This window comes from Schistocerca gregaria, chromosome 1 (assembly GCF_023897955.1).
Source record: "Schistocerca gregaria isolate iqSchGreg1 chromosome 1, iqSchGreg1.2, whole genome shotgun sequence".
Classification (NCBI taxonomy): Eukaryota; Metazoa; Arthropoda; class Insecta; order Orthoptera; family Acrididae; genus Schistocerca; species Schistocerca gregaria.
Window position 1 is genome coordinate 184,789,598 of NC_064920.1, and position 72,089 is coordinate 184,861,686.

Sequence of the window (72,089 nt, forward strand, 5' to 3'; positions counted from 1 at the left end):
TAACTAAGGACACGAGACACATCCATGCCCGAGGCAGGATTCGAACCTGCGACCGTAGCAGCAGCGCGGTTCCGGGCTGAAGCGCCTAGAACCGCTCGGTCATAGCAGCCGGCAGGGTTAGTTTAATTTCGAGTTAGGTTCCCTACAACGATGAAACTCTATCTTTGGGAGCAGTGTGGCATTCTGCGAGTGATGATTTCAGTATCGCTTTACGTAAATTCAGCAGGATCTAAATTCAATGCTTAATTGGTCACGACGCACTTCATGTATCGTGGACCCACTTAATTTTCAAAATTCTTTTCGCTATGACTCAATAGCTGGCTTTGACGATTCATTTCTTGACGGAGAGAGGTGAAACTCACTATAGGGTCTTTGTGTGTAACTGCGCATCCGTAATGCGTTCTTTGATGTGTGTCCCATGTAAATACAGTCTCAGGAGCATGCTCCATCTATCAAATGGTTGGTCATAATGAATCAGTTTAGTTCATTAAACTTCACCCCAGTAGCCTGTGTGAGAAAATTGCTTAATACTCGTATGTTTAGTAATGTCCAAACCTCGCTCGGCCATTCAGGAGTCCACTAAGTAAATTTTCGTTGCGCAGTTTTCTCTCTACCAGGGCTAATAATCAATTAATATTCATGGAACTTCAGACGATTTCGCACTCAGGGCCGAGTATGCAATGTTAAGTACGGTGATTATGCAACAGGTAGCGCTCACCTACCCCAACTCCTTGTTATAAGGAAAGTGAACTTCCAGAACTCCTTGTTATAAGGCAACGTGAACTTTGAACGCGCCTTTTTTTCTTTGAAAGGTAAACTTAGAATTGCAAAGGTTACAAAAAGAGCACACAAAAACAGAAATTATCGCTAGCAATGGGTTGTGCTCTTAGAGAAACTCTATGGTTCCCTGAAAAATATGTACTGACTTTAAAGCCACAATTAATGCTCAAACGATTATAGAAACTTATCCCCAAAGTGGAGTATATTACTATAAAATTGGGTGGGGGTACACTTTTTGCTGTAACTGATCTGAAGGAAGCCTACATTCAATTGGCTTCGGATCAACCATCACAACAAACGATGCTAATTAACACGAAATAGCTTGTAAACATACCAGCGGAAAGTCTTTCCTAAAACGTGCGACACCGCTCCCGAGCACCTCGCATTGGCCTGAGTTGGAAATTAAAACTGAAGTTAACAGTTGATTTACATTGTGAGACTCGGAAGACTTATTTGATACGTCGGCTTGCTTTGTACAACTACAAAATGACTGGAAGAGGGAGTATATGTGCTTACATACGGCTGTAATAACTGCAAACATCATTGCAGTCCGAAATATTTCTTCATGTTCTCGACCAATAAAGATTTGTTAAGTGTGATAGATTAAGCAGCCCACCATATCGTTTGGTTTTAATAAACGGTGTCTTTAAAGCTTTGATTTACCTTATATTTTTATAATTTGTTTATAGATGTAGCCAGTGGGTTATTCATAGCCGAACAGCTGAATTGGATGAAATTTTGAAAAAGAATGGTTCAGTGCGTTTGAGTAAAAACTATGTTGCATATTCAGACCACTCTGTGGAGAAAGACTTTAGAAATAAGAGTTTGTTGAGCCAAGGGAAAGTGTTGTAACTTTTGTTCCTTGTGTTCTCAAAAAAAGGTGGTTAATCTAATATAACAATGAATGTACAGTGGCAAGTTTTGTTTTAATCACCATGCATAAAGAGTAGATGAGGCTTTAAAATATTATCACAATATTCTCACTGTTAGCTCATTTTATTTAAGCATAAGTTGTATTTTATGAAACACGGCAAGGAAAAACAGAAATTTAAAATAATGTCTTACATTTTTCTTGGTATTTGGTCTGGTGCAATGCCTTCACAGTAGCAATCCAAAGAAAAGAAAGAGAGAAGAATGAGGCATAGCTTTCCCCGAGTATTGTTGTTTTATTTGCAGTTCGCATTCTATTCAAATAAACTGCACAGAACGAATTGATTTAGTTTTCTTTTGACCTAAACTTTAAATTCATTATTATCTAAGATAACATCTTAAATGGCATAAGAAATGTAAACTTTGCAAAGTAATTTTGCTGCGCGAGTAAGTAAAATGCGGAATCGCGGACGTCAATCAAGTATACTAGTATTCAACTCTGACAAACAGATGGTACTAATAGCGGTATTTCCCGTAAAACGCTTTCAAGTGCCACAGAGTGTCCGATATTACCTGTATAAGTTATTTGTTAATACTCAGTTTGGCATATAACCAACTGTAGTTTGGTGTCGCTAGCGCACCAGCCATTTCCCAAAGATATTTCAAGCAGTTACCTACCAGACTTCCGGGCACCGCCAATTATCTCGATAGTATCATACTGACGGGAAAAGAATCAGATGGTCTGTCTAGGAATTCAGAAACACTTTCTCAAGTGTAATGAGTCAATATAAAGTGCAATAAAGAAAAGAGCGTTTTTTCGTTAAGCAGATAGTGCGCTGGGGCGACATAGTCGATGCTGGCAGTATAATGCCCACACTTAAACGTATCAATTGAGAAGTTGCTACCTCCGACTGACTTGAAGCAGCTTAAGCCCATTCTGGATCAGATCAACTACAGGAAATGTATTCAAAATGTAGTGACTGTTTCAGAACCTGTAAACAGATTGTTACGAAAAAAAAACCCTGAGGTGGGACTGGAATAATAAATTTTAACAAGGATTTAGCGTACTTAAAACATGCACTTGCTAAATGTAAATAATTAATTTCTTAAGATTTGAAGATGTTTCAGACTGTAGCCTCGGAGTAGTCATTCTGCATAAAATCAACGGGTTGGAATGAGGGATAGCATTTGGTTCTAAAAGACTTAATGCTGTACAAAAAAATTATGCCGAAAAATACACGCCGGAAATTGTTTTCGCTCTAAAGTAGTTTCACAACTATGTGTATGTCAAATGTTTATGCTGTTAACATACCACAAACCTTTGCTCTCGACGTTCAATGCAGGTAGTAGCATGCCTCACGGAAGCGTACAGCGACTTCAGTGACTCTTGTTAAATAGTAACTACGAGATGAGATACTGCATGCTAATGCTGACGTACTTTCCAGCCTGCCGTATGGGCAGAACACACTTCTCGATGCCGAACCTGAACTCTGCTTCCAAATGGATACTAACAGAGCAGAAGCGGTGGAACAATTTCCTATCGATGCTAGTACAATGACCAAATTTATCCTCACAGACCCTATTCTATATGACGTCAAAAGATGCATCGAAACACAATGCCTGTGGATGAAAAAGTGCTTCACAACCCAGATTTCAATACGAATTGGAACACAGGAAATGATACCACTATATTATAGAGTTCCTCTCCTTCACGCTCAGAATGGAAAAACTACTCATTATATATAGGTCTGTACAATGTACAGTACTTAGTTTTCTGCGCTAGGGCCATTGAAGTATCTACATCTATATCCGCATCTACATGTATACTCTGCAAATCACATTCAAGTGCCTGGCAGAGGGTTCATCGAACCTCCTTCACAATTCTCTATTATTCCAATCTCGTATAGCGAGCGGAAAGAACGAAAACTTATCTATTTCCGTACGAGCTCTGATTTCCCTTATTTTATCGCGGTGATCGTTATTCCCTATGTAATTTCGTGAGAAGATTCCGTCACAACGAAAAATGCCTTTCTTTTAACGATTTCCAGCCCAAATCCTATATCATTTCTGTGACACTGTCTCCCATATTCCGCGATAATACAAAACGTGCTGCCTTTCTTTGACCTTTTTCAACGTACTTCGTCAGTCCTATCTGGTAAGATCCCACACCGCGCAGCAGTGTTCTAAAAGAAGACGGACAAGCGTAGTGTAGGCAGTCTCGTTAGTAGGTCTGCTACATTTCCTAAGTGCCATGGTTAACCATGCCCACTACATTTTCTGTGTTCCGTCCAATTTAAGTTGTTCGTAATTGTAATACCAAGGTATTTAGTTGAATTTACTGCTTTCAGATTAGACTGATTTATCGTGTAACCGAAGTTTAACGAGTTCCTTTTAGCACTCATGTGGATGACCTCACTCTTTTCGTTATTTAGGGTCAATTGCCACTTTTCGCACCATTCAGGTATCTATTCTAAATCGTTTTGTAGTTTGTTTTGATCTTCTGATGACTTTCTTACTTGATAAACGACAGCGTCATCTGCAAACAACCGAAGACGGCTGCTCAGATTGTCTCCAAAATAGTTTATATAGATAAGGAACTGCAAAGGCACTATAGCACTACCTTGCGGAACGCCAGAAATCACTTCTGCTTTACTCGAGAACTTTCCGTCAATTACTACAAACTCTGACCTCTCTGACAGGAAATCACAAATCCAGTTACATAACTGAGACGATATTCCATAAGCACGCAATTTCATTACGAGCCACTTCTGTGGTACAGTGTCAATCCAGAAATACGGAATTGATCTGAAATCTCTTGTCAATAGCACTCAACACTTCATGTGAATAAGGAGCTAATTGTGTTTCACAGGAACGATGTTTTCTAAACCCATGTTGACTGTGTGTCAATAGACCGCTTGCTTCGAGGTAATTCACAGTGTTCGAACACAATATATGTTCTAAAATCCTGCTGCATATCGACGTTAACGATATGGGCCTGTAATTTAGTGGATTACTCCTACTACCTTTCTCGAATATTGGTGTGACCTGTGCATCTTTTCGGTCTTTGGGTACGGATCTTTCGCCAAGCAAACGCTTGTATATGACTGTTAAGTATGGAGCCAATGGATCAGCATACTCCGAAAGGAACCTAATTGGTATACAGTGTGAACCAGAAGACTTGATTTTATTAAGTGATTTGCGTTGCTTAGTACTCCGAGGATGTTTACTTCTACGATACTCTTGTTGACAGCTGTTCTCGATTGGAGAACATGCGATGTGGATAGAAAAGGATACTGATCCAACCCTATAAAATTGTACACTCTGTCAATACTACTAAACAGCGCCGTCTAAAAAGTACACAACTCAAAAGACGCGCGTGGAAATGAGTACCGTGTACTAGCTAAGATGGCCGGCTAGTGTATTGTGTTCAAAGATTTGGAGAACCTGGACACGAAAATGATCAGATGCTACAATTTTCCCGGTTGTAATTACGTGTTCCACCTCTCGCCATATGAGTCTTCGTCCAGCATTGTCGAACATTATCGTTTTAATTGTCCAGGTGTTACGGTGTGGCGGCGAATAAAGTTGCTTAGACGTACTGACCTCGAAGTCTTTGAACACGGTACACTCACAGGACAAAGTTATTTTGGCACTCTGCTCCTTTCGCATGCGTTTCTTCTCTGGGGTGCATCCAGCCCTGACTTCATATTTGTGGATGACAGTGCGCGAACGAATTGAACAGCACAGGTGGAGGAGCTCTTGGAAATTCAGGATATTCGGCGAACGGACTGGCCTAAGAGTGCACCAACATGAACCTATGAGCATCCAGCAGTTGTCACTAGCACTGGTAGAGGAGTGGATCGCCCTACTAAAAGAACTCCTTACCAACTTTGTGGTCAGGATCGGAGCTCGATGCACAGTGTCCACTGCCGTCCGCTTTCGTTGCACACCATATTAAGAACCATGTCTCGCCTTTTGTAATATCCAGGTGACCATCATAAATCGCGACGTCTTCTGTATAATTATTGTTTTTAAATAAAAGTTCATTTTTGCACGTTTCATTACGTATTTCTTTCAGTCCTTTAATGTACTATAGTGTTTCAGATCTTTCTAAGTGTGGCCCAAGCTAAACCGGGCTATGTTACTTGGCAGTGACACATGGCACAGAAGTTGCTTTCCTCCTAACGTGCTCCACATCAGTGTACTTTCCACTGAATTCAGCGCTAAGTGGACGGACTTGGTACTTCTTGAAAATTTAACTTAATCTGATTAAGACTTTAATACATAGTGATTACCAGTCATATATATAAATTAGAAAATATGAAACTGGGAATGCAAAGGCTCAATCTAGATATGGTAGGGATCAGTGAAGTTAAGTGAAAAGAAGATAAGGATTTCTGGTCAGAATATATAGGGGCCGGCCGCGGTGGTCTCGCGGTTAAGGTGCTCAGTCCGGAACCGCGCGACTGCTACGGTCGCAGGTTCGAATCCTGCATGGATGTGTGTGATGTCCTTAGGTTAGTTAGGTTTAAGTAGTTCTACGTTCTAGGGGACTGATGACCACAGATGTTAAGTCCCATAGATCTCAGAGCCATATATAGGGGTAGCGTCTTTGATTCATAATCAAAACGTCTTCGGTTCCGGATTCGAATCCCGCCGCTGCTTGCTTAAATTTTGACTAATAATCAGCATTGGCGGCCGAAGACTTCCGGCATAAGAAGTCACCTTCATTCTGCTAACCGTCTTGTCAAAGAGGGCGGAGGAACGGACAGAGTTTCAGGGCACTCGCTTGTCCTAGGGGTCGGAAACTCCCCACGATGGTGGAAGAATCAACAAAGATCGACGGCACGACGATGCAGAAGCCAATAGAAAGTACTGCATTAAAAACACGTGACGTTTATCCACAAGACAAGTGGCCTGTAGTTCAAGAAGTGTCATGATAATCTCTCCATTGGCAGAAGATTCCAGAATAGTCCCACATTCGGATCTCCGGGAGGGGACTGCCAAGGGAGAGGTTACCATGAGAAAAAGATTGAATAATAAACGAAAGGATAACGTTCGTCGAGTCGGGGTGAGGAATATCAGAAGCTTGAAAGTAGTAGGGAAACAAGAAAATCTGAAAAGGGGAATGCAAAGGCTCAGTGTAGATATAGTAGCGGTCAGTGAAATGAAGTAGAAAGAAGACAAGGATTCCTGGGCAGATGAGTATAGGGTAATATCAACAGCAGCAGAAAATGGTATAACAGGAGTAGGATTCCTTACGCGTAGGAAGGTAGGCAGAGAGTGTGTTACTGTGAACAATTCAATGATAGAATCGACAGCAAACCAAAACTGACAACGATAGTTCAGGTATACATGCCAACGTCGCATGCTGAAGATGTAGAGATAGAGAAAGTGTTTGAGGATATTGAAAAGGTAATACAGTATGTAAAGGTAGATGAAAATCTAATAGTCACGGGGGACTGGAATGCAGTTTTAGGGGAAGAAGTAGAAGTAGAAGTTACAGGAGAATACGGGTTTGGGACAAGGAATGAGAGAGGAGAAAGATTAATTGAGTTCTGTAACAAATTTCAACTAGTAATAGCGAATACTCTGTTCAGGACTCACATGAGGAGGTATACATTGAAAAGGCTGGGTGTACGGGAAGATTTCAGTTAGATTACATTGTGGTCAGACGGAGATTCTGAAATCAGATACTGGATTGTAAGGCGTACCCAGGAGCAGATATAGACTCAGATCACAATATAGTAGTGACGAAGAGTAGGTTGAAATATAAGACATTAGTCAGGAAGAATCAATACGCAAAGAAGTGGGATACGGAAGTACTAAGGAATGACGAGTTCTCTAAGGCTATAGATACAGCAATAAGGAATAGCTCAGTAGGCAGTGCAGGTATTAGAATCAGTATTTAAAGGAGGTTTGAAGGACTTAATAACATTCCATCAGAATTTCTAAAATCGTTGGGGGAAGTGGCAACAAAACGACTATTCATGTTGGTGTGTAGAATGCATTAGTCAGGTGGGTATACCATCTGACTTTCGGAAAAAGATCATCCACACATTCTGAAGACGACAAGAGCTGACAAGTGCGAGAATTATCGCTCAATCAGCATAAAAGCTCATGCATCCAAGTTACTTTCAAGAATAATATACAGAAGAATGGAAAAGAAAATTGAGGGTGTGCTAGATGACGATCAGTTTGGCTTTGGGAAAGGTAAAGGCTCGATGGAGGCAATTCTGACGTTGAGGTTAATAATGGAAGCAAAACTAAAGAAAAATCAAGATACGTTCATAGGATTTGTAGACCTGGAAAAAGCGTCTGACAATGGAAAATGGCACAAGGTATTCGAAATTCTGAGAAAAGAATCGGTAAGCTATAGGGAGACATGGGTCATGTACAATATGTACAACAGCCAAGAGGGGATAATAGGAGTGAACGACCAAGAACGAAGTGCTCGTATTAAGAAGGGAGTAAGACAAGGCTGTAGCCTTTCGCCCCTACTCTTCATTCTGTACATCGAGGAAGCAATGATGGAAATAAAAGATTCAGGAAGGGAATTAAAGTTCAAGGTGAAAGGACATCAATGATTCGATTCGCTGATGACATTGCTATCCTGAGTTAAAGTGAAGAAGAATTACATGACCCCGCTAAATGAAAAGAACATTATAGTGTGTACAGAGTATGGATTGAGAGCAAATCGGAGAAAGACGAAGGTAATGAGAAGTAGTAGAAATGAGAACAGCGAGAAACTTAATATCAGGATTGATGGTCACGAAGTAGTTGAAGTTAAGGAATTCTGCTACCTAGGCAGTAAAATAACCAGAGATGGACGGAGCAAGGAGGACACCAAAAGCAGACTAGTAATAGTAAGAAGGGCATTCCTGGCCAATAGAAGTATACTAATATCAAATATCGGCCTTAATTTGAGGAAGAAATTTCAGCGAATGTACGTCTGGAGTACAGAATTGTATGGTAGTGAAACATGGACTGTGGGAAAACCGGAACAGAAGAGAATCGAAGCATTTGAGACATGGCGCTACAGGTGAATGTTTAAAATTAGGTGGACATTGTAAGGTAAGGAATGAGGAGGTTTTGTGCAAAATCGGAAAGGAAAACACTGATGAGAAGGGAGCAGGATGACAGGGCATCTGTTAAGACATGAGGGAATGACTTCCATGGTACTAGAGGGAGCTGTAGCACGCAACGACTGTGGAGGAAGACAGAGATTGGAATACATCCAGCAAATAATTGAACACGTAGGCTGCAAGTGCTACTCTGAGATGAAGAGGTTATCACGGGAGAGGAATTCGTGGCGGGGCGCATCAGACCAGTCAGAAGACTGGTGACCACAAAAAACAATATATATATTCTGAAACATTCTACTTTCCACCAAGTGGTTCGATTTCTCTTTGGTTTCTTCTGTTTCTCTCCATGGAGATTATTTAGAGACCTGCATTCATATTAACTTTATGAATACTTTATAAAAACCCTCTATATCGTGGCTCGTTCTTAGGTCGGAAATTAGATACTGAGTCGATATCTCGTAGTCTTTCAACTGCGTGTCTCTTATTCTTAGTTTCCCTCTTATGTCCACTTCTTTGTTTGACGTAGCAGTTATTCCTAGTTTACTTTCAATTAGACCACTATATGATCACATTGGCAACTCTGAACTGCCCACTGGGCTAAAGTAGATAGTTCTGGAGAGTAGTTTCAAATGGTTCAAATGACTCTGAGCAGTATGCGACTTAACTTCTGAGGTCATCAGTCGCCTAGAACTTAGAACTAATGAAACCTAACTGACCTAAGGACATCACACACATCCATGCCCGAGGCGGAATTCCCTTTCGACATCTACGGACGGGAGAGTAGGTATACCACTGTTTGTCTTCTATGTGGACTAGATACTATAGTAGGTTTTACATCACTAATTAGTACAAACTCCTAAGTCTTCAGTTATTTCCCATATCCGTCTAAAAGTTCCCTCCTCCCCAAAATATTATGTCCATTAAAAGCATGACACACCAGTTAAGGCAGCAGCGTCTAGATAAAAAGCTTTATACCTGTTTCGTCCTGGATTCTGGTTCTGGGTGTGCAGCAATCGGATGCTGATGATAATGTTTGGTTTGTGGGGCAGCTCAACTGCACAGTCATCAGTGCTCGTACAAAGCCCCAGTTTTTTTTTCAAAATCCAAGTTTTCTTCACGTCCGAGCGAACCACTATCACGAATGATGAGATTGATGATGAAATGATGAGGGCAACACAAACACCCACTCCCCGGGCAGAGAAAATCCCTAACCCGGCCGGGAATCGAATGCGAGATCCCGTGATCCATAGATAGCAGTTATTGGAGATTAAAGAGGAATTATTGGTATGTGAGTGACTTGAACTGCTACAATTTGCAGCTCGCCGCCAGGTGGTAGTTGTGCAAGCAGTAGTGTGTAAGATACATTTCAATGGATAATAATGGCTTCTCCTCCCCTGCCATCTTATAACATCGTATGCAGGAAGCACTATACCTTATGTAGACTCGAGACATGTTTCGGAAATTGCTGCGACGTTTCTTAAATTCTGTGTAGTTCTTGTAGCAAACAGCTGATTGTGCATTCCACTGTAAAATTTTAAGTATTATCCTGTTTTGTAAGGTTTCGGCGCTTTTGCTGATTTCTTCCAGTTACATATTTTCAAGTCCCGCTGATTTCATTTTCTCCACAATAGCCAATATTAAACTGAAAATAAGGTCCACTAATCTCTGATCGTCCATTGCTTGGAGCTTACCGACGTTTACCCTATGAGGGGTAGGTGCATGCGGGTTTGAAGGTGGGGCTGTATTGGTTCAATGAGCTTGCATTAAACACGCATTCTTTAACATGTATCGGGGACGCTATTCTCAAACGAGCAAGTTCTGTTCCCTGTTATGTTGAGCAGTATCGTTGCAGGGGTGCTTCGGTGTCCACAAAGTTCCAATGCTGATGCAACGTTCAGTTTCCTCTGCTTCTCGTCCATTGTCGAAGAATGAGAGTCTTGTACAAAAATCACCATTCCGGAAACGGGTTGCTAAAATACGGAAAACGATGCTAGGAACTTTCCAGTAGGAGTCTCGGTGCCCTCACATCTTATGTGACGACCTCCGGCAGATACGCCTGCCGACCCCTGCACACTTTCATCACTTACAGCAGGTCTGGACGCTGCAGTTGGGTCGTTCTTTATGCAGACACGCGACTTCTGAAACGGGGCTCCCTTAGGGGAAACTGTGCTGCGATCTGCAGTTTGCTCTCCTCAAACTTTCCGCAATCCACTGTGAATTTCCGGCTGCCCCTACCTCGAGAAGTTCCATTCCTGACGTACTCTCTTCGCTTCTCTGTCGTCGCAACAGTCGACGGACGCCTGGACTTCACGCAGTCGCCGTTTCCACTCTGCATACACGTAAACTAAAGGGACACGCACATCACGTGATTGTCTCCCAATCACTCAACCACCGCCATCTTGATCTGCACAGATAATGAAGTCATCAGTTTCGCAATGCCACCTATCTGACTATTTTTTCCCGAAACAATCATCGTATTTTAATTCTGAAGGTACCATCTATTTTGTAATTTTAATATCTGTAGCTGCGGGAATTCTGCTCTGTTGTACATGTCTCCGCATTAAAATTTTCAAGCACACGTCATTGTTCTTCAACGTATGGGTAGTCACCAAGGTGAAAATAAAATTTGCTAAGGAGAAAAAGATACAGATTTCAATCTTGGTTCAGTAAAAAAATCGCAAGAAACTTCTTTGTTATCACCATAACAAGATATTTTTTAAATTTATTTTATTTATTTATTTAACTTGATGTGATTAGGGCCATCAAGCCCTCAGTTACATAAGACCAGAGTTTCACACATACAGTATCTATTATATCATAGTTACCCAAGAAATAACAATTTTAATATGACAACTAGTAATAAAATGTCTTGAGTGTGTGAAGTGGCAATGTAAGTAATACTGACTATAAACTAATATCGTTAACAATGGCATTACTTGTACTGTTGCAACTGCAGCCACTAATAGTGATACAAATATTAATAATAATAACAATGATCGTGAAATTAATAACAATAATGATAATACCAGACGAAAGAAGAATTCGTAGTTCTGAAAAATAGATATTTTCTGATTTAAAGAATTCCGGGAAAGGAAATTTAAGGAGACCGGCTAAGAATACTGGGAAATGAGGAAGATCAAGTTGGAAAGAGAGATGTACAAAGGTAACGAGTGCGTACAGGGACAGTGGTAATTTTATAGTCGCTTTAGTAGATAAGCCATTACCTGTCTACTGAAGGTGGAGATGTTACACTACTGGCCATTAAAATTGCTACACCACGAAGATGACGTGCTACAGACGAGAAATTTAACCGACAGGAAGAAGATGCTGTGATATGCAAACGATTAGCTTTCCAGAGCATTCACACAAGGTTGCCGCCGGTGGCGACACGTACAACGTGCTGACATGAGGAAAGTTTCCAACCGATTTCTCATACACAAACAGCAGTTGAGCGGCGTTGCCTGGTGAAACATTGTTGTGGTGCCTCGTGTAAGGAGGAGTAATGCGTACAATCACATTCCCGACTTTGATAAAGGTCGGATTGTAGCCTGTCGCGATTGCGGTTTATCGTATCGCGACATTGCTGCTCACGCTGGTCGACATCCAATGACTGTTAGCAGAATATGGAATCGGTGGGTTCAGGAGGGTAATATGGAACGCCGTGCTGGATCCCAACGGCCTCGTATCACTAGCAGTCGAGATGACAGGAATCTTATCCGTATGGCTGTAACGGATAGTGCAGCCACGTCTCGATCCCTGGGTCAACAGATGGGGATGTTTGCAAGACAACAACCATCTGCACGAACAGTTCGACGACGTTTGCAGCAGCATGGGTTATCAGCTAGAAGACCATGGCTGCGGTTACCTTTGACGCTGCATCACAGACAGTATCGCCTGCCATGATGTACTCAACGACGAACCTGGATGCACGAATGGCAAAACGTCATTTTTTCGGATGAATCCAGGTTCTGTTTACAGCATCATGATGGTCGCATCCGTGTTTGGCGACATCGCGGTGAACGCACATTTGAAGCGTGTATTCGTCATCTGCATTCAGGCGTATCACCCGGCATGGTGGTATGGGGTACCATTGGTTACACATCTCGGTCACCTCTTGTTCGCATTGACGCCACTTTGAACAGTGGACGTTACATTTCAGAAGTGTTACGACCCGTGGCTCTACCCTTCATTAGATGCCTGAGAAACCCTACGTCTCAGCAGGATAATGCGCGACCGCATGTTGCTGGTCCTGTACGAGCCTTTCTGGATACAGAAAATGTTGCCCTGTTCAGCACATTCTCCAGATCTCTCACCAACTGAAAACGTCTGGTCAATAGTGGCCGAGCAACTGGCTCATCACAATACGCCAACCACTACTCTTGATGAACTGTGGTATCGTGTTGAAGCTGCATGGGCAGCTGTATCTGTACACGCCATCCAAGCTCTGTTTGACTGAATGCCCAGGCGTATCAAGGTCGTTATTACGGCCAGAGGTGGTTGTTCTGGGTACCGATTTCTCAGGATCTACGCACCCAAACTGCGTGAAAATGTAATCACATGTCAGTTCTAGTATAATATATTTGTCCAATGAATACCCGTTTATCATCTGCATTTCTTCTTGGTGTAGCAATTTCAATGGCCAGTAGTGTATTTAGTTCTCTAATATAATTCTGGTGGTTGTTCTAGAGTCGAGTTCATGCTACAGAGAAGGACTTGGAGAAGGTGGCTGAACGATGGAGTGGACCCAGTAAGGCGTTTGCTCTGGTCGGAACGAGTGTTCCTGCACGTTGTTTAGTCAAGGTCGAAGAGAGATATGAGGCACGATGTTCGTTCATAAGACAGTAGAGAAGACAAGGGGAATGGATATCTCCGCTTGTCTGTACGCGTCCAGGATAACTGTGCATATGTTGGTGAAAAGGAAAATAAAAGGCTGGCGTAACCAGAGCTGAACTGCCATCGATCTCGTAACAAGAGAGGAGGCGGCACAACTGACGCCAATATCGAATGAAGCCGCACAGTGCCGAAATGCAATGAAGGCAATCACCAGCGAGCTAGGGATGCTATGGTATCTGCATCAGATGGAGAACGCCCCAAAACGACAGCCACTCTCATGGCAGAAAAATAAAGTGGTATCATCAGCAGCTGTAGCCGTAAGATACATACCACAGCTGAGACTCAGATCTTTCACCGAACATCTCCTTCCTTACCCTCCGAAAATAAATACCACAGAAGAATCTAAACATCTGGCTGAAAAGTATTTGCCAAATTGCAGCATTCCAGCTCCTCCTGAGACAGACTGTAGATCCGACGAGAAAAGAGACACTTTATGAAGTTAAAGAAACATGTACATTCTGGAGTAAAAGACTCATTTGTCACGGAGAAACACTAGCATCCTGCCCTTCATTTATCATGCTCATTTCCCACATGAACTAGCGATATACCTCGCACTTTAACGCACAACACGTTTCGTCCCTCCGCCTCTAGGACCCATGGCTCATTGCTTTAACCAAAAGGTAGCCAGTGTCCCATACCAGACTAAAAACCTGATTTATTTAAAGTATTAGAGTGTGGTGTGCGTTGCACCGGAAACCACAGCTTCTCGTTCAACGTTCAGACAAGCTGTTTTTCTTCGCTCACCGACAGAGGGGAAGCAACAGATGTGTGTTCGTTTACACATTCTCATATCTTGCGGATTTCCTTCGAGAAAAAGATACAGTTCATCTCGGCGTGCAAGAAAATACGGTGGATATTTGACAGCATAAAATAATGTTGCAGTTATCTTCGCAAACTGTAGCACAGTCAACGTGAAACAGAAGGTGCGAACGTTTGCGATTCTCCGGGGGATGACAATGGCACTCGGTGCATCGAGTTCTATTGTCGAGAATCGCAACGTTCTCAACTTGATATCAATAATGTATTTAATTTGTCTCTGTTTTACTAGTCTGAAGAATAAGCAAGTAAATAAATAGGTTGTAAGAACGTTTCCAGGGGAATGATCGAATTTCAGTATCTGAATGCACGCTTTCAGAGTACAGTTCCATGACCTTCTCTACAATAACGCACTGAATGCGTTTTCATAAACCGGAACTGGAAAAGTTTTTGGCGAAACTTGGCAGCGAGTACCGATCACCATCAGATACAAAACTTAATATTGATTCCATTCACCACAACATTGATGCCCGTAAAACGAATTTTTCCTGTGGTTGTCATGGAAAAAATTGATTGGACTGGGAACATGCCTTAGGATTGCAGTGGCTGAGGTGAAACAATATAAAAATAGATAGTTAGAGATAAGGAAAATCAGAAGTATCATTAAAACACCTGCAAAAACAAATGAGTTTTATTTGTTTGAAAATTAGTAAAATATTATTCATCCATAGTCAGCTTTAAAAAAAGAACTTTGATTTTTTTATCTACAGTATTTTAAGTTTAGTTAGCTACTAAACTTTGTCGGAGTTGTTGGCTGACTTCTAATATCGTTCAGGAATAACTGTCTGAGAAAATCTGGTAGCCAGTGGTGTAGTTGATGAGTGAAAACAATTGAACTGGCAAGCATGTAATCCACTCCTGGAAATTGAAATAAGAACACCGTGAATTCATTGTCCCAGGAAGGGGAAACTTTATTGACACATTCCTAGGGTCAGATACATCACATGATCACACTGACAGAACCACAGGCACATAGACACAGGCAACAGAGCATGCACAATGTCGGCACTAGTACAGTGTATATCCACCTTTCGCAGCAATGCAGGCTGCTATTCTCCCATGGAGACGATCGTAGAGATGCTGGATGTAGTCCTGTGGAACGGCTTGCCATGCCATTTCCACCTGGCGCCTCAGTTGGACCAGCGTTCGTGCTGGACGTGCAGACCGCGTGAGACGACGCCTCATCCAGTCCCAAACATGCTCAATGGGGGACAGATCCGGATATCTTGCTGGTCAGGGTAGTTGACTTACACCTTCTAGAGCACGTTGGGTGGCAGGGGATACATGTGGACGTGCATTGTCCTGTTGGAACAGCAAGTTCCCTTGCCGGTCTAGGAATGGTAGAACGATGGGTTCGATGACGGTTTGGATGTACCGTGCACTATTCAGTGTCCCCTTCGCGATCACCAGAGGTGTACGGCCAGTGTAGGAGATCGCCCCCACACCATGATGCCGGGTGTTGGCACTGTGTGCCTCGGTCGTATGCAGTCCTGATTGTCGCGCTCACCTGCACGGCGCCAAACTCACATACGACCATCATTGGCACCAAGGCAGAAGCGACTCTCATCGCTGAAGACGACACGTCTCCATTCGTCCCTCCATTCACGCCTGTCGCGACACCACTGGAGGCTACACGATGTTGGGGCGTGAGCGGAAGACGGCCTAACGGTGTGCGGGACCGTAGCCCTGCTTCACGGAGACGGTTGCGAATGGTCCTCGCCGATACCCCAGGAGCAACAGTGTCCCTAATTTGCTGGGAAGTGGCGGTGCGGTCCCCTACGGCACTGCGTAGGATCCTACGGTCTTGGCGTGCATCCGTGCGGCGCTGCGGTCCGGTCACAGGTCGACGGGCACGTGCACCTTCCGCCGACCACTGGCGACAACATGGAGACCTCACTGTGGAGACCTCACGCCCCACGTGTTGAGCAATTCGGCGGTACGTCCACCCGGCCTCCCGCATGCCCACTATAAGCCCTCGCTCAAAGTCCGTCAACTGCACATACGGTTCACGTCCACGCTGTCGCGGCATGCTACCAGTGTTAAAGACTGCGATGGAGCTCCGTATGCCACGGCAAACTTGCTGACACTGACGGCGGCGGTGCACAAATGCTGCGCAGCTAGCGCCATTCGACGGCCAACACCGCGGTTCCTGATGTGTCCGCTGTGCCGTGCGTGTGATCATTGCATGTACAGCCCTCTCGCAGTGTCGGGAGCAAGTATGGTGGGTCTGACACACCGGTGTCAATGTGTTCTTTTTTCCATTTCCAGGAGTGTATTATGGTGATAGACTCATTTCGTGCTTAATTGAAACACTTAAAGGAAATAGAGAGGGCCTGATCCTTGCGATACGAATGTCTGTCTTGTGGCGAATGCCCAAGTAAGTAGTGGGGTCAGATACACCTGTAGCCAGATAGCCCAGGTTCAAGCCTAAGAGGTTTTTGAAGTAGTCTTCATGAAGACTCCTTGAACATCACTAGTCCAGTGTCACGTACGCAGTGTACCCTGCATCACATAAGATATCGTTCGTAATTTGTCTCATTTTAGTCTTTGGAGAAGTTGTAGATCTTAATGTTAAACTAAACAAACTGCATCAACTCTTAACACACGCCGGTGTGTCTTCGTGACATGTGACGACGGTCGGATATCGTCACTGGCCGAAGGTTGCACCGTTAGCTACGGAAGCTCCTCTCGCCGAGTAGGTTTGTGTCTGAAACTACTGAGATAGTCTGTTTTCCTCCACAAGGCCGTCAGTGTTCGGGAAAGTCCATGAAAACACTAGCTAAAGGCAATATTTTAGACGGTTTACTCCATCAGTAACAATACTCCGCAAAAAGTGTAAGTCATGTAATAAGTGGTCACATAAAATGTCTGTACCTTAATAAGAAAAAATATCATAGAATATGAATGTTTATATGTTTTTGATAAAGCGTTTATCTATTCACAAGGTTTCAAGACTCAGTAAATGTCGGAAGATTAAAAAATTAGCTTTCAGGCAAACTAAAGAGAACATATACCGCTCTGAGCTATAGTTTCTGGAGGTGACAAATAAGATAACTCCATGGCGAATCACCACAGTCCATATGACAGTTATAGTTCCGTAGCATGGGATCAAATGTACAGAGTTAATAGAATTTCAAAGCAGAAAACCAAGGAAATTCTCCATGAGTACATGAGTTGTAAGTATATGGTTAGAAACACATGTTAGAGTTAAGAGGGGATACTCATATGGCTACACAGGGTGTTCAATGGGGAAAGGTCAATTTTCAGCGACAGGACAGAAACAATAATTCGATGCTAGAAGTCTAGTAAACATGGGCTCTAATCTGTGTACCTTAATTGCTGTAAGCACTTCTTCAGCTTTGGTTCTGTGGAACAAATCTCTTCTATTGCCGGCTCTTTGTCTTCCATATTTTGCAAGATGTTAGTATGGACCAACTCAAGAATCCAGTAAATATGGAGTCCAGTAAATATGGAGTCTAAAGTGCGTAACTTAAGAGCTGAGAGGATTTGTTCATTTCGTTGCTGTGAAACACACCTCTCATACTGAACAATGCTCACAGCTCTTCAAGGTATGCACTTTAGGGAACATGTTTACTAGAGAATTTTTGTTTGTTTAACGCATTCTACCGCCTCGAAAACATGGAAATTAAACATCTACAGTAGAAAAAATTTGTTTCGCAATATTGAAGATGTACTCACAGAGTAAGTAGGCTGTTAAGATTTTTATGTTGGTAACGCCATGTAGCGCTCTATAGGAAAATCACTGAGTGTGCTGTGTGCAGTCTGTGGCTGGTTTGCATTGCTGGAATTTGCTATTGTAATGTTGGCCAGTTGGCTGTTAACAGCGCGTAGCGTTGCGCAGTTTGAGGTGAGCCGCCAGCAGTGGTGAATGTGGGGAGAGAGATGGCACAATTTTGAGAGAGGACGATCTGGACGTGTGTCCATCAGAAAGAGTAAATTTGTAATATTGGATATCATGATATATATATATATATATATATATATATATGATATATATATATATGATATATATATATATATATATATATATATATATATATATATATATATAAATATGATCACTTTGGAACATTATTAAAGTAAATAAATTGTTCTCTATCAAAATCTTTCATTTGCTAACTATGCCTATCAGTAGTTAGTGACTTCAGTAGTTAGAAACTTTTAATTAGCTGGCGGTATTGGCGCTCGCTGTATTGCAGTAGTTCGACTAACGGAAATTTTTGTAATGTAAGTGCTTCATGAAAGGCATAGGTTATTATTAGTCAGGGCCATTCTTTTGTAGGGATTTTTGAAAGTCAGATTGCGTTGCGGTAAAAATATTGTGTGTCAGTTTAGTGTTGATCAGAATAAGTAAAGAGAGTAATGTCTGAGTACGTTCAGTTCTGCTCAGATGTTTGAAAATCAAATAATGTAAGAGGTTTATCAGCACAGTCATTAATAAATTTTTCTAAGGGGACGTTTCAACAGCTCTTAAGGAGTGATTTTTAGGGCTCATGGTTACTACACCTTTTTGCTTCGAATGATCGTTCCCTTCATATCCATGAATACTGATCATTCCTCCTGGGACCTACCTCCAATTGACAGACTGTCAGATAGTTACAATTGGTACGATATGAGAGTACCAGTGCACTGAAGTATCAGGAACTATTTAGTTAGATGATATTCCTGTCCAGATCCCATTCGATCTGGTCGGATATCGAACTGTGTTACCACTGTCGTCAGACGTTGATGAGCAACAGGCCAAGGAGGTCAGCTGACTGTGCTTTGACTGAGGATACAACAAGCAGTGTGAGATAGGATGTTAGCCCGTGAGATGACGCAAAGCACTGTTCCCTTACTGTTGCCGAAATCACTGCCAATTGGCACGTTTGCCTCTGAGAGCAGATTGTGTTTTGTTGGATGCCTTCTTAGCTCAATGTAAACTGTAAGTCAATAAATTCCATATGTTGTGGATAAATACGAAGTTAATATGTCTTAGACTGATTCATGTATTCATAGCTAATGGCCTTCCTTCTAGCTTCTTGCTTCTAGCCTTTTTACCACGTTTTTATTAGGTCGGTGTCCCGTTCGTCCGTCTGTTAGTTGCAACATTTGTAGTTGATTTTGAAACGCTTCAATAATGAGCGAGAGATTTAAATTCTATACATAGTCTTCTTGTCAGTATGTTTGTTAGGGGTGAGGCTGAAAAAGGTTGCAGTGCCTGACATCTTGACTGCTCTGCAGGACCAGCACGTCGTGTGGGTAGTATCAGATTGCGTGTCAGGTGGTATGCGGGAGGATGAGCATGGATGAGCAGAGAGATGCATATTGCTTACACTCTGTTTGGTAAAAATTTTACAATGCTGTTTGAACTATATTTCTTATGAGCTACAGGTTTGAAATTTTAAACGTAACTGAGAAGTAGACAACAGTGCAGTATGAAGTCGCTTTCTTATGTGGTCCATGGTGGAGCCACTGCCGTTTCTCCATTTTCCTGTTCCTGTCTCAAATGGTTTGCAGGATGAACGATTATTAGTAAGCCTCCATGTAAGCTGGTATCTGCATAGTCTTTTTCTGAGGCATGCATAAGAGGAAGCAAGAGGTTAGTTACGTCAGGTGAAGAAAAACTGACATAAATCTGAAATTTCCTTATGCCTCTGCTGAATATTAACAAAATGTTTGAATTCAATTGACAAAATTTCACACACACAAGAGTAAAAACCAGAAAATAATTGAATTGTTAACTAAGGGTGTTTATAAATCAAATTATAAGTTATAAAATAATTTCTCCTAGAATCATGCAGATAGTCCTGAAAATTTCTCATTTTGAACTTCTAATAGCAAAGAAAATACTTTTGAGATTTAAAACAAAAAATTTGGGGCATATGCAATACATAATTGGTACATGAATAGTACATATTTTTACTATTGCATTACTTACTGATTGATCCATGTGTTGTTTATCTCCTTACTATTATCTCTTGAATGCTCTCCACATTTTTCAGTTTTAATCTTACGAGTATTTTCATAGCTATTAGAAATTCACAGTCATGCATTTTCAAGACTATCTATATAGCGTTAGGAATCGGACAGGGCTTGGAGAAATTATTTTATACTTTCTAGTCCAAGTTAAAAACATTTTTTATTTGAATAATTGTGTACTGCAGTTACCATTTGAAGGCATAATTCCCTCTCGCCTTCGCCAGACTCCGACAGCGTGATACATCCTTCCTGTCTTCCTACTTGTAAACGATCCATAGTCCATCCGCCAACGGTGGTCCAAGGCAAGTAAAGATTTATGAACGTGCAGCTTGTGTACCAACAGCACACGTCTGATGAGGTACAATACTACGTCTTAGTTAGCACTGTACTGGCGTTTGAGAGACTTTGTCTTTTTATCACTACTTCATCGCAACTTTTATCCGTATGTACAGTTACATTCAAAAGTGATTGTAGCCCAAGATTTGTAACAGAATACATTTAGTTTTTTGTCGCTACCTTCAGTCCAAAATACTGATGCAGGTGTCCAACCTAGTTTATCCTGAACTAGTGTCATCATCTTCTAAACAACATAGTCCCATAGTCTAAGAATCATGTATATAATGAATCAAACAAAAATTAGTTCTTATAACACCTCTCTCTAAACTAATAGAACTATAAATGTGTAGAAAGGCAGCACCTATGTTTTTGTTGCAATACGTAGCAGTTAAAAAATTATACTCACCTTGTAATTGTTGCAGTCGAAGGTAATGGCTCAGCTCGTTGTCCTGTAAGAAGTTGGTATATGTTCTCCGCAGAGGCCACGGTCTTGCCCAACTTCAACACAAAACACCTTCCCTGATAGCGGTGTTTCGTCGTTTCATGAAACAATTTATCAATAAAAAGGCTTTGTGCACTTTTCGAGTAATAAGACTGGACAAACTAGTAATATTCTTAATTGAACAACTTTTCAAATTTCTCAATCCGTATATTCACTTTGATCAAAATCGAAACAATTGTTCAATATTACAAACATGGTCGAATTTTCAATAACTACATTTTAATAGTTTCAATGGAGATAAGTTCCAGACCTGACTCCCCACATGGGTTCTCCAAAATCTCCTCACACACACTATCCTCCAACTAACTTTCCAGAAATTACGAAGTTAATAAAGATGTTACATTTGATAGTACAAAGAGTTTCATGGATGTCTATAAAGCCAGAATGCGATAATTTTTATGTAGAAAATATTGTTCGAATCAAAAACACATTTTGTAAACCTAAGTGGTTAGGTAATTTCAGATACAGTTTCTATACTTGATTCTTAATAATTTGTGTATTGCCAAAAACAAGGTTATCTGACGACAACTTGCAAACGAAACAGTACTGATTTGTAGAGGATAATTAACGTTTTTCAGAGAGTGAATAAATATAAAAAGAAACGAATTTACGAAGTATAATAGAAAAATATATTAATAATATGATAAATGAAATTTCGATTGATAGCCTCGTAATAGTTCCGAAAACTACCATAACGAAAATAACTTTTTCAATTACGAAGAAACGTCGTTAGGATATGGGTGGTATTGAGCGGTTTTTTTGACACAGGTGTACCGTCATCTACTACTGAACAGATTTCACAATTGTATAGATTCGTTTCAATCTGTGCATAACTACTGCAACTTGCAACCGATAGAGGCGACGTAATATTAAGACACAGGACTTGTATCGCGTGCACAGCACTTCAAATCCCGCTCGGCAATCCAGGTTTAAGTTTTTCATGATTTCCGCAAATCGCTGAAGGCAAGTGCCCGTACGGTTTCTTTGAAAGGCACAACCTCATTTTATTCCCCACTCCGTCCCTGACAGCGTTGTTGTCGACGTGACTTTAAGCTCTAATCTTCCTTTCATTCTATTTGCAACAGTAATACTGATTTTGAAAATGTTGTAAATAGATTTTCGCGTGATACAGTACTTGGCAGAACGTCCTTAGACTCTATCAATTCAGTATCTGAGCATATCCTTTACCATTCGTGCTGCCTTACTTTGCACACGTTGAATATGACCTGTTCCTCCTATCTGAATGGGCCCATATGACTGTGCAGTATTCTGAGTTGACCTGCACAAATTTTTTGTAAGTAGTTTCGATTGTAGACTGACTGGATTTTCCTAGTATCCGATCAATGAGCAGAGTCTAATACTTGCGTTACCTGCCATTGAGCCAATGTTATGGCTCCGTTTTATATCCTCACAAATTGTTATACCCATGCATTTGTATGAGTTAACTGATTCCATTGATGACACGATTTTATAGTTATAGGATACTACTCTCGCTAATTTTGTGAAGTGCATAATTTTACTTTATGCACATTTAAAACAAGATGCCAGTCTTTTGCACCAAAATAAATCTTATCAAGATCTGATTAAATATTGATGCAGCGTTTTAGATAGTATCTCATTGCAGGTAATTGAGTCATCTGCAAAATGTCTTAGGTTATTATTAATATTGTCTGTCAGGTCATTACTATACAACACGAATGACAGTGGTTCTGATGCTCTTCTCTCAGCAAGTCTGAAGTTAATTCTACTTTTTTCGATGACTTTCCATCCAAAATAAGATTGCGCCTTCATCCTATACAGACCTCGTCAATCCAACCAAAAATATCGTTTGATATCACTTATGATCGGTACTTTTTTAATAAACCTGAGTGGAATGCATTTTGAAACTAAATCCGTCTGACTCCCTTGCTTCATGACATTCAGAATGCCTCGTGAGGTAAGTGATTTGGAATTCCCATGACCGATGTTTTCGGAATGCGTGCTTGTCAGCATGGAAGAGGTAAATTTATTCGGGACTACTCCAAGTCATTTCCGCGACCATTCTTGTAGATTGGTGTGAGTGACCTATGCTTCCTTCCAACCGCTACGGACAGTTGTTCTAGTGGCCTACGGTGTATTATGACTACAAAGGTGGAGGGTGGTTGATTAACCTAACTGTGAAGCCTCTGTAGAATGTGACAGGGGTTTCACTGGGCCCCTGGGTCTTGTTTAATTTTAGTGATTTCAGTAGTTACTCAATGCCACAGTCACTAACTAATGTCTATATAGTATATATACATTACGGCACACGGATTAAATCCAGGCAGTACTCCTGTATCTTATTTTGTAAAGGAAAATTTGACAGCAGAGTTCAGCATTTTCAATTTTGCTTTCCGGCCTATGATTTCCGTTTCTGTCTCTGGACACTAGCATTCGTACTATTAACAACCATTACATACGACGAGAACTTTTTTTGGACTTTATTTGATGTCTTTCGGGAAGATTCTGTTACGGTAATCATTTAAGCCTCCATTTAATGTCTTTCTGAAATCAGATCACATATAATTCAGCATCACTGTATCTGTAGCTGTACGTTTCGTTTTAGACGCTTTGTGCAGCGGTCACTATTTGTTCTATTATGTACATGTCTGCCTAGCGATTGGTCCTCTAATCTAGAACCACAGTTCATCTACATTTTCCCTTGTCCTTTCTTCGTCATGGCTGCCATTGTTGTTGGATGATAACAATACTCTTCAGTGATATCAGTGCGACTGTGGAATACATACATTAGCTAACTGAGGTTTTCACCTACCTGCATAGCTGTGTGTGTTAAAGCACTAGCTCCCGGAATGGGGAGGCGTGTCATTCCCATTTCGAATAAGATTGGTTCATTAACAACGAGGTCCGGTGTGCCAGCCAGCTTGGGTGTGATTTTTGTGCGGTTTCCCATATCGATGGACGAACACGATACGACGACATATATGTGTCTCAAAAACTATTCGCTTAAATATTATGACATACACATATTATAAACCGTCTTTTCAAGACCATCAATGTACGCTAAAACTTAACATAGGGTTCCATTTAAAAACACCAGAGATGGCCTCATATCTCTGTAATTAAAAATAGCACAAACATGAAATGTGATGTATTCAAGTATCCCCTGTTCCTGGAATTCACTGTCTAAAGGCATCTTTGTATCTATTACAAGGCGTGTTATGACTTATCTGTCTCACCCTGTATACTAATTCTGTCTCAGGATGGTGAGGTAAGGAGGAGCAGGTGTGTGTGTGGAGGGCGGGAATGAGAGAGTGATTGAGTAGGAGACTGATGACCTTAACCGTTTAGTTATCTTAAAATACACAATCGCAGCAATCTAAAGTATTCATTTACAACTGGAGTAAGTCTGATGCTCGAGAACTAGAGAAACATCATACTATAGGTTAATGTCCACAATTGATATTGAGTCTTACCAAAACAGTATCACATTTAGCTTCAATTTCTATGTCAGTGGATTTACACTCTTTGTCTACCGTAAGAAATGCAGCACTTAAATTTCCCACAACTCTTCATTTCGATATATAGTTAGACTTACCTAAAAAAACCACTACTCTCAATTTCTGTTTTAGAAAGTTTTCTGTACCTAGTATTAGGTAAACTCCACTGCTGTTTAGGAGTGCTAATAAACTGTGAGCGTGTTTTGAATGCCTCGGCAGTTCATAACTAGTATTTTAATAATCCTACGTATGAGGAGATTATCTCTGAATCTCACATTGATGCTTTGTGGTCTCCTACAGTTGTTATCATCTGGATAGGATGAAGAGTACCACTGTGCGCACCCCACAGATAGCCAGCTACCTAGGTTGCAGTTTCTTATGTATAGCGCAGCCCTGGCCGTTTTAGGGGAACCCTTCAGTTCTTAGTTGTAGGAAGTCGCATCCGAGCTTGTGAAAGAACTTTCGGAGCCTTCGGAACCTTACGAAGATGCGAATTACTTATTTAGTTGTGCTGTTGAAGTTTGACCTTAAATTCATTGTGTATTTGTGCAATGTCAAAAAAATGGTTCTAAAGGCTCTGAGCACTATGGGACTTAACTTCTGAGGTCATCAGTCCCCTAGGACTTAGAACTACTTAAACCTAACTAACCTAAGGACATCACACACATCCATGCCCGAGGCAGGATTTGAACCTGCGACCGTAGCAGTCGCGCGGTTCCGGACTGAAGCGCCTAGAGCCTTTCGGCCACCATGGCCGGCTGTGCAATGTCAATTTCCACGAGCCTTAGTGTGGTAAGGGACTGTCAGTCCCATATTTGGACGCCAGTTGAGTTGAAGACAATACGCTCACAGCTCCAGGTGGTGCTACCTTCGATTTAGACAGTTGCCAATGGCCATCACTATGGGGGACCTGACTTGGAGATCCAAAGCACATCCCATTTATACTCTGATGGTTCCACTACTGTGGTTGGCCCAATTACTGACCCCATTCAGGGCGGCGCCTCACCTATGGTCGAGTGGCAGGCAGTGGAAGACTTTCTGGGGTACCAATTGAAAGGGCTCCCCAGTTTGCTTGATAAGTAAGTTTGAGGTCATAAATGCGGCAGATAAAGATCCTGAACCAACTGCAGTCACTTACCTTGTTTGAGAGGAAGTCTCTCGATCAGTCTGGCGGTTCAAAGAGGATGAGAGTATTGGTAGTTACGAACACTAATGTAAGATGTGTGATGAAGGTCCAATAGGGTAGGACTGCCGAGGAGATCAAGAAATCCCGAGTGAACTCTATGTGCACAATGCTGGGAGTATCATAACTGGAATGCATTCTTCCAAAGGCTATGGAGAACTCAGGGTGTAGGTAACTGCACGTGATGGCTCATGTCAGTACTAATGATGTGTGTCAGTTTGGACTGGAGGACGTTCTCTCTGGTTTCTAGCGGCTATCTGAAGTTGTGAAGACAGCTAGTCTTGCTTGCTAGATGAAGCCGGAGCTCACCATCTGTTGCTTCATTGAAATGACTGACTGGAGATCTTTGGTACAGAGCCGAGTCGACAGTTTAAACCAGAGGTTTAGACGGTTCTGTGATCATGTAGGATGCAGATTTTTTGATTTGCGCCGTAAGATAATGGAGTGTTGGGATCTGCTTAATAGATCAGTGGTCCTTTGAACAGAGCAGGAGTCTACATGGGTAATGAGTACTATGTGGAATGGACTGGGTTGTTTTTAGTTTAGAGAGTACAAAGAGGGGATGGGTCTCAAAGGGAGCTGTTCAAACATAGGAAGAGGGCAGAGTTATGAAACATGGGTATTGTAGCTGTAAACTGTCTTAGCTATGTTGGGAAATTATCAAAGCTCCAACTGCTCGTACAAAGCACTGCAGCCGAAATCATTATAGCAAACGAAAGCTGACTAAAGCCGGAGACAGTTTCAACCACTGATTTTACCAACGACTTGACAGTGTTGAGAAAGGCTGTATTAAGCTCAGTTGGAGGTGACATGTTTGTTTCTGTAAGAAGTTATTTCTCTAGTACTGAAATTGAAGCAAATAGTTGCTGTGACACTGTGTGGGAACAAATTATATTCGAGAACTAGAATACATTAATAATTGGTTCCTTTTGCCGCCCACCCAGACTCAGAGGACTTACCTTAAAACTCGCCAAATATGTGACATGCTCCCAACTGTATGACTCTCACGGTTTTTGACATACACAGCTAACAGCTGTGGTGATCAAGCTACGGTTTTGGAAAAAAATCTGGGAGGTTGCGGCTCCCATTTTGAGGAGGTGCAACATATTCCATGTGGTATCTGCTTTAGCTAAAAGCTTCTACACGTTTACAAAATACCGTAGGAGTTGTTCGTGTGTTAGTGTGGTTGATATACTCGTAGTTCCCTCTGACTTCATTATATCGAATGTCGTGAGAAACTTGATAAGTTTGTGTGTTCATTTCAGTAGTAGGTGATACAAAAGGCGAACTTAAGCAATGTGAATCGTTTATTCATTCAGGTTTTGTGACCATTTACACGAAAAATTGTTCATACCATCAACGAAATCACTGCCGTGGAACCAGCTAGTGCAAATGATGACAAGTCTGAAAGACAGAAGGGACCCAACAATCAAGCCTACACTGAAACTTCCTGGCAGATCAAAACTATGTGCCGGACCGAGATTCGAACTCGTGACCTTTGCCTTCCGCGGGCAAGTGCTCTACCGACTGAGCTACCCAAGCACGACTCATGTCCCGTCCTCACAGCTTTAATTCCGCCAGTACCTCGTCTCCTACCTTCCAAACTTCACAGAAGCTCTCCTGCGAACCTTGCAGAACTAGCACACTGCTTGATTACCACCTTCGCTGGATAACTGGCTCCTGTTTCAAACCCCCACGACCTAACGCAATGCTAGAGAACTATCTCTTTGCCTCCCGCGGTGCCTGAGCGGTTCTACGCGCTTCAGTCCGGAACCGCGCGACTGCTACGGTCGCAGGTTCGAATCCTGCCTCGGGCATGGATGTGTCTAGGCGACTGATGACCTCAGATACTAAGTCCCATACTGCTCAGAACAATTTGAACCATTTTTGAACTATCACTTTGCGATAGTGAAATACCTTGGAATATTAAAGCCTGCGCTCAGGCTTTTTGCTCCTGCCGAGATAGAAGTAGCACTAATATCAACCTGACCACAGTAGGAAAATTCTGGACGTGGACCAATCCTTCTGCTGTTGTGCGCTATAAGGCACACCAAATTGTCTGCCGAATGGATTCATCAGAAGAGATCACACCAGGTGCCTTTGTTAGCGACGTTAAGCCGCGAATTTCATATTCAGATCTCTTTCTTTTATGTGAGTGTGTGTGGTTTTCCTAATTCTAAAACAACCATTTGATTTGTGTTTAAGATTTCTATTCAAAAGTAATTTTTAAAGTGTTAAAATTTACAATTTGCAGTAAGTGAAATACATAGATTTCAAAAAAAGGCATTACAACAGTTTGACATATCCACTCTTGATGAGTTTTCTATGTAAAATGAGAAGTGTCACGCAGTTGAGCACTGCTAACAACAATGTGACACACGAAAGAAATTCCCCATTTACTCCGATAAGAGACAGGTTTTTGAAAAGACGGAATTCGAAAGAAAAGATTTGTAGCAATGTTGAGTATAATCCTCAGCCTTCAACGCTAAATATTAAGGGAATTTCGTTTAAAAAATCTCAAAAAGTGTCGCGAAGTTGGAATTTCTAAAATAGTCGCTGAAACGTTCAAGAAAAATTCGAATCTCATATTGAACAGGTGTCCAACTCATCACTATATATTATAATAGTAAGTGTACAATGTGTGTGCGCTAAAACTCATAAATGAGCTCCGGTACGATCAAGGGAGTCATATGATGTGGTAGCCCTCTCCCATCCATGAAGAAGGTTTCACATTTTTACCTGAAGGGCGTGCTTTTAAAGATATAAAGCATGGGAAGTTTTGCCCTCTAGAAATTTCTAGAAGATTCCAGGACATTCGAGAGCATTCGAGAACTTTCCATAACACTCGAGAGTATTCGAGAGCATTCCACAACATTCCAGAATGTTCCTGAATGTCCCATAATCATCCGGGATATTTTGGAATGTTCGGGAATAGTTTTGAACATTCGGGGAAATTCTAGAATGTTCGGGAACATCCTAGAACTGTCCAGATCATTGTGGAATATTCCCGAACATTCTGGAATATTGTGAAATGTTCTGGAACACTGTGGACTATTTTAAACTTTTTTAGTATGTCCTGGAATTCGCTACTGGTGTGGCTGCCCACTGGTGAAGACCTGTTGTGGATTCGAACATCAGTTTCTTATCAGTGGCGAAGAGAGGAACCGAAAAAGTAGTGCAGTGGGTAAATAAAACAAATAGTGAAGTCAGAGTGATATAGTGACTGAATATAAATTGAAAACAAAGGGTGAACAGTGATTAAAGTATTGTTAGTGTATTTGTTAGTAAAACGTTGATGTGATGTTTTTTAGACAATGCTCAAACGTAAAAGATGAGTAGATCTTGCCAGTTATGAAGCAAAACGGCGAAAACAAAATGAATAGCGAAAAATCGGAACAGGCGAAGACCGCGAAGAACGTTTAAATTCCCGACGAACGAGAATGAACACCGTGAGAGGCAGAGAAACGTAAGAACAACGAAGTGAAGGGACTATAGTATCAATAGTTGCGGCACGATCTTATCATAAGAGAAGCGCGGACGAGGAAAGTAAATAGTAGCACCTAACAAATGATGCATTTCACTACGACTCGACGAAAGAAAAGACAGACACGTCGTAATCGGAAAAACAAATCTAGAAACAAATAAAAATGTCGCTTACAAGAAGTCCTATGCTTACCGCTTAATGATCAGAGACAATGAAATATACAATCACATTTTCAACACTCGCCGTGTAGCCGTTTATTCCAACAATTTGTGCTGGATTTGTATGCAAAAATAGAAGCGAACGGATGCTTTATACAGGACTGTATCAGAAGAAACTACGCGCGGAAGAATACATCCACTTTCGTGATCCAATCATGGATGACAGAAATACTGATGATATTGGAACAAAAGTAATCTTATCCTCATCACACATGGGAAGTCCAGGACACGTGCACGAATACATTCAAAATGCCATGATCTACATTAGAAAATATGGACGATGTGACCTCTTCATAACATTCACATGCAACTCACTGCGGCCAGAAATCGAAGAACAACTAAGATACGTACAAGCCCCCATGCATCGACACGACATAATGGCCATAGTTATCCGACAAAAACAAATGAGATTTATTGAAGTCATCACAAAACATCACACCTTTGGAAACGGTAGATGCTGGAAGTGTACGATCGAATGCCAAAAACGAGGAGTGCCTCGCTCACACAATCTGATATGGCTACACAACAGAATTCATCCCACAGATATCGAGAAAATCATCCAAACTGATTTTCCCGTTAACAAGAATATTCGAAACTGTAATACGAAATAGTGGAAAACATGATCCATGGACCATGCGGGCCATTAAACGCCATTTGCCATTTATGAGTGTACATAAAAAAAAAACCCTTACCCGTACTTGGGCAATACACAAACAGCAGTTGATGGCTATCCCAAATACTGAAGACGATCATTCAGAAACGCCGGCGTCTAGGAATTCGAGGCAGCGACACGCTGGAAATAGATAATCAGTGGTTAGTATCTTATAACACACCACTTTTCAAGATGTTCCAAGCACACATAAATGTAAAATGCTGCAATTCAGTGAAATCCATCAAATATGTCTGTAAGTATGTGAACAAAGGCAGTGAGATGTCAGTACTTCAAATATCCAAAGCAAGCGAAAAAAAAAAGAAACGGAAACAACGAGATTCTCATGTGCCAAATGGAAAGGTACATCAACAGTAACGAAGCAGTGTGGCGGATTTTCGGCTTCCCCATGTACGAACGCCCCCCCCCCCCCCCATGAACCATGGACCTTGCCGTTGGTGGGGAGGCTTGCGTGCCTCAGCGATACAGATAACCGTACCGTAGGTGAACCACAACGGAGGGGTATCTGTTGAGAGGCCAGAAAAGAAACGTGTGGTTCCTGAAGATGGGCAGCAGCCTTTCCAGTAGTTGCAAGGGCAACAGTCTGGATGATTGACTGATATGGCCTTGTAACACTAACCAAAACGGCCTTGCTGTGCTGGTATTGCGAACGGCTGAAAGCAAGGGGAAACTACAGCCGTAATTTTTCCCGAGGGCATGCAGCTTTATTGTATGGTTAAATGATGATGGCGTTATCTTGGGTAAAATATTCCGGAGGTAAAATAGTCCCCCATTCGGATCTCCGGGCGGGGACTAGTCAAGGGGATGTCGTTATCAGGAGAAAGAAAACTGGCGTTCTACGGATCGGAGCGTGGAATGTCAGATCCTTTAATCGGGCAGGTAGGTTAGAAAATTTCAGAAGGGAAATGGATAGGTTAAAGTTAGATATAGTGGGAATTAGTGATGTTCGGTGGAAGGAGGAGCAAGACTTCTGGTCAGGTGACTACAGGGTTATCAAATAGGGGTAATGCAGGAGCAGGTTTAATAATGAATAGGAAAACAGGAATGCGGGTAAGCTACTACACACAGCATAGTGAACGCATTGTTGTGGCCAAGATAGATACGAAGCCCACACTACTACAGTAGTACAAGTTTATATGCCAACTAGCTCTGCAGATGACAAAGAAATTGAAGAAATATATGATCAAATAAAAGAAATTATTCAGATAGTGAAGGGAGATGAAAATTTAATAGTCATGGGTGACTGGAATTCGGTAGTAGGAAAAGGAAGAGAAGGAAACGTAGTAGGTGATTATGGACTGGGGCAAAGAAATGAAAGAGGAAGCCGCTTGGTAGAATTTTGCACAGAGCACAACTTAATCATAGGTAACACTTGGTTCAAGAATCATAAAAGAAAGCTGTATACATGGAAGAACCCTGGAGATACTAAAAGGTATCTGATGGATTATATAATGGTAAGACAGAGATTTAGGAACCAGGTTTTAAATTGTAAGACATTTCCAGGGGCAGATGTGGATTCTGACCACAATCTATTGGTTATGACCTGTAGATTAAAACTGAAGAAACTGCAAACAGGTGGGAATTTAACGAGATGGGACCTGGATAAACTGACTATACCAGAGGTTGTACAGAGTTTCAGGAAGAGCATAAGGGAACAATTGACAGGAATGCGGGAAAGGAATACAGTAGAAGAAGAATTGGTAGCTTTGAGGGATGTAGTAGTGAAGGCAGCAGAGGATTAAGTAGCTAAAAATACGAGGGCTAGTAAAAATCCTTGGGTGACAGAAGAAATACTGAATTTAATTGATGAAAGGAGAAAATATAAAAATGCAGTAAATGAAGCAGGCAAAAAGGAATACAAACGTCTCAAAATTGAAATCTACAGGATGTGCAAAATGGCTTGCACTGGCAAGATCATCTATGAATCCTGTAGTGAAGTAGAAGTGGATAGTTCCTGTGAATTATTATGGGTGGAGGCTACACTCAACAACTGAGCGAGGTTAATAATTGGCGCCTTTTAGTGACCTCCCGACTCAGCAGCATTAGTGGCAGAACAACTGAGAGAAAATTTGGAATACATTTCACATAAATTTTCTCAGCATGTTATAGTCTTAGGTGGAGATCTCAATTTACCAGATATAGACAGGGACACTCAGATGTTTAGGACGGGTGGTAGGGACAGAGCATCGAGTGAAATTATACTGAGTGCACTATCCGAAAATTACCTCAAGCAATTAAACAGAGAACCGACTCGTGGAGATAACATCTTGGACCTACTGATAACAAACAGACCCGAACTTTTCGACTCTGTATGTGCACAACAGGAAATCAGTGATCAAAAGGCCATTGCAGCATTCCTGAATATGGAAGTTAATAGGAATATAAAAAAAGGGAGGAAGGTTTATCTGTTTAGCAAGAGTAATAGAAAGCAGATTTCAGACTACCTAACAGATCAAAACGAAAATTTCTGTTCCGGCACTGACAATGTTGAGTGTTTATGGAAAAAGTTCAAGGCAATCGTAAAATGCGTTTTAGACAGGTACGTGCCGAGTAAAACTGTGAGGGACGGGAAAAACCCACCGTGGTACAACAACAAAGTTAGGAAACTACTGCGAAAGCAAATAGAGCTTCACTCCAAGCTTAAACGAAGCCAAAACCTCTCAGACAAACAGAAGCTAAACGATGTCAAAATTAGCGTAAGGAGGGCTATTCGTGAAGCGTTCAGTGAATTCGAAAGTAAAATTCTATCTACCGACTTGACAGAAATTCTAGGAAGTTCTGGTCTTACGATAAATCAGTAAGTGGCTCGAAACAGCATATCCAGACACTCCGGGATGATATTGGCATTGAAACAGAGGATGAAACGCGTAAAGCTGAAATACTAAACACCTTTTTCCAAAGCTGTTTCACAAAGGAAGACCGCACTGCAGTTCCTTCTCTAAATCCTCACACAAACGAAAAAATGGCTGACATCGAAATAAGTGTCCAAGGAATAGAAAAGCAACTGGAATCACTCAACAGAGGAAAGTCCACTGGACCTAACGGGATACCAATTGGATTCTACACAGAGTACGCGAAAGAACTTGCCCCCCTTCTAACAGCCGTGTACCGCAAGTCTCTAGAGGAACGGAAGGTTCCAAATGATTGGAAAAGAGCACAGATAGTCCCAGTCTTCAAGAAGGGTCGTCGAGCAGATGTGCAAAACTATAGACCTATATCTCTGACGTCGATCTGTTGTAGAATTTTAGAACATGTTTTTTGCTCGATTATCATGTCGTTTTTGGAAACCCAGAATCTACTCTGTAGGAATCAACATGGATTCCGGAATCAGCGATCGTGTGAGACCCAGCTCGCTTTATTTGTTCATGAGACCCAGAAAATATTAGATACAGGCTCCCAGGTAGATGCTATTTTTCTTGACTTCCGGAAGGCGTTCGATACAGTTCCGCACTGTCGCCTGATAAACAAAAGAAGAGCCTACGGAATATCAGACCACCTGTGTGAGTGGATTGAAGAGTTTTTAGCAAGCAGAACACAGCATGTTGTTATCAATGGAGAGACGCCTACAGACTTTAAAGTAACCTCTGGCGTGCCACAGTGGAGTGTTATGGGACCATTGCTTTTCACAGTATATATAAATGACCTAGTAGATAGTGTCGGAAGTTCCATGCGGCTTTTCGCGGATGATGCTGTAGTATACAGAAAAGATGCAGCATTAGAAAATTGTAGCGAAATGCAGGAAGATCTGCAGCGGACAGGCACTTGGTGGAGGGAGTGGCAATTGACCCTTAACATTATATGGTAGCGGAACAAACACTGGTAGCAGTTACTTCTGTAAAATATCTGGGAGTATGCGTACGGAACGATTTGAAGTGGAATGATCATATAAAATTAATTGTTGGTAAGGCGGGTACCAGGCTGAGATTCATTGGGAGAGTCCTTAGAAAATGTAGTCCATCAACAAAGGAGGTGGCTTACAAAACACTCGTTCGACCTATACTTGAGTACTGCTCATCAGTGTGGGATCCGTACCAGATCGGGTTGACGGAGGAGATAGAGAAGATCCCAAGAAAAGCGGCGCGTTTCGTCACAGGGTTATTTGTAAACCGTGATAGCGTTACGGAGATGTGTAACAAACGCAAGTGGCAGACTCTGCAAGAGAGGCGCTCTGCATCGCGGTGTAGCTTGCTCGCCAGGTTTCGAGAGGGTGCATTTCTGGATGAGGTATCGATTATATTGCTTCCCCCTACTTATACCTCCCGAGTAGATCACGAATGTAAAATTAGAGAGATTCGAGCGCCCACGGAGGCTTTCCGGCAGTCGTTCTTCCCGCGAACCATACGCGACTGGAACAGGAAAGGGAGGTAATGACAGTGGCATGTAAAGTGCCCTCCGCCACACACCGTTGGGTGGCTTGCGGAGTATAAATGTAGATGTAGATGCAATATCCGGCATTGCACTCACACTTACGGAAGGAGTACGAAATGCCCATTCAGCCCTTCGACTACGGTTGAGTACAGGTTGAAGAACAATTCCCGTTGTGTAAAATCTCAGGATCATCGGCGGGGTGAACTTCTAAATGAAGCTAAACTTATCTTCTGGGACGAATGCACAAAGGCACATAAAAAATCACTTGAAGCCAAGGACAGATCAGAACAACACTTCCGAGGAAAGTTTTAAACATGGCTGCTTGGTTCAGTGATCGTTTCTAAATTAAAATTGAAACAAATAAGCCCTGGGTCACTATTATTTTTCTGATGAAGTCGGTCTTAGAAGTATTGAAAACTGGTCAATAAGACTAAAACTAATAGTGACTGAGGACTCTTTTGCTTCAGTTTCACTTCCGAGGAAACCCTGAAGTAATGAGAGGAGCTCTACTCATACCCTCAGGAGATTTTTGACAAACACTTCCAGTTATCCCCTCTCAACACTAGCCGACGAGATCCATTAATGCTGAAACAAATCACATATCTGGCCACACATACAAATACTGCGACTAACCAAAAATATAAGAGCTAAACTCTCGAAAGGCAAAACAGCAGCAGATTTTGCTCAACAACTTTTACAAATGGGCGAGGCCACATGTTCCACTGGCCAGACGATGGCCTCATTAAGCTCAACAGTGATTTCTGCAACATAGTCACTACTGGAAACGTATTCATTGACCAAATTTATCTAAACATTGCTCCGAACTGTACGAATCCAGACTGGCTATTAGAAGGGGGGCTATTTTGGCAACTATAAATAATATTGTCGACGACATCAACTTTAATATTCAAAAGAAAATTCCCGGTGAAGAGAGAATGTATAAATCGATCGACACGATGGTAAACATTGAAGAAAGTTTGAACTTCCCTACAGAATTTTTAAACTCTTTGCAAGTACCAAGAATGCCATTACGCTGCCTTCGACTTAAAATTGGATCTCTGATCCTACTACTCAGAAATCTCAACTCACAACTATGTAATAGAACAAGGATGATCGTCAAACAGCTGTCATATAACATCATCGAAGTCGAACTTATGACTGGATAGTGCGAAGGATACACACTATTTATCCCCTGAATACCTCTGATCTCTACTGGATTGCCATTCCAATTTAAAAGGCTGAAGTTTGCAATTAAATCAACGTACTGCTTTACAATTAACAGAACACAAGGACAAAATTTAAAATATTGCGGCATCAACGTCAACTACTCCTGCTTCTCTCACGGTCAACTATTCGTAGCTTGACCTCGAGTAGGAAATGCGAAAAATTTGTACCTATACACCCCGTGTAAAAGAATGAAAAACGTTATTTATAAACAAATATTGTAAATAGTTAGAATATGTTTTCAATAAATTATTTAACCTCTTATGCTTTCAAGTTCATCATTTATTCCTACTGCTGCACAATCTCTTATCAACGCCCTGAGCGAAGGGGGGTACCCCAGCTACTAGATTTATACACTCCTAGAAATGGAAAAAAGAACACATTGACACCGGTGTGTCAGACCCACCATACTTGCTCCGGACACTGCGAGAGGGCTGTACAAGCAATGATCACACGCACGGCACAGCGGACACACCAGGAACCGCGGTGTTGGCCGTCGAATGGCGTTAGCTGCGCAGCATTTGTGCACCGCCGCCGTCAGTGTCAGCCAGTTTGCCGTGGCATACGGAGCTCCATCGCAGTCTTTAACACTGGTAGCATGCCGCGACAGCGTGGACGTGAACCGTATGTGCAGTTGACGGACTTTGAGCGAGGGCGTATAGTGGGCATGCGGGAGGCCGGGTGGACGTACCGCCGAATTGCTCAACACGTGGGGCGTGAGGTCTCCACAGTACATCGATGTTGTCGCCAGTGGTCGGCGGAAGGTGCACGTGCCCGTCGACCTGGGACCGGACCGCAGCGACGCACGGATGCACGCCAAGACGGTAGGATCCTACGCAGTGCCGTAGGGGACCGCACCGCCACTTCCCAGCAAATTAGGGACACTGTTGCTCCTGGGGTATCGGCGAGGACCATTCGCAACCGTCTCCATGAAGCTGGGCTACGGTCCCGCACACCGTTAGGCCGTCTTCCGCTCACGCCCCAACATCGTGCAGCCCGCCTCCAGTGGTGTCGCGACAGGCGTGAATTGAGGGACGAATAGAGACGTGTCGTCTTCAGCGATGAGAGTCGCTTCTGCCTTGGTGCCAATGATGGTCGTATGCGTGTTTGGCGCCGTGCAGGTATGCGCCACAATCAGGACTGCATACGACCGAGGCACACAGGGCCAACACCCGGCATCATGGTGTGGGGAGCGATCTCCTACACTGGCCGTACACCTCTGGTGATCGTCGAGGGGACACTGAATAGTGCACGGTACATCCAAACCGTCATCGAACCCATCGTTCTACCATTCCTAGACCGGCAAGGGAACTTGCTGTTCCAACAGGACAATGCACGTCCGCATGTATCCCGTGCCACCCAACGTGCTCTAGAAGGTGTAAGTCAACTACCCTGGCCAGCAAGATCTCCGGATCTGTCCCCTATTGAGCATGTTTGGGACTGGATGAAGCGTCGTCTCAGGCGGTCTGCACGTCCAGCACGAACGCTGGTCCAACTGAGGCGCCAGGTGGAAATGGCATGGCAAGCCGTTCCACAGGACTACATCCAGCATCTCTACGATCGTCTCCATGGGAGAATAGCAGCCTGCATTGCTGCGAAAGGTGGATATACACTGTACTAGTGCCGACATTGTGCATGCTCTGTTGCCTGTGTCTATGTGCCTGTGGTTCTGTCAGTGAGATCATGTGATGTATCTGACCCCAGGAATGTGTCAATAAAGTTTCTCCTTCCTGGGACAATGAATTCACGGTGTTCTTATTTCAATTTCCAGGAGTGTAGTTGTGTAATTAAGACCGATCTGTATCATTAATTACGTAATTAGGACCGATCTTTATTTCTGTTTCCCAATTGAAATAAATAAAGTACACTAAACTAACCTTCCTCTCCTGCATCTCAGCAGTTTCTATGTTTTGGGACAGCACTTGGGCCTTTCCATCCAGATGGACCAGGAGTGTAGTTGATTGTGACGTAAATACACCTTCGGTATATTGGCTCAAATACTTAATTAAAGTCAATAATAGGAATAATTCATCTTCCGAAAGTGTACTAAATGCTTCCTCCACTGCTTTTTTTGAGCACTTAGATAACGGGTGCGATAACAGACTAGGTTTCTTAGCAATATACAATCCTGAGCAAACAGAGTGCATCATCATGGATGCAGCGATTATTGAGCACCACACCGTTGTAGCTACACAGAGTATCGGAACAACCAAATGTTATACCAGAAATATCTGTTTAAAAATATATACAAAAATTTGCTTGCTTCCTCAGTAGGAGATATCTCTTTTCCTTCCGAACTATGTGAGCACAGACCATATGAGGCACAAATTAAAAGAAATATTGTTGAGAGCAATTTCGAGTTTCACACCAACTAAATTAATGATACGGAACAGTTCCCCCAAGGTATACAAAGCAGACCACGACGATGTTGCAGAAGCAACGAAAATAGCTTGCAGACTTGAAATAACGCACAATGTCCCAGAATAGTAATGTTTTACAAAAGCGCGAAATTTAGCGCAGACTTCAGCGTGAGAGGCTGTTAATAGTTACGCAACGGACTTTTCTCGCAATCTGGCAGAAATTCCAAAGAGATCTTCGTCATATGAAAAGTGTATCAGTGGCAAAACACAATCAACACCTTCAGTGTGCGATAACAACGCTGATTGTCACTGACGACAGAGCCGCTAAACTGAAGGTACTAAACCTGATTTTCCTAAAGGTTGATAGTTAGAGGACTATATTCACGTAACATTTATTCCTAGGCCTCCTTCTCTTGTGGATACCTAACTATTAGCTTCCTTGAAAACTAAAACTGCGTCTGAACAGGTCATGAGGACCCAAGGTACTGGCCGGCCGCCGTGTGATCCTCAGTCCATAGCGGTTGCGGATATAGAGGGGCAACTGCTCCCCAGCCCTATATCAGTATTCCTTAGCGTCGCTAATTAATCTCTCTTTCCTGGTATAGGTCCTGTAGATACTATGGGTTAACCAGTTGTAAATCGCTTTTAGTAAGAAAACTTAAACATAAATATTACGTATACAAAAATATGATCAAGCACTTGTGCGAGTATTTCTTCAAATACTGATAGGAATATGACACCTTTATTTTAGCACATTTTGGATAAGGCAGAAGATAGCTTCAGGCATGGGACATTCTCACAGTCTTATAAGAACCAGCATGAAAAGTTGCCACTTACAACTTTTCTTGTACAGAAATGACGAATTATGTGTTTTCCTACCTGGTATTTTTTGTACTTGTCCCAGCTTCCTATCGTGCCACATTTTACGTATGTGTGCGTGTAGAGTGAGTGTAACTGATATTTTCCTTTCTTTTTCCTCCCAGAAACACTCTTCTCTGCATCCTCTTGAAAGTGTATTTATCCATTCATTCTTCTCTTTGCATTTATTTATCAGAACAAGCTAGAGTGAATCATATGTTATACAGAGGAAGATTGTTTACCATCTGTTCAAAAGCTTCTAAATATTGTATTTCACTACTAACTAACTGCTGCTTTCTTAAACTATGAGACGGAATAGCTACTTTAGCATTAAATCTCCTCGGGGGAAATGTCCATATGATACTGACAAGTGATAATGAAACCAGATGAATACTAAATGCGAGCACTTACTTTAATAAAAAATTTTCTAACGCAGCTCCTCATGATAATCCAGTAATAGTAGAATCAATTAGTTTGACAATTATTCAAACTTCGACATTTTTTCAAAGAAAATTCCACACTGGCTGTATGAATGATTTTTATTAAATCTGCGACCGGTTTCGCACCACTTATCGGTGCATCCTCAGGAAATATACGCTATTTATAACATAGTAACGTTGGTGGGGAGTGGCTACAGGGCAATAGTCAACGCTACTATTCTATTAATAGCGTATATTTCCAGAGGATGCACCGATAAGTGGTGCGAAACCGATCGCAGGTTTAATAAAAAATCATTCATACAGCCAGCGCGGAATTTTCTTTGAAAAAATTCGTCCCTCGTACCGGGACTCGTTTCTGAATTTTAGCTGCACGCACATTGTATATTTACTTTCATAATAAGTATTGATTATACTCAACATACCTCCAAATCTTTTCTTTCGAATTCCACCTGTTCAGAAACCTATCTCGTATCGGAGAGAGTGGGAAATTTCTTTCGTATGCACATTTTTGGAAGTAAAAATTGCTCAGCTATGTGACACTCCTCATTTTCAATAGAAAACTCATCAATAGTGGATATGCCACATTGTTGTGCTGCCTGTTTTTGAATCTACACATTTTATTTGCTACAAATTATCAGAGTCTTCTTCTTCATTTTGGCCACTACTTTATAAGGGACCTGTTATTACTACTCAGTAGTTAATTAAGCTGATATTTCCACTATTTTTTTTTGTAAACTGCGTTGTTCCATGTTTTGTGTAGTAAACAGAGCATTCAAGAAACTATATGTTGTTCTATAAGATGTGTGGAATTAAATGCCTTATACCATTCCGTACCTCAATATACCCGATTTATTACGTCTTTTTACCTAGTATGTCAAGTAAAATGACTCAATAGAATGATGTCATAGTTATGTTTTTTTCTAAAACGTGTATTTACGATTTTCAGATATGTTTCGGTAGACATATGCGGCTATTGCTTTACGAAAATTGGAGTCTCCGGGTATTATAGAATAGAAGTTATAATCAGAATGGCTTAGGTGTGCCAAATTACCCCATTTTCCTCTACATACGTATCAGTTGCAAAGCATTTTTGAGTGATTACAAAGACAGAGACGAAATTTACTGACGAGATGGTACAGAGTTTAACATAAACATTAGTAGAGAATAGCACACAAGGAGATGGAAATTTTGCTAATGAGGCAGATGTGTGTGTGTGTGTGTGTGTGTGTGTGTGTGTGTGTGTGTGTGTGTGTGTGTGTGTACGTGAATGTGTACTTGCATGCACGCTTACGTAATTTTGATAAATAATCAAATAATATTGAACAAGGTGCTCAATTCAGATGAAAAGAGAAAGAAGCTTGAAGATATATTGTAGTCTAATTGCATACTTTTGAGCATTGTTTTCTTTGGCGTAATACAGTGCTGTATCATTGGCAGCAGCATTTTGATGGAAATTTTTCCTGAGATTGCCATCTTGAATTTTTTGAATTTCCCACATCCATATTTTAAATTTCCCACCAGCGTCATCTTTGATTTTATTTTTAAATTTCTCCCCATCTACCATCTTTGATTCTCAATTTTCCAGCTATCTCTCAGCTTCTGTTTCAAAATTTCTCACCACCTAACATGTTGATTACATCAGTTCAAGGTCATTTACCGTGGCGTATAGGCAACCTGGATGACTTCTCTCATGTGAAAAATCCAGCAGAATGCCTGTAGTGTTTCTGCTACTGTACCTAACTACTAGGAAGTTGCACAGGTCATACTAATACACGAGAAAAGAGACAGAACTACTCCGCTGAATTGCAAAACCGTACCACTGACGTTGATTCGCAGAAGGATTTTGGAACATGAATTGTGTTTGAACATTAGGAAATACCTAGAAGAAAACGAACTGTTGACACAAACCCAGCACGGACTCTCAGATTACCTTTTCTGTGAAACACAACTAGCTCTTTAGTCACACGGAGTAATGAGTGCTATCGACAAGGGATCTGAATCTGATTCCATATTTATGCATTTCCAGAAGGCTTTCGACTCCCTTCCTCCCAAAGGGCTTTTAATAAAACTGCACGTCAATGGAGCATTGTTATAGTTGTACAACAGTGTTCGTGATATCCTGTCAGAAGGGTCCAGGTCGTAGCAACTGATATCATCGGCTGAGACAGAAGAAGTATCTGGAGTTCCCCAAGGAAGAGTTAAAGTTCCTCTACTATTCGTAATCTATGTAAACGATTACGGAGATAATATGGGTAGTCTCTCAGATTTTTTGGAGATGATACTGTCGTTTACGTCATAACAAAGTCGTCAGAAAATCAATACGAATTACAGAATGGGTTTTCACAAGACACTTACATGACGCGAACAGTGGTAATTGACCCTGAACAACAGAAATTGTGAGGTTCCTCACACAAATGCTAAAAACGTTTCTGAAATTCAAGTTACACGATGAATCATACAAATGGAAAGGTTATCAACTGTAATAAATTCCTAGAGATTACAATTACAAAAAAGTTAAATTCGACCCATGCATAGAAAATATTGTGGGTAAGGCGAACCAAAGATTGTGTTTTATTGGCAGAACACCTAAGATACGACAATTCTACTGAAGAGATTACCTACACTACGCTCGTGCGTCTTCTTCAGGAATACTACTGCGCTGTTGGGATCCCTGCCAGACAGGAGTAACGAAGGATATGGAAAAAGTTCAACGAAGGACAGCTCGCTTTGCATTCTCCAGAAACAGAAGAGATAGTGTCTTCGGTATGATAATCGTTAAAACAAAGACATTTTTATTTGCGGGGAGATCTTTCCACGAAATTTCAGTCACCAAGTTTCTTCTCTAAATGCGAAAATATTTGTTGGCTCCCACCTACATAGATGGAAATGAGCAGCATAATAAAATAAGAGAAATCCGAGCTCACAAGGAAAGATTTAGATGTTCACTTTTCCCAAGTGTTATTCGAAGGAGAAACGGTCGAGAAGTGATGGAAACTGATACTTTGAGCTCTCAGCCCAGCTCTGCAGTGTAAATTGTTGAGTAGCTATGTAGCTGTAATCACGATGATTTAATAATTTCAGGACACAAAATAATTCATATTTAAATTGCCAAACATGCGTTTTTTCAATTTTATTCATTTCATAATGCCAGTATGAAATTTACAAACTTGATTATTTGGGAAAATGACTGATATTGGAAAAAGATTGAGCAGTAGTACAGACGAGAAAAGAAAACAATGTGGGGAGAAGATAGCGGAAATTGGAAAAGAGCTGAAATACGAAAATAAATTATATATATGATGGACAAGAAATGATGCACTGGAAAGAAGGTTCAAAATTTGGACAGTCAGTTGTAAGAAAGACAGGAGAAGTGATAAACGTTGAAAATAAATTAAATAAATTTTGGCTGAGGTTAATGCTCTTGAAAGCAACAGTAGAAAAGGGAAAACGCGAGACATACTAAAGTTGTGAGTTGACTTTCATCCCCACTAAGTAAAACATTTCAAAATTTTACTAGACTGCAGTTTGTAAGTGACCGAATGTGATGCCGAAAGCGTCGCAACAAGGGATGTGGACGGATGAAATTTTAGAAAATGTAAATTTACTATCACGACCTGACAACCACTCTATGCTGTATGATTGGTTATAATATCTCGGACTTCTTCACTGAATGACTACAGTTTCTGGTAGTATCATAAGCAAAAATGAACATTACAAGTTAGTACTGAAATCACGCCAATGGCAGATCGGTGCCCATTGAAGTGTTGCCTCTTGCTCGCGAGAAAAGTTGAAAAATAAAACTTGTAACACAATAAATACCGGAATAAATATGTGATCTGGTGAATTAATAAAGATACAACACATTGACAACTCAACACTTCGTGTAATAGTTAGTATTAATAATTACAGCCCATGATAATTACATTCTGTCGGCTGGAAGAGAAAAAACACATGCGAACAACCAGACTTCTCCTTGCAGCTCCCCGAAAAAAATGAATGTACGCCTTCTTTTATTTGTACAGATGACGCAAATATGAACGCCGACTTCCTGGTCACAAATTTTTCCACAAAATTTTCCATAAAAGAAGTACTGAAAAGTGACGAGGTGGAGAAGCATTCAGTAAATAAGGAAACGTTATTTACATTTCTTTGTCACCCATACTTCTTTCCATTAGCAAGCAGACGTTTCCTTGATGTCTCAGGATGGATCTCAGCTACGAAATCATGAAAAAATATACGGATTGTTTGTTTAAGCATAAAAAGCGTGAATGTTAAATTCATAAAAGAAATGAATTATATGTAATTCGGTCACATTATTATAAATACAAGGAAAACGGAAATTTTTAATTGCTGATATGATCGGTTAGCGGGCGCATATACAAGAAAACAGGATACCCAGGGACTTGAAAAGATTGTCTCAGGTGTAAAATGGAATGAATAAACCGCATTCGGATTTCAATAGCAGAAATGTATGAAATTTAGAAGTTTATGAAAGTTCCGAGATGAAAGTTAATAATGTAAACTGATCAACAGTGCTCCGAAGTATCACGAACTTCTGCAAAACCAAAAATGTAAGAAGAAATGTAGAACTCAAATTGCCAAGAGAGTCAGTACATAATGACTAGCATCTTGAGAAGTGTAATAATGGTAATCTCAGAAAGTCATACATAGTGTTAGGTCCCAGTATAAAAAGAAACAAAGACAGTCATGGTGGGTCTCCGGTTGCAGTTATTGTTGTCGTGGTTTACGCCTGAAGACTGGTTTGGAGCAGTTCCCCACGCCAGTCTACCCTGTGCAAGCCCCTTCGTCTCTGCATAACTATTGCAGTCTCCATCCATCCCCAACGACCTTCTGTAGTCAAACATTGGTCTCCACTTACAACGTGCCACTCCCTACCCATCCCCGCTCATTTCTTTTCATTACGGAACTGGTGATTCCATAATACCTCAATATGGGTCTTAAAAATGAAAACCTCCTTTTGTCCAGTTTTCCTCAGTTCGACTCAGTACCTACCCTTCTAATCTTCAGCTTCCTGCTGTAACAACACACGTCTGTATCCACCACATTTCAAAGCCAAACAAGCTATTCAGAGCCTCTAAACTATTAACGATTCACGTTTCACTAACAGACAAAAGCCTTCAGTAAATTATTTCGTAACACTTAAATTTGTATACTTTGTTAACAAGTTTCTCATTTTCAGAAATGCCTTTCCATTACCAGTCTGCGTTTCATACCTTTTCTACTTCGCCTGCTATTGGTTATTTTGCTACCCGAGAACTCTTCTATTACTTTTAGTGTCTCCTTTTTCTAATCTGATTCCTTCAGTACCACACCCCTAATTTAATTCTTGTACATCTCATGAACCTTATTTCACTTTTGCTGCTCTTACTCTTGTAACAAAATCAACACTTTTGAAGAGACTATCCTTTCCTTTCAATTGAGATTCCGTCTTCTCTTTTGTCTCTTAAAGAATTACCGTAATCTTGCGCAGACCCTAAAGTAAGTTTGTTTGTGGATGGATCCACAGCCTTAATATATTTTTCAAAAGAAAGCATTGGCAATGTACGCTGTGCACTTTTCAGTTTTGGAAAGATAAGGCCACTTTAGTTGTAAGAAAAAAGAGAATGGCATGATCCAGCGTTCATAATCATCAAATTTTCGCTACGTGACGGACGTCAAAAATAAAATCACGTAGAACGCTCCAGTAATACCATGAGTAGCTAGCGGAATCAATGTATTCCGAATTATTTGCTAATTATGAACGCTGGGTTATTCAGTTCTCTTTTTTCGTTCTGAACATGACTTGATTTCATCGCATCTGATGATACAGCTAAAATGCTGTGAAGCTGGTCGTGCCTACACATAAAGAACTTATAGCTAAAGCGGTCTTATCATTTCAAAATGATAACTACAGGCTGTGGTTGCCCTGACTTCAGAGTCGGCAGCGAATTTTCAGTTTGTTTGCCATTGCCCTATTTCGACTCTTTTAGTCATCTGATATTGTTTGATAATGGCCTAAAAGTCGGATTTGGCAAACAGCAAATAAACTGAAGTTGGACATTCCACAACGAACAATATATCTTTTTAAGTTTTTATTTCTTCAATGTGAACTGTAATTCCCTTTTCTAATTTCTACTTGGTTTCCTTTTTGACTGTCCAGTTAGCAACATGTTAAACCTTGTCTGACGACTTTCTCCACATCTGCTTCCCTTTCATGGCCTTTGTTTCTTGTAACTGCAGTATGGTGTCTGTACTGATTGTAGTTAACATTTCTCTCCATGTCTTTTGTTCCTACTACCTTCAGAATTTCAAAAAAATGTATATCACAACATTCTTTAAGTTTCCTCTAAATCTGAAAATGCTATAAATGTAGATTTTCCTTACTAGATCATCTTCTAAGAGAAGACGTAGGGTCAATATTGCCTCACTTGTTCCTAGATTTCTCTGGAACCCAAACTGATCTTCCCCGACGTGGGTTCCTACCAGTTTTTCCATTCTTCTGTACATAATTCATCTCAGGGTATGCATTCCTGACGTATGAAACTGATAGTGCGGTAATATTAATACCTGTCAGCAACTGCCTTATTTGGAACTGAAATTAATGGATTATTCTTGAAGTATGAGGTTATTTCACTTGTCGCATATGTCTTGCATGCGAGGTGAAGTAGATTTATCACGGTATGTTCTCACTAGGATCTCTACAATAGTAAGCTGCTGTTGTCTACTCAGGTGCCTTGTTTCAACTTAAATCATTCAGTTCTATCTCAAATTATTCTCGTAGTATCGTTTCTCCAGTCTCGTCTCCCTTCCCATATATCCTCTTCAAGTTCGTTTCCCCTGTACAATCCCTGCATACATTTCTTCCATATTCCGTACGGTCCTGCCGCTTTTGTTAAGTTAAGGCTCGCCATCTGCATTCATTATATTGTCACGTAGAAGAATGTGTAATTAGATGAATGACGAACACTAACTTCACTTAACGAATGTTCATTCAGCACTTGCACATAAAAGAGCGAGGAGCGAAGTGTCTCCGACCAGAACACATACGGTATATATTTTATTTATTTATCTGTGCATTTATTTTACCTGGCAAGATTAGGGCCTTCAGGCCCTCTCTTACACCTAACCAGGCATACAGTTACAGAACATTCCAGTACAATGATTTTTGAATTTGTGGATACTTCTAGAATGTACTCGAACCGAATATAGAAATTAAAATGTTAGAGTTGACGCGAGTTTTTAAGTCACACCCATACATGTAACAACCTAGTACCATAACCACTACACCACGGTGACTGTGCTTTGCAGCTTCTTGTGCGACAATATTTGTACAGTTACTACACTTTTCTCCAATGGTTTCGTCAATCTTCCTACAGTTGATCTTTCCCATAGTCATGCACGCTCCTTCAGCTTCGAATTTCTCCTCTAACTGTACGTGCTTTACCATTTTTCATCTTCTGCCAAACTTATTTTTCAAACGTTCTGCTTCATTTATTGCTTTCCAGTATTTCATATATTCGTCAGCTACATTCATTATATCCAGTATTATTCACTTAGTTAGAATGGGAATTGGCTTTTTTTACCTGTTTGATCCACTGCTGCCTTCACTATTTCATGATTTAAAGCTACCCATTTATTTTCCCTGTTTCAGTCTAATGTTGCTTTTAACTCTCAACGAACAGCACTTCTCTTAAATTATTGAAGTCCCATCTCCATGATGTCATTCCTTTCTTTAATTTCTGCAGTTTTAATCTGCAATTTTTAACTGGTAAATTGTGATCAGAATCCACGTCAGCACCTGAAAATGTTCAGCAGTGTAAAATCTGGTTCCGAAATGTCGGTATTACCATTATACAAACAGTCTTAAACTTTTTAGCGTCTCCACAAGTCTGTTCCACGTAGAAACCTTGGCTTCCCCGTAGATTCCTTTCGCTCGTCTGTGCCCACCTACTATTTTTCCTTCTCCTCTTTTCCTACTATCGTATTCCACCCCTCCCCCCCTTGCTCCCCAACACAAATTTTTATCTCCTTTAACTAAATGAATAATGTCTTTTACCTCATCACACATTCTCTCAATATGTTTACAACCTGCTGAGAGAATCGTGATGTGAACTATCAGTACTGTTGCGGGTGTTGGGCTCGTATCTGTCTTGACTATATTATGAAATGCTATGAGACTAAGAGAGTTTGTTGCCACAGGTAGCCAGTTGCTGCAACACGCTGGCACAGCATTGCACCAGGGCAACTGCTTAGGCACGGCAGCCTCCTGTTTGGTGATAACTAGCTGGTTGCCAAAACCAGGCGCTGTTCGATATGCAGCCTGCGTGATGTTGGTGTATACTTTTATGTGTATACATACTGGCCGTCTAGCCACGTTGTTCGTAGCTTCGAATCGACGAGTCATCGAATTGGTGATTCATCAAGTACGCGTCCACAACAAAAGAGAGGTGTGATTAAAAGTCTCGTTGACAGAGCCAGACGTGTTTGCACGCCGTAGTATCTAGACGCCGAATTAAAACATCTGAAGCACGCTTTTGAGAAAATGGCACTCAAAGAAAGAAGTAAGCAGAATTCTGCACCCAAACAACAGAAAGCCTAAGGACAAGCCCGAAAAACGATGGAAGAATACAGTCTCTCTCTCTTTTATAAAGAAAGTAACGGATCAGATTGGAAAGATTTTAAGTAAACATGATATTAGACCTGTTTTTAGACCAACGAAGAAAATTTCTCATGTTCTCCGGTCTGTAAAAGATAAAAGCGCTCCTCTATCAGCCAGTGGCGTATATAAAATTCCGTGTACATGTGGTAAAGTTTATATTGGAACAACAAAGAGAAGCGGAAATACACGGTTAAAAGAACACAGAAGTCTTTGCCGATTAGGGAAACAGAGAAATCGGCTGTAGCAGAACACGCTTTTCAGTCAGGAAATCATCAAGTGAAGTTTCCGAAACAAAAATTTTATCTACGACGACGAACTATTACCCATGGCTTTTTAGAGAAGCAATTGAAATATATAAACATAGGGATAATTTTAATCGGAAAGAAGAGACCATGAAACTTAGTGATATTTGGACAGTAGCACTACAAAATTGCTAGACAGTTTTATCTGTGACGAGATTACGATCGATAGTTAAGTTTTATCTCTGACAAAGCCCACTTTCTACGATGTATAAGTCGCTCTCAGACGTCCGACCCGTCAGTCGGCAAGACTCACCGGAGGAGAAACACCCCTCTGAAGATGTCCAGCGCAGCTCTGGACGAAACGTTAGGAGCTGAAGAGTTTCATGGACCACGAACTTACATCCCGGAAGGTTTACCAGAAGATATGTCATCCGGTCGTGAAAGCCTTCATACTATGAATATTATCTATGTCGTCTTTCCAATTTAAGTTGCTCGTAATTGTAATTCCTAGGTATTTAGTCGAATTGACAGCCCTTAAATTTGTGCGATTTATCGTATACCCAAAATTTATCGGATTTCTTTTACTGCCCATGTGGATGACCTCGCAATTTTCTTTGTTTGGTGCCAACTGCCACTTTTCGCACCATACAGAAATTCTCTCTAGATCATTTTGTTATTGGAATTGATCGTCTGATGATTTTACTAGAAGGTAAATTACAGCGTCATCTGCAAACAATCCAAGGGGGCTGCTCAGATTATCACCTACATCATTTATGTAAATCTGGAATAGCAGAGGGCCTATGACACTACCTTGCGGAACGCCAGATATCATTTCTGTTTTACTCTATGATTTACCGCCTATCACTACGAACTGTAACCTATCTGAGAAGAAATCACGACTGAGACGATCCTCCATATGCATGCAATTTGATTAATAATCGCTTGTGAGGAACGGTATCAAAAGCCTGCTGGAAACCTAGGAACATGGAATCGATCTGAGATCCCTTGTCGACAGCACTCATTACTTCATGGAAATAAAGAGCTAGCTGTGTTGCACAAGAATGATATTTTCTGAATCCGTGTTAATTATGTGTCAATAAGTCATTTTCTTCAAGGTGATTCATAATGTTCGAGAACAGTACATGCTCCTGGATCCTACTGCAACTTAAGGTCAGTGATACGGGTCTGTAATTCAATGGGTTAATACTACTTACTTTCTTGAATATTGGTGTGACCTGAGCTACTTTCCACTCCTTAGGAATAGATATTTCGTCAAGTGAGCGGCTGTATATGATTGCTAAGAAAGGCGCTATTGCGTCTGCATACTATGAAAGGAACCTGATAGGTATACCATGTGATGGACCGGAAGACTTGCCTTTCTTAATTATTTTGAGTTGTTTAGCAACACCTAAGCTATCTACTTTCATGTTACTTATCCTAACAGCCGTTTTGGTTTCGAATTTTGGAATATTTCGTGAGGGAATTGCGGAAAACTGTATTTGGTAGCTCCGCTTTAGTGACACCATAATCGGTAACATTTCCATCGTTATCGCGCAGTGACAGTATTGACTGTTTCTTGCCACTGGTGTACTTTACATACGACCAGAATTTCTTTGGGTTTTCTACCATATTTTTTGACAATGTTTCATTGTGGAAACTATTAAAAGCATCTCGCATTGACGTCCGCACTAAATTTCGAACTTCCGTGAAACTTAGCCAGCTTTGGGAATTTTGCATGTTTCTCAATTTGGCATGTTTTTTTTTCTTTGCTTCCGCAACAGTGTTCTGACGTGTTTTGTGTACAATGGTGGACCAGTCCCATCTCTTATTAACTTATGCAGTATTGCTGTCGATACTGTATCTTTGAATGTGAGCCATATCTGCTCTGCACTTACATAATTAGCTTGGAAGGAATGGAGACTCTCTCTTAGGAAGGCATTAAGCGAATTTTTATGTGCTGTTTTAAATATACTTTGCGTTTATTTTTAATGATTTTGGTTGATATGGTTTTGAGCCTCGCTATCATGACCTTATGTTCACTAATCGCTGAATCCATCATGATGATCTCTATTAGATCAGAATTATTTGTGGCTAAGAGGTCAAGTGTTGTTTTCGCAACCATTTACAATTCGTGTGGGCTCATGAACTAATTGTTCAAAGTAATTCTCAGAGAAAGAATTTACTACAATTTTGGAACATGTTTTCTGTCTACCACCGGCTTTGAACATGTATTTTCGCCAACAAATCGAGGGCAGGTTGAAGTCTTCACCAATTATAACTGTATGAGTGGGGTACTTTTTTGTAATGAGATTCTTTTCCAACATAGCTACGACAATTTACAACTACAATACCGACTGTTGCTTGGTCGATTCTCGTCGTTTCTTTACCCCGTATTTTTTGAGACTGGAGCCCTTTTTGATCTTTCCCGAGACTGTCTAGCCTAAAAAGTGAACAGTCGACGCCACACAGGCCCTGCTACTCGTGTAGCCGCCTCCATTGTGTAGTTGACACCTGACCTATTTAGCGGAACCCGAAACGCCACCATTCTATGGTGAAAGCTGAGGAATCTGCAGCCTCCAAGGTCGCTGAACCGTCTGAGCCTCTGATTCAGACCCTCCACTCGGCTCTGTACCAAGGTTCCGCAATCAGTCCTGTCAACTATGCTGAAGATGGTGAGCTCTGCTTTCATTTCGCTAGCGAGACTGGCAGTCTTCACCAACTCAGATAGCCGCCGGAAACCAGAGAGAATCTCTTCCGATCCGTAGCGACACACGTCATTAGAGCCGACATGATCCACCATCTGCAGTTGGCTGCACCCTGTACCCTTCATGGCATCCGGAAGGACCCTTTCCACATCTCGGATGACACCCCCTGGTATGCACACGGAGTGTACGTTGGCTTTCTTCCCATCCTTAGCTGCCATATCCCTAAGGGGCTCCATCGCCCGCCTAACACTGGGGCTCCCAATGACAAGCAATCCCACCCTCTGCGCTTATCCGGACCTATCAGGAAGACCGATCACTGCCGCAACAGGCGAGGCCGCCCTTGCTGGCTCAGAAGTACTTTCATCAGTGGGCAGTACCTCAAACCTGTCACGGAGGCGTAAGGGTACAACCTTGTGGCCAGCACCAATTTTTGCCTTCCGCCCAAGGATTCGCGACCCAGCCGCGGTTCGCCAGTCACCGCCAAGCAAGTGTGGACCGGCAGGGACGTCCAAATCCGAGGGCGCAGTGGCATCAGAGATCTCAGGCGATGCTACATGTTCCAAAGGCGCCAAAGCGCTCGCCTGGAGTGTCCCAGTGTATGTTCAGTGTGCTGCTCATAGCAGTTTCGGTTTCCATATTATTATAGGTACTCCTGCATTACTCGTATTTGTGTTTGTGTTGTTAACTCTCTACTCACCTGACCAGAAGTCATTTCAGAGACATAACGTTCCGGCTCAGTCCCATAGAGCGCCAGTTATACTGCTCCTGAACACTGTTTTTGGTAAAGTAAGCAATGTAAATAAAATGTCCATATATGTTTTGAAATTTTTTACAAATTATTTTGGGTAGGATTTGGTGCTCAACAATTAAATCTTAGCAAGAACAGCGGAAAGGGCGATCTGTGGTATTCTGGAAGGTTCATCCTGCCTGCTAAAGCAAACATACTGCAAAGAAAGCCGGAGAAACATTTCCATTGCTTTCTCATTTACGACGCAGCTTCTTTACCACTGCAACGCTATGCTGTGTCGATCGCAGGGTGCGTGTTTCTTTTCACTTCGAAGTCATGATGAAGGCCTGGTGACATATGCTACGCAGTGCCGACGAAAACTACACACACTCATAACGCAGATGCAGCGTGGTAATCTGTGGAGAACATACAGAATATTGAGAAACAGCTAGACTACCCATCTGGTCCCAGATTAAATGCAATGACATAACGCAGTCTTGCAAAGTGATAATTCGGTTTTAACTTGGATACACTTAGCGAAATTAGCTATTTTAATCTAACTCTCATTCGCAAATACCGAGAGTCTAGGTCTTCAATGAATACGCCTGGTTCGCTGTCTGCAGTTACACGGCAAATACAACGCAGCGCTGCCAGCTGCACAGATAAGTCAATGAGGGCCCAGCAGTGACGTTAACGATGGCGCTCATTCCACAAAAGAAATTGTGTTGATGGACCACCTCAGACCTTTAGATCTCTGGACGAAGTTTTCAAACCAGCGCAAGATCAAAGTCGTTTCGGAACGAAATATCAAGAGATTTTCTGAGGTATATTCAGATGCAAAATAACCCGACCGTATAGGCCTGCGTCTTAACGCGCCGCTACCGGGATTGGGAGGTGCACCGGCCCCAGAGCCAATCCGACCGGCGAATTAACGACGACGTGTGCCGGACACCCTGGATGTGTTTTTGAGGCGGTTTTTATCCCACTAGGTGAATACCAGGCTGGAGCCAACTCACGACTCACTTACAGGATTCATAAATATTTTTTTTTAAAATTTAGCTCACTTACACGTAGACAGCTGGGATCACATATTCCGTCCCAGGAGATCAGTGAGGTTACGACAGGAAAAACATCTGATCACCCCTTAAACCAGCCATGCCAAATTTATAAATAATAAATATAAAATAATAAATAATAATGTACCTGTACCAACGTGGGACAATGACAGAGGAAAAAATAAGCAAGCTGAAACTAAATAAGGAAGTCAAATAAAAGTAATGCAGGTTATGGTTGAAGTACAGCGACTGAAGGAGATCGACTAAGGGCTGTAATTAGCGTATGGCAGCGAAACTTGGCAGAAATGCTAATACGTTAATGAGCAACCGAGTTGACTGGAAAAAAAAGGTTGTTCAGCTTCTGGCCACCAGGAACACTCGATGTGATTAAATGTTTTAAAAAAGATGATAATGAAATTCGAAAACACGGGTGAGTTGGGTGTAACACCTGGAAATGTAAGGCCCCCTTATACCGATGGTAGTTGCTGACGAGGTTGCTGTTGCTGTAACAGACCATGCGGCACATGTACCAGGTGGTGCTAGTGCTCGTGCAACGTCGAGAGCATTGTCCATTCCATCGTGAACAGTACGGAAAGTTTTGCGTCCTATTTTACACTGTTACCTGTAGAAGGTCTAGACTGTGCAGCAACTGAAACCGTATGATCAGCAGCAACGTTCTGAATTTGCTCTTCGGTGTCTGGCACTTATCGGAGTTGATGACAAGTGCACGGCCAGTATTCTATGGAGTGACGAGGAACGTTTTACACCATATGGTGCAGTGAATACACAGAAAATGGTTCAAATGGCTCTAAGCACTATGGGACATAACATCTGAGGTCATCCGTCCCCTAGACAGAACTACTTAAACCTAACTAACCTAAGGACATCATACACATCCATGCCCAAGGCAGGATTCGAACCTGCAGTGCGGTTCCGGACTGAAGCGCCTATAACTGTTCGGCCACAGCGGCCGGCGAGTACAGAGAACTGCCCGCTTTGGGGTACTGCTGAAAATGCGTGTTGTGCACGAAGAGCCACTCCACTAGCCGTATGTCACTGTGTGGTGAGGATTCACAAGTACCTTTATTCTCGATTCGCTGTTCGTTGCACCGTGACATCTGCACGTTATCGAGACCTCCTTGTACAGAATGCGATTCCTGCTTTCATGAAACATGGGGCAACATCTCATGTCGCTCGCCTAGTGAAAGTCTGCGTAATGCGACCTTCCACGAATGTGTTACCTCCAGAGGTTTTTCAGAAGCACGGCCCTGATCTGAATCCATGTGACCTTAGGCTCTGAGGATATTGGAAAGAACGCGTTTAATACAGACATGTTGGGCCACTACCTCATCCGAAGGGCGATTTAAAGGAGTTCGAGCCCGCATTCAACCGGAAATGTCGCGAGCAAATGTAAATGGCGTCGTTTTATGTCTGCAGTATTTCGTCGACGTCTCTGGTGCTCATATTGAATATATTGTGAAGGTGGCGGTTAATAATAAAATAACATTATGCCTTTCTCCCTTGTTTGACCTATTGTGCCGACGTTCCGTTCGTAATCCATTACATATGGAAACATTTCTAAACATCTTTCTTGCATTCACAGTGACAGGATTGCAGCTGGTGGCCAAAATTAGAACTAATTTTTTTCAACCGTAAATACATTAGCGTATCTACCTGCTTCCACTACCACACTGGACGTCTGCCAGTAGCTGTACTTTAATTGTACACTGATCAGACAGAACTTTATGACCACCTACCAAATAGCTGGCATGTCCACCTACGGCACAGATTACAGTGGTGATGCAGCTGGCATGTCCACCTACGGCACAGATTACAGTGGTGATGCAAGGTGATATGGAGCCTTGAGGTTTCAGTAGGTCATTAAAGGGAGTTGGCACTACATCACCACACACATGTCACCTAATTCCCGTAAATTCCGGGAAAGGGGGGGCGGGGGTGCGATGAGCTCACACACCACGTTCAATTGCATTCCACATGCAATGCAAGATAAGTATTCAGGCACAGGCGGTGCGACGAACTCTGGAGTATTATGGGCTTACAGCACAACGTCCATTCGACGGCAGAGAAGTGGCACAACGTCATCTGTTTAGTATTCCGCGTACAGCGCTTCGATGGATGTATCCATGTGAGGACGGTCTGAAGAGAACGAGCATTACTAAATTGTGTTGCCTTCCGGTGTGGCCGAGCGGTTCTAGGGGCTTCAGTCTGAAACCGCACGACCGCTACGTCGCAGGTTCGAATCCTGCCTCGGGCATGGATGTGTGTGCTGGCCTTAGGTTAGTTAGGTTTAAGTAGTTCTAAGTTCTAAGGGACTGATGACCTCAGATGTTAAGACCCATAGTGCTCAGAGCCATTTGAACCATTTAGATTGTTTTCGTCATAGACAAATGCGTCCATAGCTTGGACTGATGGTATATTGTGCTTATGGGTAGAGTGCATACAGTATTATATAGGAGTTTTAAAAGGTTTGCATTCAAAAGCCGCAAAGTCAAGAGTCGGTATGCCAGTCAGGCAATATCGTCGTGAACATTGAGGCAATCATCCCATCGACGCATCAGGTTGAAAATAGCCGTTTAGTAAAACACAGTGTCCAGCTGCGTGAAGAAGTCCGCTGCACATACTCGTTCGACTGGAATCGTCGCCCTTTTTTTTTTTGTCATTAGTCTACTGACTGGTTTGATGCGGCCCGCCACGAATTCCTTTCCTGTGCTAACCTCTTCATCTCAGAGTAGCACTTGCAACCTACGTCCTCAATTATTTGCTTGACGTATTCCAATCTCTGTCTGCCTCTACAGTTTTCGCCCTCTACAGCTCCCTCTAGTACCATGGAAGTCATTCCCTCATGTTTTAGCAGATGTCCAATCATCCTGTCCCTTCTCCTTATCAGTGTTTTCCACATATTCCTTTCCTCTCTGATTCTGCGTAGAACCTCCTCATTCCTTACCTTATCAGTCCACCTAATTTTCAACATTCGTCTATAGCACCACATCTCAAATGCTTCGATTCTCTTCTGTTCCACTATTCCCACAGTCCATGTTTCACTACCATACAATGCTGTACTTCAGATGTACATCCTCAGAAATTTCTTCCTCAAATTAAGGCCGGTATTTGATATTAGTAGAGTTCTCTTGGCCAGAAATGCCTTTTTTGCCATAGAGAGTCTGCTTCTGATGTCCTCCTTGCTCCGTCCGTCATTGGTTATTTTACTGCCTAGGTAGCAGAATTCCTTAACTTCATTGACTTCGTTACCGTCAATCCTGATGTTAAGTTTCTCGCTGTTCTCATTTCTACTACTTCTCATTACCTTCGTCTTTCTCCGATTTACTCTCAAACCATACTGTGTACTCATTAGACTGTTCATTCCGTTCAGCAGATCATTTAATTCTTCTTCACTTTCGCTCAGCATAGCAATGTCATCAGCGAATCGTATCATTGATATCCTTTCACTTCGTATTTTAATTCCACTCTTGAACCTTTCTTTTATTTCCATCATTGCTTCCTCGATGTACAGATTGAAGAGTAGGGGCGAAAGGCTACAGCCTTGTCCTACTCCCTTCTTAATACGAGCACTTCGTTCTTGATCGTCCACTCCTATTATTCCCTCTTGGTTATTGTACATATTGTATATGACCCGTCTCTCCCTATAGCTTACCCCTACTTTTTTCAGAATCTTGAACAGCTTGCACCATTTTATATTGTCGAATGCTTTTTCCAGGTCGACAAATCCTATGAACGTGTCTTGATTTTTCTTTAGCCTTTGCTTCCATTATTAGCCGTAACGTCAGAATTGCCTCTCTCGTGCCTATACTTTTCCTAAAGCCAAACTGGTCGTCACCTAGCGCGTTCTCAATTTTCTTTTCCATTCTTCTGTATATTATTCTTGTAAGCAGCTTCGATGCATGAGCTGTTAAGCTGATTGTGCGATAATTCTCGCACTTGTCAGCTCTTGCCGTCTTCGGAATTATGTGGATGATGCTTTTCCGAAAGTCAGATGGTATGTCGCCAGACTCATATATTCTACACACCAATTTGAATAGTCATTTTGTTGCCACTTCCCCTAATGATTTTAGAAATTCTGATGGAATATTATCTATCCCTTCTGCCTTATTTGACCTAAGTCCTCCAAAGCTCTTTTAAATTCCGATTCTAATACTGGATCCCCTATCTCTTCTAAATCGACTCCTGTTTCTTCTTCTATCACATCAGACAAATCTTCACACTCATAGAGGCTATCTGCTCTCTCCTCTGCACTTAACAGTGGAATTCCTGTTGCACTCTTAATGTTACCACCTTTGCTTTTAATGTCACCAAAGGTTGTTTTGACTTTACTGTGTGCTGAGTCTGTCCTTCCGACAATCATATCTTTTTCGATGTCTTCACATTTTTCCTGCAGCCATTTCGTCTTAGTTTCCCTGCACTTCCTATTTATTTCATTCCTCAACGACTTGTATTTCTGTATTCCTGATTTTCCCGGAATATGTTTTTACTTCCTCCTTTTATCAATCAACTGAAGTACTTCTTCTGGTACCGATGGTTTCTTTGCAGCTACCTTCTTCGTACCAATGTTTTCCTTCCCAACTTCCGTGATGGCCCTTTTTAGAGACATCCATTCCTCTTCAACTGTGTTACCTACTGCGCTATTCCTTATTGCTGTATCTATAGCCTTAGAGAACTTCAAACGTATCTCGTCATCCCTTAGAACTTCCGTATCCCACTTCTTTGCGTATTGATTCTTCCTGACTAATGTCTTGAAATTCAGCCTACTCTTCATCACTACTAAATTGTGATCTGAGTCTATGTCTGCTCCTGGGTACGCCTTACGATCCAGTATCTGATTTCGGAATCTCTGTCTGACCATGATGTAATCTAATTGAAATCTTCCCGTATCTCCCGGCCTTTTCCAAGTATACTTCCTCCTCTTGTGATTCTTGAACAGGGTATTCGCTATTACTAGCTGAAACTTGCTACAGAACTCAATTAGTCTTTCTCCTCTTTCATTCCTTGCCCCAAGCCCATATTCTCGTGTAATCTTTTCTTCTACTCCTTCCCCTACAACTGCAGTCCAGTCGCCCATGACTATTAGATTTTCGTCCCCCTTTACATACTGCATTACCCTTTCAATATCCTCATACACTTTCTCTATCTGTTCATCTTCAGCTTGCGACGTCGGCATGTATACCTGAAGTATCGATGTCGGTGTTGGTCTGCTGTCGATTCTGATTAGAACAACCCGGTCACTGAACTGTTCACAGTAACACATCCTCTGCCCTACCTTCCTATTCATAACGAATCCTACACCTGTTATACCATTTTCTGCTGCTGTTGATATTACCCGATACTCATCTGGCCAGAAATCCTTGTCTTCCTTCCACTTCACTTCACTGACCCCTACTATCCTTTGTATTTCCCTTTTCAGATTTTCTAGTTTCCCTACCACGTTCAAGCTTCTGACATTCCACGCCCCGACTCGTAGAACATTATCCTTTCATTGATTGTTCAATCTATTTCTCATGGTAACCTCCCCCTTGGCAGTCCCCTCCCGGAGATCCGAATGTGGGACTAATCCGGAATCTTTTGCCGATGGAGAGATCATCACGCCACTTCTTCAACTACAGGCCACATGTCCTGTGGATACACGTTACGTATCTTTAATGCAGTGGTTTCCATTGCCTTCTGCTTCCTCATGTCGTTGATCATTGCTGATTCTTCCGCCTTTAGGGGCAATTTGCCACCCCTAGACAAGAGAGTGCCCTGAACCTCTATCCGCTCCTCCGCCCTCTTTGACAAGGCCGTTGGCAGAATGAGACTGACTTCTTATGCCGGAAGTCTTCGGCCGCCAGTGCTGACTAGTTATCAAAATTTAGGCAGTGGCGGGGATCGAACCCGGGACCGAAGAAGTTTTTGATTATGAATCAAAGACGCTACCCTAGACCACGGGTACCCCTACAATGACCAAAGGCGTGATATCATGGGAAGAGGTCAGGACCATAGGGCGCTACTCGAATTTCTCCCACTTGTCTCGCAATAGGGCAGGTGCTCGAGTTTCTCCCACTTATGTCTGACGGTTGATGCTGGCGTCCCAGATCGAATGGTGTCGTATGTCGAGCCGTAATCAGCACGGAAATTGACGCACCATTCCACAGCGGTGGATTTCGACAGATATGTTGCCCTGTACACATTCGTCATTCTCCAGAGGATTTCTATCAGTGATCGTCCTTCAGCAGCCAAGAAAAGAATAAACAACACATGCCGGTAATAATGTCGCCAAAGTTCAACTTTTCCACAACGCCTTGAAACGGAAAATTTTTGATCGTCTCTTATACTTGATCCCTAGTTGCGCAGACTGCGTGTTGGTGGGGCACCCCTCGCGGACGGGACAGCGCAGTAGAGAGGCTGCCGTTCTACAACTTAAGCCTTCACAAAAATGTCTATCTCACATATTTCTAAGCTACGATTAGTAAATCTGAAGACGATCGTATTAAAGGTTATGCCATGACGACAAATCACTCAACAAGTCTGCCATTTACTATTAAAACACAATGGGATATTGGATTCCGCTGAAATTGCATCGGAAAGAGCGATTTATTTTTGCTTGAGTTGTAAACATTTTTTTTTTTTTTACATTTGCCTTGTTGCCAAGTTAAAATTCGCTTCTTTCACAAGAACACAGCGGAATTTACACAATTGCACTTCACCGTTATGGTAAAAAAATGGAAATAAGCGTCGGGCATCGTTGGCCGGGACGCCCCTATTCGGGGAAGTTCGGCCGCCAAGTGCAGGTCTTATTTCACTCGACGCCACATTTGGGCGACTGGCGCACCCGAACGAGGATGAAATGATTATGAAGACAACGTAGCGCCCAGTCCACGAGCGGAGAAAATCTCCAACCCGGCCGGGAATCGAACCGATTTATGGTAATTGAGTAGCAGTTGCAACATACTGAAATAGTCTATTATTGAATGGTTCAAATGGCTCTGAGAACTATGGGGCTTAGCATCTGTGGTCATCAGTCCCCTAGACTTAGAACTACTCACACCTAACTAACCTAAGGACATCACACACATCCATGCCCGAGGCAGGATTCGAACCTGCGACCGTAGCGGTCACGCGGTTCCAGACTGAAGCGCCTAGAATCGCACGGCCACACCAGCCGGCTGTCTATTATTAAAGAAACAACTCAGGATAAATGAGGTCAATAGCTTAACCATCCCAAAACTGCGTCCAGTGTTTTGCACACTGACTTTTTTTATATATTTTACAGCAGTAAATGATTTCGTTCACCATTAACTCCCAGTGGCCTGTTTACTGGACATCTGTCGCTTTTAGTTTCGTGCTCCTTGCTGCCCTCTGCTGTAGTTTACTACATCGGAAAACTGTTAAGGTTGAGGTCCAGTTGCGCAATGCTCCAAACTAGTCATATTTACGTATTAACTACTGCAATGTACACATTTTCTTATGCTAAAAAAAATATTGAGAAAGGGCTATCTATAAAGATTGAGTTTAACGTAAGAGACGAGAGACTATGAACGTAACTGAGCTATTATAACACAAAACGTCGTTCTCCAAATTTCTGGACATCAGGACTCAGTGGCAATATTTTTTATCTAGTAAGCTGCAGCGAAGGCTTTGATCTAATGGCTGTTTAGAAAGCCCACTACTCTCTTATAACGTTCTTTCAAATAATGTCTCATTTCTCTTTTTGCTTCAAAGCACAAAATAATTTGTTAGCTGTTATTTCCTGGTCAGCTGTATCCTCTGTTTAATAACAGAATACTTTGACACCTGCAAGTACAATGTTAGACTGTCCCTTATTACATATTACTTTTGTATGTCGTTAGACGAAATTTACACTGTTTCTCTGCACACTGCGCTTGAAAATGGCCTATAGGACAGAAATTGGGGAGGCCGGAGTGGCCGTGCGGTTCTAGGAGCTACAGTTTGGAACCGAGCGACCGCTACGGTCGCAGGTTCGAATCCTGCCTCGGGCATGGATGTGTGTGATGTCCTTAGGTTAGTTAGGTTTAATTAGTTCTAAGTTTCAGAGCCATTTGAACCATTTTGAACAGAAATTGGCCAGTAGTGCAAGAGGTCAGAAACTGAATACTTGTCAAAAACAGCCCAGGTGTACAACTGCAAAATGTCCTTTAACAAATCTACAGTTAAACACCCGACACGAAGAAAAAGATCTATTGTTTTAGTATGTCATTTCTTGCAGGTTCATGGGACCGAGATGACATTGAAATAGCATAACAGTAGAATAGTTTATTTGCAGCAATCAGCAATTCCTTCAAAAGGTCTAGAATATTCCTTGTTATCCTAGTCGCTCAGAGATGTTTCTGTTACTGGTATTCAGAATATTCGTTTTTTAAAAGATTGACATGTTAGTGAATTTAAAATAGAGAAATCGAGAGCTTGAAGATATAGAAGTAATTAGAGAAGCCGATGGTGATGGAGAAATAGGAGTTCTTTTCAAGTCAATTGAGGGTTTTCAACACAGAATCCAACAGGGGTAATGAGCCGTGCCGTTTATTACTTGACATCCTGTCTTCGCGGTACTGCTGTCCTGTTTCTTATTCGATATACAGGCGTCTCTAAATTGCTGACCTGCTTGCCCGTGAGTGGCAGCAGCAGCGCTATAGATAAGAGTACTGTCGTACTATGTTTGGAGCGACCGCTAGTACTTCCGGGTCGTGGTGTGCGGTGAGTTCAGTCGGGATGGAGCTCCAGTGAGGTCCACACAGCCAGTACTCGCCCGACCGCTGGGGACATACATCCACTGTCCGACGGAAGGAGACTTGAGCGGGAACGACCGTTGGTTGGACGTTCGGTCGGCCGTCTCATCGGGCGACGTGTATTTTGTCTTCCGATCGCTTCTGGGCCCCTTCAATTGATCATCTTGCGGGATCTTGGTCGGTTCCTTCCTTGTGCAGAGACGCTAGGTGGCCAATAGGCCAGTGTTCCCTCTACATGGTTGGGTCCGAGCCGATGTCTCCGGGACGTCGTCCGTCCGAAGGCAGTCGGGACGGAGCAGCAGTGAAGTCCGGACAGTTATGACTCGTTCGATCGTTACCGACACACATGACTTAAGTGTGGACGACCTTAATTGGTATTTCGATCGGTCTTCTCATCGGACGACATGTATTTGGTCGCCGACCGCTTCTGGATTCTCTGTGTGTGTCGACTTGTGCTCTTCTTGTACCACAGTGACTGGTTTCAGTATTGTTCGAGTTGCTTGTGGAAGTGTTTTCGCGGAACCGTGTGTGGCTTGTGTGGTTTGACTGAGCAGTTTTTTTTAATGCCGTCAGCGTGCTGGATTGAGTCGGTCGGTTGGGACAGAGCAGCGAGCAAGTCTCCGCGGCGCAAGGCCAGCCTGGGGCCGCTGGTGGCGTGCACGCGCTGTCGGATCGTGAGAAGCTAGCTGGGAGAGTGACACGTTCGTTGCCCACCGAACCTAGACGCTGAAGTTGAGTGATCAGTTAATCTGTTACGAAACCTCAACTACTGTGACACCTCTTCGTTCATTTGCGGATTCTTGCCCCCTTGGCCGCAGCCTCGTATGATGTGTTGGAGTCGGCGAAATCTTGCAGCCGTCTTCCTATGTTGTGATTAATTATTAAATTGACTGTTACTTCTCAGTGGCCGGCCGCGGTGGTCTCGTGGTTCTAGGCGCGCAATCCGGAACCGTGAGACTGCTACGGTCGCAGGTTCGAATCCTGCCTCGGGCGTGGATGTGTGTGATGTCCTTAGGTTAGTTAGGTTTAAGTAGTTCTAAGTTCTAGGGGACTAATGACCACAGCAGTTGAGTCCCATAGTGCTCAGAGCCATTTTTTTGAACTTCTCAGTGAAGTGCACCAGCGGTATTTTCTGCCCTGTCCTGGTCGGTAGCGTAGTTTTCCGGCAGTGTGCCTTTTCCTCGTCGTGTTGTTGTTGTCTATCACGGCGTGTAGTTCGACAGCCTTCTAAGCTGTTTGGTTCATATTTGTTTAGAGTGGTTATTGTTCCCCTGGCTGTTTTTAGGCACCAATTTCTGGAGACGTAGTGCTGTTCGTATTCTCGTCCTCGGCCGATATGCTCCATCGTTGTGCCGTTGGTCGGGCGGAAGGGAATTGTCTAAATTGTTGGTCGGTCCTTGGGCCGTCCCTAGTTTGAGTTGCCATCCGATTACCTAACTTTAGGCTGCCTGTCTCACCTCACCTTACGTTTGAGCTACCTTCCCAGACCGTCCCTTGGAACTCATCTTAACACCACTTGTTCTCTTTGTTTTAAATTGTGATTTTCATTTTAGTTGAAGTATTGTGCGAGGCCATTGGCCATGTATTAACTCAGTTTTTTTAAATTTTACATAATGGCCTTCAGCCGTGCAATAAGCTAATCAGGGTCGACCGTTCTGTTGTAAGTTTAAAAGAAATTTTCTTGCTTAGAAAAAAATTGTTTATTAATGTGCCTTAATTATAATTGTCCTTCAGACGCGTAGTGTAGGCCTTCTGCAGTTAATTGTTTTCGTTGCATGCTTTTTCTTTTAAAAAATCTTATATTTTTAATTGCTTTTGATTTCTGAGCCAGGCCTTCAGCCGTTCTTGTTTGTAGTGTGATTTTGGGCCTTAAGCCCAGGAAGCATCTTGTTTTCTTTAACTAGGCCTTCAGCCGTATTGTTTAATTGTGATCCTTAAGCCAACGTGTAAATAAGTGGTGCTTAGAAAATAAAGTTGTGTGCTTGATTGTGCAACTCACAGACGTAGTGAACACCTTATCATAACCAAGAGAGAAACGAAACCAGTACCAGTTGCAGTAATGCAAATTTCTACTCCGACTTGTTCCGCATATGATGAAGAAATTGAAGGAATGTACGATGATATAAAATAAGCTATTCAGGTAATTGAGTGAGACGAACACTTGATTTTCTTGATGGCGTTGGAACTCAATTTCAAAAATAGGATGAGAAGGATAAGTATTAGGATAACATGGACTCAGGGACAGAAACGATAGAGGAAGCCTCGTAGCAGAATTTTGCATGACGCACAATTTAATGATTTACAAATTGTCTGTTAGTTGACTCGGGTTCTTCGGCCGACATTTGTTTCATGAAAAATCAAACAAACGTTGTCCGAAGAACTCGAGACAGAAGCCAACAGGCAATTTTTCAATCGGTGGTCAAGAAAACCTTAACACTTTTGTAATTTCACATTACTAAAACTTAGTTTTAGAATCATGAATGAAGGCTATAGATTTGGAGGAGACTTGGAGATACCAAAAGTTTCAGAGAGATGACAATGGTAAGACAGAGATTTCGAAACCAGATTTAAAGTACTATACATTTCCAGTGGCTGATGAAGACCATAATCATAATTCATAAGTTACGAAATGCAGATAGAAACTGAAGAAATTGCAGAGAGGTTGAATATGAAGGTGGTGGGACCTGGATAAATGGGAAGAACGGTTCAAAAGGTAGCACTGGGTAACAATCGACTGAAACCAGGGAAAGAAATAAAATAAAATACGTAGAGATATCATTGGGAAATTAAATAAAAAGGTACTGAAAACCTTGGGGGAACCAACCACGACAAAACTATTGACCTGGTGTGTAAATACGTGAGACTTGAGAAATGCCCTCGTTCTTAAAGAAGAATGGGAGAACTCCAGTACGATAGAAAACAGATGAAGACAGCTGTATTACCAAACCATCAATTTAAGAACGGCGAGCCTATGTTTATAGCATTTGTATATTTAGAGAAAGTTTTGACACTATTGACTGAAAGACACTCGTTGAAATTCTGACGTTAGCAGGGTAAAATACAAAGAGTGGAAGGTTATCTACAAATTATACAGAGACTAGTGTGCAATTATAAGAGTCGAAGGCCAAGAAAAGCTAATAGTTGTTGAGAGGGGAATGAGGCAAGGTTGTAACATATCGCCGATATATTTCAATCTGTAAATTGAAGGAGAAGTAAAGGAATGGAATTAAAGTTCAGGCCGAAGACATAAAAACATTGAGCTTTGCCGATGACAATGTTCTGTCAGCAACAGCAAAGAACTTGGAACCCGAGCTAAATGAAATGTTTGTGTTATGAGAAGAGGTTATAAGACAAACATCGACAAAAATCTGTTTTCGAATAGAATCAAGTGCTGCTGACAAAATCAGAATGGAGAATGAGACACTATAGAGCTATTTTGGTACTGAAAAACTGACAATGATCGAAGGAGATAGGATATAAAACGCAGACTGCCAAATGGAAGGAAAACGTTTCTAAAAAAAGAGTAATTTGTTAACATCGAATATAAATTCAAATGTCAGCAAATCTTTTCTGAAGGGCTTTGCATGGTTGTAGCCTTGTACGGAAGTGAGACGTGCACAGTCAACAGTTCAGGCCAGAATATTTTGAAATTTGCTAGTACAGAAGAATTGTGAAGATTAGATGGTAGACTGAATGACTTTATGAAGAGGTGCAGAATCGAACAGGTGAAATAGAAATTTGTGGGACAATTTTTGCTAAAAAATGGTCAGTTGATAGTACACATTGTAAGGGGTTCACCATCCTGCTGGAGCAAACGTAATCTCAATGTATTGCTCACTTGCTAGAACGACAATTGACAGGCGCTGCCTGAGACACAAAATATCTTTGCCCCTGTCAAAAGAGAGCTCCAATAGAGTCGCAGATCAGAGCAGTCTCTGCCGCAGTTGCAGTCGCTGGCTGCTGCAGTGTAGTTGTAGTGTGTCGCTGGTACAGCGTAGTTTACAGTTAGTGGTTGTTTAAGTCACAGTGCAGACAAACTGTAAAATTTTGTTATATGGAACTGAATAATAATTGTGATCAGCCGCAGAGCTAAATGATACCATGAAATGAGATGATGATGGACAAATGAGTAATTGTTAATATAATGAAAAAGCAACAGTGTATTTAAGTCAACCATGTATTGTAAGGTAAATTTTATTTTTCTTGGCAATCGCGTAGTAAAGTCACTTATCTGAGATGTTAATATGAATTTGTTTCAATTTTTTCCTTTGCGATTCGTCAGCACCAGTTGAGTCAGATATGTAATATATTCCATTTTCCCGTGTAATGGGCTATAGATCTTTATCAATAACGTAAGAAATAATTGGAATATAATTGTTTTTAACAGTCAACTATAAAAGTACAATTTCCCCTTAAGTTGTTGCCAATCTCGATCCAGTCATTTATCTAAATTAAAATATTCCAGAATTTTTGTCAGATCATAGTCACGTGCTCTTTAGTAATCAGACGACCAGCTGTATAGCTGTGTCACGAAGTAAAGTCATTTTTTCTAGTAATTCTGATCTCAGACAAATGTTACCAGCATTAGTAGACGCCTACTCTGTGTAACTTACGAGTAGATATATAGACAGCGGTATCCGGCGACACCATCACGAGGTAAGAATTTTTCAGTTTATTTCACACGGACAGATTCTGATTGATTTCACAGGGTCAAGGCGTAGCGCTGCTTATGTCAAAATTTATCAGTTTTTCATGAGTTAAGACTTATCAGTTTTCATACGTCAGAATTTAATTATCCAAATTTAATTATTTTTATTTTCTGTTCGGGAAGGTTACAAATCAGTATTATATATATATTTGTATTTATACGGGAAGGTTACACTTGGCGATATCCGGCCAGATCGTAAGTAGTCAGCATATATCTGCTCTTACTAGTGTTCAATGTAGTTTGAATATGGCGCAACGCATTTGCTAATTATTCACAGATCATCGGCGATTGATTGCCCTTTGTTGTCATAGTACTTGCTACACTTTGTGTCTGCCGTGTCCACTTTTGACTTGAAAAGGTCGCGAAAAACTGTAAACAGTATATCGTGAAGTGCAATGATTGAAAACGCCGATTTGAGTAGTTTAACTGACAATACTAGAGACATTCAGTCTCACAGTTCTAATCCTTCAACCTTAGACAATCAATGTGTGTCAACCACCGGCAACAATTCAAATATAAACGATGAGCAAACGGATGTAATTATGTCCACAGTATATGTAACAATAACTGATGATGAGGTGCGTTCCACTACAACGAACGAACGCTGCCCAGTTTCACACATCGGATGCGCAGAATTTACACAGTGAGCAACTAAATGTTACTAGTGAAAACGTGTAATTTATCGCTCTTAACTGGACAACAGAAAGAAAACATTTCGACATTTAGAGATCTATTACAGCTTTTGGAAGTCCATCAGTCAGATTATTCATTCATAAATAAAAAATTTCCACAACTTAACGAAGACCAACAGGTATATGCCAACTGTGACCAGCCACGCTATTTTAATAGCAAAGGAGATAGACGTTCCCGAAATAACAAAAACTACCAGCACGACTTCAATAACAGATAGACTTTTAATCATCAGTACCCACAAATTATCCGCAGCTGCAGGCATATTTTGGCAACAGTCGAGGCTTTTCCCCACAAAAGCAACAGAAACAGCCGGTTAGCATACCTAAACAAAAATGTAATTTCCAAGGTCAGACAAACTTAAACGTTACGCCGCCTGCACGTATAGCATCGGCTCCGCCTGGCAGTAACGCTCAGCAACAAGGAAACCAATACCTACAGAAAAACTATTATTTCAGCTCTCATGGCAACGCGCCACGTAATAGTAACTATCATGAAACTTGAAACTTCCTGGCAGATTAAAACTTTGTGCCCGACCGAGACTCGAATTCGTGACCTTTGCCTTTTGCGGGCAAGTTCTCTACCATCTGTAACTGTCATGATAAACGCAAATGCAATGAGCACAATTTCCAGCGCACATTTAATAATAGTAGGTTTTGTCAGCAGCAGAATCATCCACAACCACAGATTATCATGAATGAACCTGACAGCCGATATCATCCTCGACCTAGTGCGTCAGAGCGAAGTAACAGAACAATACAGATGTTGAAATGCCACAGCATCCTCCCGCAAATAACAGCACGCCAGAAAGAATTTAACTAGATACAGCACCAGTGGCATCTTCCAGCAACGTGATACACTTTTGATACACAAGATTTTGTTCACGAAAATGTCATTACTTTTGACGATATCCGAGATACGCTTTTACATGAAAAACCAGTTATACAACAAACTATTTACCACCCTGTTATTGATGATTCACATTTTCAGCAGTAATCAATTCTGGATAACCTATTTCGGTAATAAATGAAGAGACTCTCAACAAACGTAACAACGAAAACAATTATCGTACGTTACCACTAGGCAAAACTAAAGTAAGAGGTGCAGTATCCTGTATAGGAGTAAATGTAAAATTATAGACACACTTATCATTTTTTACTGCAGGTCATATGTTTCACAAAAACTTTTGGATTGTTCCTTTATTGACAACAGACGTTATTTTAGGCACGAATTTTTTGGTACAACACGACGCAATCTTTGATTTCAAAAAGTCTTATTTGATGTTAAAAAATGGAAAAGAACAGCTTGCATTGAAATTTCAGCACGCATTATCAGCAAAAGAACAGGCAATTAATCGAATAGAGGTCATTTCTACTCGTACATCCCGTAACATAGACTGGCATTCCACCTTTTTCAATGACACGTATGTACACAACTACGATAAAGCAGACGAATTTGATTACGACGTGATGCAAAAGATTTAAGAGAAAGTAAAACAGAGCAACTCAAATACATATGACGAACGTAGTCAACTACGCAATATTCTTTTACAGCAAGCCCCAGTTTCCGGCAACATCCCTGGTACTATGTCCGGTTTTATGTACGAATTTCAAGTTAAACAGCACGGCACATTTAAAGCCAAACATTATACTATCCTTATATTCAGAGAGGAAAAGTCAAGAAAGAACTACAAGCTATGCTAGACCAAGGCGTTATCGAACCGTTAGTTAGTCCGTATATAAACCCGCTTCACATTGTTAAGAAGAAAAACGGCTTATTTCAACTTCTACTTGATTCTCGTCACGTTAATGACATTATCATTACTGAAACCGATCGCCCACAGACACTAGAAGAACTTCTTCAAAAATTTCATGGTACTTCTATCTATTCCACCTTAGACCAGACGCCGTCTACTTTCAGATGTTGCAGCACTTTTCTCTTGTGGGCAAGCATTTTCTGCTTAACACATACAACTGCATCTGGGCAGACGACACATTTTCCAGACTTTGGCCTGAAGCCTCTGTCATACCCATACCTAAGCCTGGTAAGGACAAGAAGCTTCCTTCTAGCTACTGCTCCATCTCTCTCACCAGCTGCATTTGCAAAGTGGTAGAACATACGATTCATGCCTGCCTGGTGTGGTGGCTCGACTCTCGCAATTTACTGGCGAATTCAGAGTGTGGATTTCAAGCGCGGCGTTCTGCAGTTGACCATCTCGTTACTTTGTCCACCCATTTCATGAATGGTTTTCTGCGGAAATCCCAGACTGTGGCTATGTTTCACGATTTGGAGAAGGCTTACAACACTTGCTGGAGAACTGGTATCCTCCATACACTTTACACGTGGGGCTTTCATGGCCACCTGCCCTGTTTCCTTCAACGATTTTTAAAATACCGTGTTTTCAAGGAGCATGTGGGTTCTGCCTTTATCCAGGAAAACGGTGTGCAAGAGGTTTCTGTCCTGAATGTCTTCCTCTCTGGTATCGCCATTAACCCTAAAATGGCCTGTCTCCCGTCGGGCATCTTCGGCTCCCTTTTTGTTGACGATTTTGCCATCTATTGCAGTTCTCCACCAATCTGTCTCACTGAGCGGCGTCTTCAGAAACGTCTTGATCGCCTTTACTCCTGGAGCATATGACAATGGCTTTCGCTTTTCCACTGACAAAACCGTCTGTATGAATTTCTGGTTGCGCAATTGGTTTTTCCCACCATCTTAACATCTTGGGCTTGTTGTCCTTCTGTTCGTTGAAACTACGAAATGCTTGGGGCTCATGCTCGATAGGAAACTATTTTGGTCCTCCCATGTATCTTACGTGACAGCCCGCTGTTCGCGGTTCCTCAGTATCGTACATGTCCTCAATGGTAGTTCCTGAGGTGCTGATCGAACCATGCTCCTGCGTTTGTACCAGTGCCTTGTCCGTTCGAAACTCGAGTATGGATGCTTTGTTTATGCGTCTGTACGTCTATCCCTCTTACGCCGTCTCAACACTATCCACCGTCATGGCATCCCTTTGGTCACTGGTGACCTTTACACTAGCCTCATTAAGAGTCTGTATGCTAAAGCTTCTGAACTACCTCTGTCCTACCGCTGTGACTTTCTCCTCAGCAGGTATGCATGCCGTTTGTCTGCCAAACGTGGCCATCCATCCTATGCCTTCTTCTTCGACGATTCCTTTGATCACCAGTATTTGGCGCATCCCTCTTCTCTAGTTCGCTTTCAGCACTTGATACGGCGGCTTAACTTCACACTACCTGCAACTTTCCTGGTCGGTGTGAACTCTTCATCACCTTAGCTTCGTGAATTGGCCCATGTTAACCTTGACTTTCATTCATTTCCTTAGGACACTGCTCTAGCTTCGCTCTATCGCCTTCAGTTTCAGGACCTTCGCATGGAACTTCGCGATATTACCTTTGTGTACACTGATGGCTCTTGGACTGACTGTGGAGTCGGGTATGCCTTCGTCACTGACACCCGTGTGTTTCAATATCAGCTTCCGTTACACTGGGCAGTATTTACAGCCGAGCTTTTCGCTCTGTATCAGGCCACGGCGTACAGCCGGCGACACAGCCTTTTCAGTTGTGTCCTCTGCTCAGGCTCGCTCAGTGCCTTTCAAAGTCTATGTGTGCTGTAGACCACCCATCCATTAGTGCACCAGGTCCAGGAAAACTGTCACTTGCTGGTGGAGCCAGTGTGATGTTTATGTGGGTTGCTTGTCATGTCGGTATGCCAGGAAACGAGGCTGCTGACGCTGCTGCCGAGGCTACAGTCCTTGAACCTCATCCCGCTAGTTCCTATATTCCCTCCGATGATCTCTGTGTTGTCGTCTGTCAGGAGGGGGTGTCCCTTTGGCATCACCAGTGGTCCTCCCTTCACGGGAATAAGCTCCGGCTTATTAAGCCTGTCCCAGGGGCCTGGACGACATCCTCTAGGCCCTCCCACCGGGAGGAGGTCATTTTGACTAGTCTGCGTATTGGGCACTGCCTTTTTAGCCCTCGTCATTTCATAATTGGCGGTACCCCACCACTTTGTACACATTTTGCCCAAGTTCTAACTGTTCACCACTTCCTGATGGAATGGCAATTTTTTTGACCATTTACATTCCTGATTGGGTTTACCGTCTGAGTTATCGGCTATTTTAGCAAATAACGTGCGTGCTGTCAATCGCGTTTTACTTTTAATGCGTCAAAGAAACATGGCGAAGGCCATTTAATTTTAAGTTTTGCACCTCCGTTTCTGTATGGTGTCTTTCTTACCCCTTTCTCCACGTCCCTCATTTTATCAGTCTTCTCTTATGTCAGTTAGGACTGATGTATAGTCCTTTTTTTAACTCCTGTTTGTCTTTGTATTGTATGGTTTTGATTTGGGTGCTTACGACCCTGGTTGTTTTTGCGCCATGAAACAAATCAAACCAAACCAAACTATCAAAGCGAAGTCCTCTAAGGTGTTGTATATGTTTTGGAAACAGACGAAAATCGGATGGGGCCAAGTTGGGACTGTATGAAGGATGATCGATGACTGTGGACCCAAGACGCCGGACTGCTGCAGCTGTCGCGTCGCTTGGTGTGTGATGATGCTACACGTGTGTCGAACTCTTCGAATTCGAAACTCGCTTACAGCACCCTGCTTCTCACGCACCGACATGGATACGTTACACACCGCCATATTACTAAGTAGACATGAAGAATGAAGATATGAAACATTAATAACTTTGTTTTATTTAAGAATCTTTAAGATATTTCAAAAAGAAAAATTCGGAGGGAAGCCGTCGTTGTTATGACACACTCTATATAGTTTGAAGTACAGTCAGTATCTTTTAGTATCAGAGCTTAGACCATTGTTCGGTACAATAACTTTAGGAAATTTGAAAATTAAGCTAAGGACAACACACACACACACACACACACACACACACATGCTTCAGGGAGGACTCGAACCTCCGACGCAGGAAGCCGCGCGAACCGTGGCAAGGCGCCGTAGACAGAGTGGCTATCCCGCGCGGCGTAAT